This window comes from Dermacentor albipictus, chromosome 1, assembly GCF_038994185.2.
Source record: "Dermacentor albipictus isolate Rhodes 1998 colony chromosome 1, USDA_Dalb.pri_finalv2, whole genome shotgun sequence".
Lineage (NCBI taxonomy): Eukaryota > Metazoa > Arthropoda > Arachnida > Ixodida > Ixodidae > Dermacentor > Dermacentor albipictus.
In genome coordinates, this window is record NC_091821.1 from 475,656,954 (window position 1) to 475,729,042 (window position 72,089).

A 72,089-nucleotide genomic window follows, 5' to 3' on the forward strand; every position below is an offset into this window, starting at 1 on the left:
AACATTCGCGTCTCTCGAAAAGGTGGTGGAAACTGTAATGTATTTATTATAAATATGCATATTACTGAGCCCGCCAAATACTCTTCGTGGGTTGCAATCACACGGAAAGGTGTACATGAGTCGCATATTTACCAAACAGATATAAACGAAGCGAAGAAGTGAGCAGCAGCTCTTAACACCTATCAACACCGCCTAAAAAGTTTTCTGAGAGAGAAATTTCAGAGCTCGGAAGTCGGTCTTCCGAGCTGCAGGTCTGCCATGTTCAGGTGAACAAGGCATGGCAGCAGGACGCCAATCGCGGGGGGGAGAGGTAAACCATGTACAAGTTTGTAGCGGTAGAGAGGTAACCCATGTACGAGAAACTGTAGTTCCAACCAAATTTGAACGTTAAAAGGTAGCGCCACTGCGTTTCGTTAAAAAATGTAACAGAATTACAGCGAGCGTTACCAGGGCAATGAAGTAAATGAAAGAAAATTAGAACATTACCACAAAACATAATTTATTACAATTATTTTATTAAATTCATTACCAACAAGTCTGATTATTTCGAATATAATTGCGTAAGAAGGCGAGAAGGGCACGTAGTCTCTGGCGTAGCGGCTTGGAACAATTTGGAGGAGGCGAAGTTGTCGAAAAAGGCAAGATCATCAGGTGTTGGAGGGCTACGCATTTCGGCTCCACAAATTTATTGTACACACGGCCTTTCAGGAAACAGCCCCCGCCCTCATAGCATGGTGTTTGCAAGATACGACAAGCCGGCAGGTGTCGGGTAAACTGACCTATTTTCTGGAGACGGCTAGATTTTTTTTTTAACGTAACATCTCATTTTTAGGCAGCCAGAAAGTGCTCTATGTGAGGTTTGGCAAATAGAGTGGCTTCACTTCTATATAGGGTTTTAAACACCTGTCACGCATGAAGGAACAAGACGGCATTGTTTTTACGAAGATTTTCCGCGTAACAAACAAGATTATTTGTTAAACACAGCATCGTTAAAACACCGTTACTCACTGATTAAGAGCCCTTGATTCGTCCGTACAAGCAACATGATAGCACTTTTTTTTATTTATACAATACTGCGTACTCATGGTCCAAGCAGGGTGGTCGATACAAATACAAAAGAAACAGCAATGAAAAAAGCCACAATAATAAAGGCTTAGAAAGCTTACTTCAAAGTCTGGTCACGTGCTTTGATAAGGCAGTTCCATTCACTAATGGTTTTTGGGAAATAACAAAGCTTAAACAGGTCTGTGCGAGCAAAATATGGGGTTACAGCGCTTTCATTGTGGTGTCGGGATGCAGCTAGCGCTAGTTTCTTTTCCAAAAGTTCGGAAAGAAATTCGAATCTAACTTTTTGTCTTCGTGCCTGTAATAGGGTAATGCCATTTGGTTGCCTTAAATCGGAAGGTGAGTCTAATGCTGAAAATTTAGTAAAAATAAATCTTATGGCCTCTCTCTGAATACGTTCAAGACAATCAATGTTGCGCTTAGTATGAGGCTGCCATATAATGCACACATATTCCAGTCTTGACCGTACAATAGCAGTATATCAAAGCAGCTGAACATTAGTCGGAGCAGTTTTAAGTTTATGCTTGAGGAAACAAAGCTCGCGGGAAGCGGCTGAACAAACATTATCAATATGAAGATTCCAAGACGGGTTTGAAGTGAGTGTTACAACGAGATATTACAGCAACTTACTTCTCGTAACGGTAAATAGCCTAATGTGTAGTATATGACAACGGATTTTTTTGTCGAGTTACTGGAAGGCAGACACATTTGCTCGTGTTAAGGGTCATTCCCCATTTTACGCACCATTGATGCATATTGTCCAGACTAGTGTTGAGATCGTGCTTTATAATTGCGTTAGCATTGCATTGACGCATGTACAACACAATCGAAATTTTATTCCACAACGAGGATATCAGATAATCGCGTTTCACGCAGAACGCACTTCAATGTGACGGTGAACTTTTTATTTCCCGTTGCACAAATATGGGTCATAGACAGCGTACCTTGACGGCCCACAAAGCAGATGAAATACAAAAAAGCACAGCGATTCAATCTTATTCTCTTCACCAGCTTTCACCCACAGTTCACAGCCTGAAAAAAAAAAGGTAAGTCAGGGAAAAGTAATAAGTATTTATCTACTATTCCAAAGCAGATTTAAACGAACTAGGGGCTTTTATTTATGTCTTACCGTTTTTCCGGTGTGGTACTCTCAGGATTTCACAGTTGTTGTACTCGGTGAAAGCAACTGGGAACTCTACAATGCGTTTCCTGTCTGAAGAGAGACAATAAAAATACTCATACTTTTTTTTTCAGATACCACGTGGTCAATGTATGTCATGTATTTAAAGAGTGGTGTGTGCTGTGGAAGTCTCACACGGCTACAGTACCATAAGAATAACCGTAGGATCTCATACATGAATATTTCCGTACTTTCTGGCATTTCTGATGAATCAGCACCCTACAAGATTTCCTGGTTGCAGCAGAAGGATTCTGCGCGCTTTATTTTGATGTGGCACGGTGCATTCGCACATTACCAATCAATATTTACAATCAATATTCCTTCACAAGAACAATATCGCGAGAAAGGCCACGCAAAAAGCCCAAGGATCCTGGTTTCCTGAAGCATGCACGCGACAAAACTACAGTGGCCGTGGCCTAATAGGCGCAATTATGCATACCGAGACGGAACAAAACATTGAAATAGTCAAGAACTGCTAGAAAATACAGTAGGCACGTTAGAGAAAAGTTCAAAATTCGAAATTACAGATGTTTTCATTAGCCCTTTGCAGTAAGATTATTATATAAAGCCTACTTCCGCAGAAAAAAAAATTATTGATCACTACCAGCCGAATGTGGCTTGCCATCCGTTTTGTGTAGCTGGTAAGAAAACAAAAGCGTTTTTGTGAAGCTAATTAATTGCACAAGTGCGAAGACATTACAGAATATTAGTCGGTTCTTTGTGTACCACGATGCACAAGTACTCGGCATACCCGATTCAAATCGCTTACGAGAAACATATAAGTTCCAGCTGGCTGAAATATTCGCACACAAGGTCATTTCCTTTTTTTTATGTTTGTTTGTTTGTTTCTTTGTTTGTTTGTTTGTTACACAGAGATGTTCAACAGCTTATTGAGGTCACATTTTTGTTACTCGCTGTGCTCATGATCTAACACTAGAACAGGCCTTAACTGCTCAAGTACTGAAGTATACTCGCCAACTTACCAAGCGTCAGAGATGACTGGATCACATTGGGAAGCGGATAGCCTTCGGAAGCTCGAACCCAGGCATAGGCCGTCTGATTGCTCCTGGTAACAAATGGGGCGACTATCAATAAAGGTCTATGAAGCGGAAGGAGAACTAAACAGAGCTAAATTGCGCTTCTGGAGACTAAAGTGCACTTTTGTAGATGTTATTTTTCGTATTCTTTGGTGCTGAAAGACAGCCGTGTTGTAAGTAAATCCGCAATAGGCTGTTTTTTTTTAATCAACCGCTTGGCTTCTATACCTTTTCAGTGAGGACAGTTTTCACAAAATGAAACGAAACTTATTCACTAAACCTACGGTAACGAAATAGCATTACGTATGTATCTGCCGAGGACTTTCTTCTGAATCTACTGAGTGTCACCATTATTGCAATATAAACTCTATGGACACTCGAGGAACATTCACACTGTCGGCGCGGGTACCACCATTGCCGCGCTGCCCTGGTTAGAACGGCGCATGTGCTGCTCACGCGTTGATGGTTGCGGTCTCCAAGGACACGGAATGTGTTTGCGCGCAAAAACGAACAAGCGGAGTGGACGCGCCGTCAACGCTGCGGTGAATCGCCTCGATGGCGGAGCAAGGGCAGAGATACGCGCATGCGCGCACGCTATGCGTAGCTGTTGGGTGTATGGCTGAGGTATGAGCAGTAAGCTCCAAGCTGTCTAACATTTCACTGTGCGCTGACTAACGCCAATGCTTTCCTGCCGGTTTCATCTCGTGCAACACAAGGTGGGACGACCGTGCAACCGCTAGAGGGGCTCGTGGTGACAGCGTTGTGTCGGCGAAATAAGCCCGAGCACGCACACCGACCTGGATAGCCTCAAAACTTGATTTAACGTTTGGCCAAGGGCCTTAAATAACGTCCTTCGACAGAGCTGCGCTGCATGCCGAGCCACGTAAGGACATTGTTAAACTTTTAATGCTCTTCCAGGTACCGAGGGCAGTCACATAGCCACATAACCTACAGTCTCTTTCACATTGCAGAGTTCTCCCTGGATACAATGACTGGAGAAATGCAATGGCTGCATGGCCCAACCACTATGCACCAGCTGCAGAATATGAGATGCTCTGATTCCATTGTTTAGGTGAATCCACTGTTTTAAGAGACACTACAAATAAAGTCTATTATCGACATTTTTTTTACACATCTGTGCTGTGGCTCAATTACCTGGAGGTAAATATCAATTGACGTGTATGTCTTATTTCTCCCGTATTCACAGCCATTTTTCATCAATACAGAAGAATAACAATGGTTCTTAGAAACCAACGCGGAAAAGCTCACGAATTTTGTCTACTACTTGAACTGACACTCTCATAGCTCGACTCTACTGTAAAGCATTACGTAGATGTGAGCAAGTGTGGTAATGTGCCCACCAAATAAGCTTAATAATGCGCGTATCATTTTAGGGCATTTATGTAAACATATATAGGATGCATTAAGAGATGTGTTCGAAGTTTATTGACAATGCGGATGACGAGTCACTTCAGGAAAGTGACTCCAAGTAATAACTAGACAAGCAATCATAAAACTTCGGTCAAATACATTTTGATCTGATACAGCAGGATGCTATATCCTAACGCTAGCGAATTTTATCGTGCAACTACTGCGGAGGATTGCACTTTTGACATGCTTAGGATACCACCATGAAATGCGCACCTGTTTTTCCTCTTCTTTTTTTTTGTAGCATAGGGTGCTGTTGGCCCAGCTGGGGTATATTTAGAAGTTAAGAAAGGGCGCAAATTAAAGGGCACAAAAAAGACTCACCATACTGCAGCATTTCTCTGCGCAATTTATTCGAACACATTTATCACCATTGAAAAATTGGTGGACGAACTCAAACCTAGGCTTGCTGATTCTATAAGTGCGGCCGGTGGACTTGAAATTTACTCAATGGTTTAAGTAGCAACCCTTACGTGGCACAGACAGGGACACTGGCGTCTAAACACGAAACGCGCACAAAACCTGCGCTTGACCCACGTCCGTGGTGCCACAAAGGAACCTTCAGTGCACTTTCGACAGCTTTTAGGTGAAGACACACCTCAGCCTTGTCCCTCTGGCAAGTGTTCGCGTGTCTTGTATGCTTTCACTTGTGGTTTCATTCCCATTACTATGCTATCACATATTTTTTAGGTGCACCTTCGTACACGCGCGTTATTTTACTATCTGTCAATTGTATGTGTGTGTATGAGCCTCAAACAATCTCATCAAACAGCTGAGCGAGTTCCTGCGTATGCCACCTAATCATTTCAGCTTACGCCATACCATAAAAAAATTATTGGGTTTTCAAGCCAAAACCACGATCTCATCTTGAGGCACGCCGTAGTGGGGGACTCCAAAAATATGGACCACCTTGGGTTCTTTAACGTGCACCTAAACTTAAGTACACGGGTGTTTTTGCCCCCATCGATACGTGGTCGCCGTGGCCGGGATTCACTCACGCGACCTCGTGCTTAGCAGCCCAACACCACAGCCACTAAGCAACCGCGGCGGGTGAGTCATGTTATACCAACTAGCCTTCGTTGAAGCACTTCCGAACGGAAACAGATACACAGGAGCACGAAGCCGACAAGGACAACGATGCAGATCAAATTCTTGGAGGACGCTTAATCTTCGCCTTTAGGAGTGGAACGCGAAAGCATTCAAAGATCCCTGACCGCTTCGAGAGCCTCCCGGCCACTGCAGCTTATTTAACCGCAATGTTTACCGGGAAACGCTGGCGGCGAGCGCTATGAACGAAGGCGAGCTTTCTGGTAGAAACGCCGTCCCTTGTGTGGGCCGCGAATGCGTGGAGGCTAGCGCCATCTGGATGGTGTTGCAACAAACCGGGGGCCCCGCTCTATGAATGTTACAAATGCTGGAAAAGGGGTTTGTGCTTGAGTTTCCGCGTAACAGAATTGTTTCCTTCTATATTCAAATTACAATTCGAAGCTATCATGCCTGTAGGTGGTGTGTAAGGCGTTCTTTACAATTTTTCTCACGCAGTTCCCTTTGAGAAATGCAGTTCATTAACGTCTCTGCGCTACGTGGAGGGCTTGCGTGGTTCGGAATGATTTGTACGCTCACAAGGTGGTCGACGCTGCACGCGGGACGCCGACGCCGGATTTTCTGCCAGACGGGGCTCTTAACGTGATGGCGTTAGTAACATAATGACTATGCGCCATTAAAACTTTGCATGGTAGAAGAATGGGCTGGCTGAACGGACAGTTCTTCAGAGAAATGAACCTGGAAAGGTAAAACTACAAATGAGTTTTATGTAACGGAGAATAACGAACAGTTAAACTGACAGTTTAGTTGTTTTTTAATGAAAAGTTACATTCATTGTACAATATACAATGTAGGGAATTTAGAAAAAATTATATAGGACAATGCTGCAACAGCGTGGTTCTCTGTTGCCGCCGTTGCGATTTTGATCCGTAGGAGGAGGTTTCAAAAAGAGTTGGTTTGATTTCTGCGCCAGCTTCTTCACTGACTACGTGTGAGTCTATGATGGGAGAGTGAGTGCTCATCGCTCGTTCCTCTGGAGGGCAAGGTTCTCCCGCGGCACAGCAAACTTGCCCCTGTTGCGGGGATCGACACACAGTGAGTGCGGAAGCCGCCCTCAGGCAGTGGGCTCTCCAATCAAGCTCACCATAAACACCTCGCAGCCATAGGAGATGCGACTCGCGGATTGCGATCTCGAGGGGGCAAACAGCTCTTTTATAATAGGGCCAGCTAGCCGCCCGTGCCAGAGGAGCTCTGGACCAAGGGCCCCGCTTTTAGGCAGCCTTTTGCTTTCTGTTATTACCCCTCGTCTTCAATAAGGCTTTCTACACACACATACACACACCATTCTCGTCCACTTCGTGCTTCCATATCACTATTTTTAGTGTGCCGGACGCACTCGTAGAATAAGAATCGTGACTTCATCCGCTTCTTCATACAGCAAGCACGCGCAAGAATCTATCTGTGAGCGATCCTCTCCACCTCACTTGCCCTGGAGGGGGGGGGGGAGGCGAAGAGTTAGTTGCCTGGCTCATGCAATTATCCCAAAGGCTTTACACATGTCGCAAATCTGTATTTCGACTTTGTCTTCATGGTAGAAATTAAAATTCAGTACGCCTTACAAATTATCATAGCGGCAACCTTTTTCAACTCATTGAGCGTGAATACTCTGGACGGTGGTCGTCTGGTCACGCTTATTATCACCTATTTCCAATCGAAATGTCTTTGGGTTAATCGTTATAAAAATTAACCATTTTTACTGACGAGACAAGTACAATGAACCGCTGGCAGTAATGGAGCGGTAGAAGTAGTTGGCATGATAATTGCACGTCTACATACTGCAACACACACACTTGCGCGAAATATGCAAATCGCATATACGCTACACGCAACCTTTAATTAGGAAACAATTCGCATGTGCCCATTTGGGACGCTACGTTCTGAAGTTTTTACACGACGCAGGATTCTCATGTACGCATTAGAGTAACGCAACTATCGTTTCTCAAGTTTTTCATTTATGTTTATCACCTCATGCTTGGCGTAGCATTTGGTTATGGCGCAACAGTTCCTCCTTCGCTATTAAGCCTTATTTAACTAACCAAGTTCACTTTCTTTAACAACCTTAGATCTTTGAACCGGTGGTAAAAGAAACCAAAGCACTTTGCTCAAGTATCGTATTTTCCCAATTTACATCAAAAGTCGGGTGTATTCTGTGAAATGGCACCGCAGAAGCTTAACTGTTAAATTCCTTGAACATCATGCATAACAAACATTGAGTTCCTAAATGAAGTCCTATTTAAAAGCAGATGGGTTTTTCAAAAGCTTCCGCAGTGGGGAAAGTTTGATGAGAAGAAAATATATTCACCAGCGCAGAGCAAAAAGAAAAGGCACTTACATGGATTCCCCAGTAACGAAGCTTCGGATTTGAAGAAAAATTCGTTGTGTTCAAGTAACCGAACCTCTCACCGTCATTTTCCTGTGGCAGTCGCTTTACCAAATGAGGTAACCAGTGTGCTAGCAGACAACAGGGCTAGAACGAATTAAATCTCAATTCACAGTTCAGGCATGCTGAATAAATGAATGCTCTGCGGAAACGGGTAAAACGCTGGAAGCTCACGAAAACGCAACATATCGTCACCAAGTAAGTAGGCCTAAGTTGAAATTCACTAGAAGAAACCTTTATTCAACTGTGAACCTTACTTGACGAGGAGCCGCAAGGACGTCCTGCTAGATGAGAAGTCCTTCTAGATGAGAGCGGATGTAAAAGCAATTACGCGGGCTAGCGGCGCTCAGTGCATTATACATCTTCCGAAATGTATATTGATTATTATTTTTACATAAGATTTGTTTAAGGAAGAGATCAGACCCTATGTTTCTGTGTCGCGTTTCACATATGGCATGCAGGGAATTTGAGGCAACTGTATAGCTATGAAAGGGTAATTTTGCGTCTCTCTTAAGCATGATAGCTTCTGCCCTCAGAGCTGTGGAGACCAGCATAAAGCGCCCAGAAAAGAATACAACTAAAGATAGCACTGCAGAACGTAGCAAAGCTGACTATGTCCGAGATGGTTGTCCTTAGTCTGGCGTATTATCTGAAGATGTTATTTGCATACCTTCAACCTTAATACAGTATAAAAGATGTGCGTGAGTAGCTCTGCGAATAGCTTGGCAAAATGAACCAAACCCATTCAGACTCACCTAAATTATTTTATCTTTTTTTTGCTTAAAGCTTAATTGGCTCCGACTCACCTCTATTCCATTCAGTCGGGCTTACTCTGTATCAGCCCCATAAGAGTTCTACTAAACGTTGTTCCCTTATACTCAGATTCACCAAAATTCTATATAGCGGGGCTCACTTGAGCTCAGATTGATCATAATTCGACTCGGCCATACTCACTCAGATTGAGACTTACCGAGATTCCACTCGACCGTGTACACTCCTACTCTGATTCGCCAAACTTCGACTCAACCCGGCCTCCCTTAACTTGGACTCAGACGCACTAAAATGCTACTTATCTGGACTCACGAGCACATATAATCGCCCAACTTCTATTCCGCTGGTTGCCTCGGACTCAGACAAACCATAATTTCATTCGGGGGTACTCAATGCGACACCGACTCAGCATAATTCTATTCAAGCGGGCTTACTCGTGCTCCGATTCAGCGGAATTCTTCAAACGCGGAGCCACTGGAACTTGAACTGACGGTAAACTCAATGAGAGTGAGAAAGTTGACTCATGAGCAAATTTACCCTTTTGTGACGTGTACAAGATAACTTTTATCGCAATATACTCGCAGCAGACGCTTAAAGCTGGCTGGTCACTATCTAAAAGGCTACGACTTTAAGTGAAGCAACTGAAGCCAAGCAAGGTACGAGGGGGTATGGCTTCATTTTTTTTAAATGTTATTGTGGGAAAATGCAAATGCATTCTTTTCTCCAACATCATAACAAGATAGCAGAATGAATAATCCAAGAGAAACGTCTGGTGACATCAAATATTTGCATAAATGAGCAGTAATTAAATGCTCGTGTATTAAAGAACTGTACGATGACGGAGCGCGCCACTCCGCGCAACTTCCAAATAGTTTTGATCACGTGGGAATCATCAACGCGCACTGAAATCTAAAAGAACGCGTTCGTTACTGCGTCCTCATCGAAATGGCAGCTGCTGTGGCTCCAAATCGAATCGGCGATCTCGTGCTTATATTAGCGCAATTCCACATTCTACGCCACCACGCCGGTTAAATTTACACGTCACAGACAACGAATAGCTGCTATGTCGCAGGCTACAGCAATTACATTGGCGTCGGATGCTGGAGGAGGAAGACGAAGTGATTCTCGTAGGGACCACTATTCCTTAGCGCTGCAGTATTTTCGGCTTTTTCCCGTGTTTTACTGGGTGACGCCGTTCCCATTGCCACGGCAATGGAAGTGGAGTCGGCAGAATGCCGCCGCGACGTGACTGCTTCGGCAGGTACCGGCCCGAGGAAGAGAATGTGCCCACCGAGTCAAGCTGATAGCGAGGACACTGCGCTGTACTCCTGCTCAAGTGATGACGCCTCAGATGACGAAGGCTTCGAAAGAGTGGTACATCGCAAGGCCAAGAGAAGAAACATCAGCGGACGGTCTTCGTCAAGTAAGTCTACCGTCATGCCACAGCAAAGGCCGTCTGCGCACACTATTCTTTTTGTGCCGGACACACCCGCCGACAACCTCAACCGCCTTAATAGACAAGCGATTTCCGTTTCTCTGGAGGCTCTTGTCCCAGGAGAAATCAAGGATATCAGAATTAATACTCGAAAGAACGTCCTGGCTATTGATGTCCACAACCAAAGCGCAATCAATGCTTTGATGGCAGTAAAGCTCCTGGGCAACATCAACGTCCACTACCTCATTCCACAGGACAACGAAACCACGGCTGGTGTCGTTTATGATATTGACACATCGATTAGCGACAGCGACCTGCCAATTTTAATCAAACCTGCCACTGATGGTGTTGCCTTACTACAAGCTCGGCGCCTCGGCAAGTCGACCTGTGTAAGGCTCGTGTTTAAGGGTGACTGTCTACCGTCACATGTAAAGGTCGGACACTTTCGGCATGTGGTACGACCTTTCGTACCCAAACCACTTATGTGCAGAAGGTGTCAAAGAATTGGACATGTGAGCGCTGTCTGCCGAAATACAGCGACATGCCCACGATGTTCCAAACAACACGACACGGACACCTGCCGTGACAGAGCTCAAGTGCCCTAATTGTCAAGGCCCACACGTCGCATCCTCACAAGACTGTCCACGCCTAAAGAAAGAGCAGAAAATCTTGCGGAAAATGGCCAGAGACGGATCAACACACAGAGATGCTTCTGCAGCGATAAGGCGACACCACTCTCGGAAACGAAAGTCTACGACATCCTCTTTCGGTTCAAGGGAAAAGTCGTCTGGCAGCGCCACCTCCTGTTCCATCTGTCTCCAGTAACAGCACGAATGTCAACGATAAAAGAGGCCCTGCTATTCCTGCTTCATCAAGTGAGGTGTGGCCAGCACTGCCGAAGACATGCCACGCGCCAGAGCCACAGCACATGACTCGCCACTTAACGTCAAATGTCACTTCAGTTGACCAAGTGCGAGACAAGGATTCACAAGTGATTGCTATGCTCAAATCCCTCCCGAATGTCATGCGTCTACTACTGACAAACATGGACACTCCGGCTGCTCGTAGCGCACTGCAAGTGCTGGACGCGCTGACTCCAGTACTTGAAAGCATCGCATAGCACCATGGCCCGCCCCTCGCTGCCCTTCCACGAGGAAGTCAAGAAAGCATCTTTACTGCAGTGGAATGCCCGTGGTCTCAAATCGAGAATTTCAAATTTCAGACACTACGTTTTCGAAAACCGATTTCCCATACTTGTGATTTGCGAACCGAACGTGCAGAATGTTATACGTATTTCTGGCTATGAGGCATTCATGTCCTCTACCTGTGGTGATGTAAGCCAGGTAATTGTATATATTAGATGTGATCTGACATACGTGTTGCACCCAGTCCCGCCGCACGACGACAACCAGTACGTTTGTTTAATTGTGAAAACGAACAAGTTTACGTTCACACTCGTTGCTGTTTACCTTGCTCCTTCACGCGGATTCGACTCTAAACGACTGCACGACTTGCTATCAGCGACACCCCACCCTACGATTCTCACCGGAGATTTTATTCAATTCAATTCAATTCAATTTATTCGGACATACAGATAGTACAGAATGTCCACGAGGCGCGACAAAAGGTGGCAACAATGCCTCCTGACAGGGTCTTCACCTCGGGATCACATTATGACAGCAGGTCGGCACGACAAAATACTGCATTCTGCAGATCTCACTACATTGCAAAGTCAAAGAAATCAGTGGAAGCTCAGAAATACAAAACTGTGTCACATATGACAAATTATCCTATGATTTAATATTATACATTGAATTCATCATTCTAATTCACGGAAACAATGATGTAGAGAATCATTCAAATAGCACTTGATCAAAATAAAAGAAAGGTACAATTCTAAGCAAAAGAGGCCGGAGAATAAAGCATCATTTTCATTTTTTTTTTTTAAATTGAGAAAGGGTTTGGCAATCATTTATGCAGTTCGCTTCCGCTTTGGGGGAGCGAACTGCACCATCCGCTTTGGGGGAGCTTGAAGATGGACTCCAGGGGAAGGAGACTAGCATCCTTTGCCACACAGCACGACCTTCACTGCCTCAATGATGGTAGCCCAACATATATACGCGGGCTTACATACAGCAGCTGCCTAGACTTGGCCTTGGTTTCTCGGCGTCTTGAAAGAAACGTGCAATGGTTTCCAGACATCGAATCCCGTGGAAGCGACCACATTCCGACGTACCTGAAGATCAAGGGACTATTTAAATGCCCCTCCACGACACTCCGGAGAATTGACTGGTCGGCGTTTCGGTCGCACATGGAGGAAGTATGTCAGCAAGGGAACCATTCAAGTCTGGGAAACGAAATTCAAAAAGCCATGCAAGATACTACGCGTGCTTTTCAGCCTTTCCCGAAATACGAAGAATTTGAAGCCAAACTGCAGCGACTACGAGCAGTTCGCCGGCGGGCTGAAAGAAGATACAGGAGAACCAAATCCATCCATGATCTCAGAGAGGCAAGGCGGATGCAAAAGACGATTCAAGGCCGCATTGATGCACTTCAATCTCAAAGATGGAAACGTTTCTGCGAGTCGTTGGATCCACGTCAGTGATTATCTCAGATATGGAGAACTGTGCGTGGACTTCGTGTATCACCGCAACAGCGTGTTCCTTTTAAGTCCCTCGCTTTGCAACAAGGTCGCAGCGAAATAGACGTTGCCGAAGAATTTTGCTCAAGACTTGCCAGCTCGCAGCCTCAACGCGCCCTTACACCATGTGCCACTCCTGTGCCACGGGACTCCGGCATGGATGTAATGTTTTCGCTGGAGGAGCTCGAAGCGGCACTAGCGACTTGCAGGCGCCCTTCGTCCCCTAGGCCGGACGGCGTTACCTATGCGGCGCTCGCCGCCAATCTTGGGCAGAAAGCACGACTCATGCTGCTAAACCTTTACAACGAGTCTTGGCGCAACGGTTTGGTTCCACGTGAATGGAAATGCAGCCGCTTGGTTCCACTTCTCAAACCTGGTAAATCACCGTTAAACTTGTCATCGTACCGCCCCATCGCTCTGGCCAGCTGCATAGGGAAAATAATGGAACGAATGATTTTGACGCGCCTGGAATGGTACCTGGAAAGTTACAACGTGTACCCAGATGCTATGGCTGGCTTCCGGCGTGGGCGCTCATCCATAGATAATGTCATCGATTTGGTCGCGTATGTTCAACATCAAAAACGGATGAAACGACTCACTGCGGCATTATTCCTTGACATAAAAGGCGCCTATGACAATGTAGCACATTATGCAATTATAGAGGCTCTGATTAAAGCAGGAATCGGTGGCCGCACTTTTCAGTGGCTGTGCAGTTATTTGACCGACAGGCATTTCTTCGTGATGACCGAGGAAGGCGCCACGACTCAACACCAAACGTTCTGTGGAGTACCGCAAGGCGGAGTGTTGAGCCCGACGCTATTCAACCTAGTGCTCGTTGGCCTAGTCAGATACTTGCCCAACACAGTTCAAGTATCAATCTATGCCGACGACATCTGCATTTGGGCGTCTGCTGCAACACGACTGCAGGTACGAGCACGGCTACAAAAGGCAGCTACCTTAACACTGTACTTGCGAAAACAGAACTTAGAGCTGTCTTCAGAGAAATGCTGCCTTGTTACTTTCACTCGGAAGGCAATGAAGCGTTATTCTGTAAGTGTCAACGGACAAGCAGTTGCAAATGCACGTAAACTACACTTTTTAGGGGTAATTATCGACCGCGACCTATCATGGAGCCCGCACGTTTCGTACCTAAAGAAGAGGTTGCTGACAATAATACATCTCCTCAAGTTTCTCGGCGGAATGTCATGGGGCACATCGGTGCGATCAATGCTGCAGCTTTATAACGCCTTGTTCCTCGGCTTCGCAAGTTACAGCCTCCCTGTGCTTGGAAACACCTGCAAAACAAACCTGCGTGTACTCCAGGGACTACAAGCTCAAGCCCTAAGGACGTGTCTCGGCCTTCCGAGGTGTGCGTCTACAGCGGCAACGATTGTCATAGCTCGAGATCACCCAATAACAACGTACTTGGTAACCGACGCTCTCAGAGCGCATATTCGCCACGTTGCCCGACTACCTTCTCACCACCTTGCTCTACCCGCAGAAAGGCCACACGCAGCTATCAGTCGTATGATTGTTGCCAATCGCACCTCATTGCCAATGAACTACATGCCTGCAGCAAGACCATCCACACCTTTATGGTGCCTGCACAGACCTGAAGTACGCCTCACCATCCCAGGAATCACTAAAAAGGCTAACATGCCGTCGTTTGCCCTGAAGCAGGCCACATTACAACTTATACATGAGGTGCACAGCGGCCGCGTACACGTTTACATCGATGGCTCAGTCACATCTGCAAGTTCAGCTGCTGCTGTGGTGATACCAACAAGGTCCATCGAAATACAGCTAAAAACGTCGCATGTATCATCAACGACAGCTGCTGAACTGGTAGCCTTGCGTGCGGCTCTCCATTTCATTCAGGAGGAACCACCGCATGCATGGTCAGTCTTCTGTGATTCCAAGGCAGCCCTACAGAGTGTACTCTCTGCACTGCGCCATGGATCACATGAACAGCTCGTCGCAGAGATCAGAGAAGTACACCATCGCATAGTTGACGAAGGACACGATATCATATATCAGTGGTTGCCTAGTCACTGTGGCATACACGGCAATGATCGAGCAGACGCAGCTGCCCGATCTGCCCATGACGGCGTCAGGTGCGTTGCCATTCCTCTTTCGAGAGCCGACGCAGCGAAAAAACTTGCCGTACTGGCAAACGGCCTGACATTAGCTCAGTGGAATTCATCCGATTTCACAAGTGCACGACTTCATACCCTGGACCCTACTTTACAACTCCGTATTCCGCCCGAGCTTCCACGACGCGACTGCACCCTTCTAGTTCGTCTATGGCTTGGAGTAGCTTTTTCAAATGCGTACTCCTTTCTTATCGGAATGTCCAACAACCCACTTTGTGACTTCTGCGGGTGCAATGAAACAATTGCGCACCTTCTTTGTGAGTCCTCTCGTTTCAACCCGCAAAGAGCAGTCCTCTCAGCCACCCTAGACAAATTGGACAAGCGCCCACTGTCAGAAAGCAAGATCCTTGGACACTGGCCTACGCGAACATCAGCGGGATCGGCTATGAAGGCGCTGCTGCGGTATTTAAAAGACACTGGACTTTCTGACAGATTGTGACTTCACTGTGTGACTCAGGATTGTACGGTGCACTGCATCACAGTAGCAACGCCTTTGCGGGCTGCGTGACAGTGCCCACAGAAACAGTTTGTGTGTACGTGCGTGTGTGTGTAGTTTCTTTTTTTTTAATCCTTCTCCCTCTCACCTATCGCTTCCCCTTTCGCCTCCCCCAGTACAGGGTAGCCAACCGGAGATAATCTCTGGTTAACCTCCCTGTCTTTCCTTTGCCTTTCTCTCTCTCTCTCTTGGCGTCGGATCTTCGTGGGCAGACAACATCACAAGTTTTCCAGACTGACGGTACACTAGACACCTTCCGCGCCAACCGCGTCTACAGTGCACTTCTGATTCCCTTACTTCGCCGCTAGTTTAAGAGTGTGACGTGCAGTGCGGCGGGAATTATTAGGGCGTAATTGTGAGCTATTATTGTTTTTAGCCCAGATGCTTCATTGCGTTTGCGTACGAATGGCCTAACGATGGTATTGTGAAATTCGAGAGCGAAGCTATTGTCTTCCTATACGGAGCGTCACATCGCAACTATATGCTTACAAAAGTGAAAGCGCGCCAGCTTCCTCCGTTCTTGCCACGTAGCAGCTAACGTTTTGACACGCACTGTGATGCCGTTTCGCCCTCGGGATCAGCGCAGGTCGCAATGTAGCATGGCGTAACCGTTTCTGAGCCGGAGCACAATGATGCGGACGGTCGTAGCCGTCGCACTATGGCCGTTGCCTCGCTGTTGTCGTCGCGCACGCATAATCGCTCGCGTTACCTATGTTGGTCCATCTGGCGACGCTTTGCTGAATAACCGATGCTGAATAGCCGCACGTATACATAATCTTTAGTAAAACATCGGTTGCCGAAGTGCGAGCAATTGGCATAACTTTGTTTTCAGTTTCGATTATGGCTTAGCTTATTGTTCACCACTGACTTCATCCTGTGTATCGTCTAGCGCAAGTACTTTCGTTCCATATAACAAAGAGAAAGAAAACGGAGATCCTAGCGCTTTTAGTTGAAGCCTCTGTATTAAAACGGAAGGTTCGAGGTCTTACAGTGACTGTGGTGCCTTCTCCAGGGCGAACATTTATATTATTTCTGTAGTCTATGTGCTTCTGCTATTCTGACCACATGATGATGATCATTATTATTACAAACAAGATAATGCTAGACAGAACGCGGTTTGACGATTTTCACATGGTGTGCAACATCAGGGTGTGTTCGCTGTGAAGCTTGAGATATTTCCTCCCTACTCCACAGAAAATGCGGGCGCTCAATTTCATCTATGCTTTCCGCGCCTGCAACACAGTGGTCCTTTGCCATGAACATGAATCACAAAACAAGTAACGCCACCACAAGCGAAATAGTTTCTTTATTACCGTATTTTTTATTGTTTTGTTTCATTGCCCCTCTGTTTGGTCCTAATTACTTCAATACGTAGAGCCACACATTTCTCCTGGTTCTGCCCCATGGGTCAAGTATTGGCACCCAAGTTAGCGCTCCTTTTTCCCGTATCTTCTTTCGGTGTTCTGTTTCCTCCTAATATAACTTCTTTTTTCATTACTGATCATTAAAATTCGCCCCGAGTATAAAGGCTGGTGTGTTATAGAGGTCCGCATTTCTCACTATTCAGCGAGGTTGTTCTTGGAAAATATGCAGTTGTTTTTACCTTTTAGTTTGGAGTTAACGTACACATAGACTCCGCGCGAATAATTCTGTTGCTCAGTTCGCGACGCTTGCAAATCTGTTGCGCATAGCAACCACGACAACGTGCACCCGTGGGTACTAGTACATGGAGTAGGACTTTCAGAAAATAGCGCATAAAATTTCAATTTGCAAAGCAGGCGAATGACAGGAGCGCTCGCCTAGCAACGGGTCGCAGCTGCCAGTTAAAGCCGAGGGACGAACGGCGAGCGCGACATGCTTATTTTTTTTTTTTTTGAATGGATTGCATCAAGTGCTGGTGCCTTGTGCGTACGCAACGCCGTGAAAAGACCCCGCTGCGCTGAGTGGAATACTGCGTCGCCATTGCAGCAGCCAAATCTGGTTATGGAGTGGAATGCGGTCGATAACTTCAGCGTTTCAACAGCATTCAATGGAACTTTAATTAAGTTATTCCTGTAAAGTACGGGGCCAAGCGCATAGTATGTTCTACGGAACAGCACTGCTTCGAATGCAGGGAAGAGAGTTTTGTGAAATATGACGCGAGACAATGGCACTAACGCCTACAAAGCAGCGGCAGATTAGACTATTCCTGTTGTTTGCGTGGTTAATCGTGAGAATTCTGCTGAGACGATGCCCTCATGCATTGCCTAGATGATTCGATAGTACAATGTGTTACGGTGTCCACGTGGTTGCATCTGTATAGAAGTGCCCACCTGCTCGGTGTCGAATAAAACGTAAGTGACGGGTTAAACGCAATCATCACTAGGAGAAAATATTGGCACGTTCGACGTAACTGCAAAGCAGTCGCAAATATGAAAATGGCTTGACTGGCGCAACCAAAATATCGGAACACAGCATGGAAGCGCCCGTTGCCCCACCGGTAACGTATTTAACTTTTTTTGTTCCCTCTTGTGAGGTTCAAACAAGGTTTTTTTTTTCCTTTTTTTTACGCTATCTAAACTTATTGGTACATGGTGGTTGCATTGATGGAAAATAGTCGTCAATCTTTTATTGCTCCTGGTGGCCAAGGTCTTTGGTGCTTCCTGCCAAACCTCTCTGTAGAGCACTGGCTTGTTCAAAAGTTAGAACAAATTCATTGGCGCATAATTTACAGCATAAGCATCCCGACGCCTTTAAGTAGGCAATCGTTAAGCTGGACTACATTAACCCGCGCGCGGGAGCAATATTCTTGACTTCTGAAAGGTTTACATTATATATATATATATATACATATATATATATATATATATATATATATATATATATATATATATATATATATATATATATATATATATATATATATATATATATATATATTCTGTAATCAACATGTTCGTAGAAAGATGACTGGCGCTTATCGTTTCCGCACGACCGATTGAAGGCAGTTCGAAGGCGAAAAGACATAAGGTCGGGCAATCCTATCTATTTACTGCTCCTCCCACCCATGTTAGAAGAAGGTACTGCGCTTTCGTCAGGAGCAGGCACAAGCAGTATACTATATATATAAGCAGTATATATGCTCCCAAGGCGAAATTCTATTTGGGAAACAGGGGCGAGCCAGAACGCCAGTGAAATTATGGAAATGCGTCGAGGCGCACCTGACTCTTTCATGCCACGCAAAACAAAAATTTGCACAACAGTTCTACCTGCGGATATATTCCAGCACAATCACGCTAGAAAAGTTTTGCGTACTTGCATTGTCTTGAAATTAACATATTTGAGTTCTACTTAAACATGAGCTCTGAATGTCATGACGAATACGAATCCACCTTTAATCACCCCTTATTTAATTGATCATATTTTTTTCTCAGTAAGCTATGCTCACTAATCTATACATCTTGTGACTACTAGCCATAGAGCTCCAGAGTTATTTTTGCAGAACGTAGGCACGGTATGGAAGGGGGAACAGATGTTTTTCGCCATTTCCGATCTGAAAGTTGTAAAACATTGCTCGATTTTCCTAATTATAGTAACAGTGGAGTTACTCTACTCAGGCAAAGGTTCGCTTTGACTTTAGGATTTGCACATAATCGTTCCTACGCACAGTTCAATCGGTCGTCTTTGAGACTCCGATTATTTAATAAAATTTGCGACCAGCCCTCAAAATCTGAAATTGTTCACAACTGCTTATTTGAGACGGCGAAAGTATACTATTTGCTGCAAGCGGTGTCCTGAAATCATACTCGGCAGGGCGAAGGACAACAGAACTCGGACGTCTTTAAGCTCTATTAGCGTGACGGTACAGTTGCGGCAATACGAGACCCCATATATTGATTATTATCTGCCGTAATACGCGCGTGAATTCTGCTACGTCATGATCATCTCTGAGTCGTTATTAGATTGTCTGCGTGTTACTGCTCAGTGCTGTTGGTTGGATATGTACAATGTCATCCGTGGTCAACCAAAAAAAAAGAAACAGCAGCACAAAGACTGCTTCATGTTTGTTGTCCTTAAAAACGACAGATTTACTCCATAGCCATCGCGATATAAGATGCCATACAACCGTCACGGAGCACAATATTACGCACTAAGGATGCCAATCACTATATAACCTCTCACACACACATGCATTAGCATATATAAAACCTGACTATCACTTTCTAGTTTGAACATCATGCAGATAATTGTGGCGTAAAATATTGCGTGATCCAGTGCGGCAAACCCATACCCCCGGAGCTTTTACCGCTCCTCATGTCACGTGACGCCGCCGCTACTTCAGTGGATTCCTGAGACGATAATCACGAACTGGAAGAAAATTCTGTTCTGCTGCTCCCAATCCGTTATATCCTCCGACAAGGACGTAACTCCCTGAGTTGCCGAAAGACAACTTTTGATCAGGCTAACAGTACTAAAATACTCTCGAGGTTGTATATTGTGTACTGATATCGGGACCGGCCCACCCACAATTATACTGCTTCCGGGGTGGATCCATGTTACAAATCTGCGTACAATACCAACAACCAGCTTTGAATTTATGACGCTATCGCATTTCAAATGAAAGATGAAAAAGAAAAATAACGACCTTTATGCGAGATTTAGCCGCATCGCTGCTCTTTCGACGCAGGCGTTTCGAGTTGGCTCATGCCATACGTATTGAGAAAAGCGCGCTCAGCTGCGAAAATGTAAAGAAGAGGATAGAGTGCAGGCCAAGCAGCGAAAGGGTAAGCGGGAAAAATCAGCAAGGTGCATTCCTCACTCGTCTCAGTCGTGGCCACAAAGAAGAGCAGAATTATTCAAGCATCGGGGGATGTAAAAGGACAGGCGACGACGACGAGGATCTCCAAGCGATGCTCCGGCGAAAGAAAAACGAGTCTTCTGCTTCGCATAGGTGCCAAGACACGTCTTCGCAAAGCGTCGGCTACAGAAAGGAGGCATGCTACTTTCCCTATAGTAGTTTACATATACCTTGGTTAGAGTGACGTTCCGCCCGCGTTATTAACATGATCAGTCGGTCGTTAACGTTAGGTGATAAGCGCGGCAGTCGAGCGGAAGGCATCGTTACAAAATCGTGTCGAGCTTGTACCTGGTTCCTTGTATGCGCCAAAGAAAGCTTAGCGAGATTGTATTTTTTTAGCAAATATCAGTAACGTACGCTATGCTTATGACGTGTACGTTGTTTTCCAGCGGCGAACTAGCACAGCTCGTAGGCCTAGTCGCATCCATCGCTTCGCTTTCATGGAGTCGGCCATGTTTGTTTTCGAAGGGAGAAACCGTTGCTCCCTTGCATGAGGTAGGAAATTTGCCCAATTTAAAGGCGAACATAGGGGACATCGCCGTTTCTCTTTTAATGGAGCAACGGTCACTCTTCTTTTTCTTAAAGTGCTACTACCGCTACCCCCTTTGCTCTCTGATCGACGCCGCTCTCTTCCTGTCTCAGCTTTACGCCCAACATTTTTCGTTCCATCGCTCTTTGCGTAGTCTTTAGCTTGTCCCGCCCCCCCTCCCCTCTTATTTGTTAACCTCCAAGTTTCTGTCCCATGTGATAGTACTCGTGTAATGCAATGATCCTATCCATCCATGACAGTGGTGAGCTCCCGGTCATGATTTGGTCAAGGCGGCTGCATGCGCCCTGACCTATTCTCATTCTTCTGTAAATTACCTTCTCATGATCAGAGTAAGTGGCCGAGAAGGAGTGACTCACTGTAAGTGACGAAGACAAACGTACGCCTGCGCAGATTCTAGAGGCTGACTGTCCTTCATGATTTGCTGTTTGCTTGACAGGATATTCAACATTACCTTTGTCTCCCGCGTATTAGTCTTCAACCTACTCTTACACTTTACTCGGTTAACGTCCTCAATCAATTATTGCAATGTGTCCCCAGCGTGGCTGAACAGGGCAATGTGATCGGCGAGCTGAAGGTTATGTTGAAGCAACAACATACAAATGTCGTTGCTTCGTCCAAACTCTCTGAATTGAGAGCGAACTATGCGCGGCAAGGAGCGCGCACATGACAGCATAATTCGCGTCACGAAAATCTTGATGCTGCAGACACGGCGCGTTTTAGTGACCGCGCTCAGTGTGGTGCACGTTTCACATCGTTCACTTAGCGATACCACGCCAGTACGGCCGGCTTTTTCATGACGTCATGCCGACTTGACTACTACGCAGACGGCGCGGAGCACCATAACACCATTGCCGGATGGGAGGCAATTCTGGCGCTGAATTCACAAACGCATATGACGGCTTTCGTAAGTGAGAAGAGGAAAATAAGCGACAGAAACAATATATATGAAAAAAATTCCTCTGCAGCCCTGCGATGGACAGAACTCAAACGAAAAAAGAAAAACGATAGAAGTGCCCGAAAGACATCAATGACACACTTTACGGTTTCCTGTGAAAAACACCACACATGTTGAAGCTTTTTTTTTCTCACCCAACACAGTGTCATGATGAGAATGAAAAGTCAAGGTATTGCGCGCTTAGGGAAACACAGCTTTGCAGAAGTTCAGCAGAAGTTCGCAACACCGCATTAATGTTACTGCCTGCCACAGGAGCGCACGCCCAAAACAATTATGCACTAAAACTGCTCAATGTACTTCGAGATGACAAATCAAAGCGCACCAGAAAAACATAAGCACGCGCCATCATCGGCTATCATTTGTAGGTTCTGGCCAATCAGCCGCAGCAGAGCGCTCCAACGCTTACCCGCGTCAAATCGAACGGCACAAATGGACATAACGATGTTAGTACCATTTCTACCATCTTGTCAAAGATATTTCTTAATTCAGCAGCTGCGAGGGCTGTTTAAGTTTTGTGAATTCACTTAGGCTTACTATTGGTGCAATAACTTAAGTTCGCACCTGCGCTACCGTTACGAACAGACATATTTTTTTCATGCGAGGCTTGTATTGCCTTACTCGTGTCGGCGTTGGTGTTGGTGTGGCCGTACCAAAAATTCAAGCCGCGCGAAAATAAAAATTGCTTGCAGGGCTGCGGATTTCAATCACCTACCTCCAGGTTACTAGATCACCACGTTAACCGATTCAGCCACTGTCGATTCATCAAGCGCGCCCTTTAAGGCGGGGTTTTATATGCATAAAGAAGTATATGAAGGGCAAGGCGCGAGCCAATCAGAGGCGTCCCCTCTCGCCGGAGGAGAGAAAGGGTATGATCGCGTGTTCGCTCGCCTCGGTACCCGCCGTTTGCCGCCACTTAAGGCCCGGCAGTCAGATGGGGCTTGGTTCGTTCTGCTGAAGAGCAGGCTGCATTGAAGGAACAGCTGCGGCCGCACGTCGTGCGTTCGGCCTAAGAACACGCGGCGTTTGATGAACGGCGCCGGAAACTCGCTCAAGAAAGGACTCGTCATCGACGTGCCCACCCCGCCGTGAGCGAGCGCAAAGCCGAGGCGTTACGGCAATGAAGAGTCGCGGCTCCCGAGCTTCGCTTGCACCCTTCTTCACAGTAGTGGAAGAGCGATCAATTTTTCCCACTACAGCACTCGCCATTGCCGTGGTGCGAATCGCAAGGTTGCTGTTCTTACGAGCCCTTTTGTAGCTTTGTGAATGCGGTTTTTCGTAAGACTTTTCTTACGTCAAAATTTGTTTGTAAGTTCGCTAAGTGAATTACGTCCTAGTATATTTTTTTGTTCAATGATTGATGTCGGTGAAGAATCGCGCTGAGTAGTTATAAAAGGCGTCAAGCGTCTGATTGCGCTGGTCTGCACGCGGAAAATACTTAGGGATGTCATATTCCATTTAGTGAGGCATGCACCCGTGGCCTAAGGGTTGGAAGACCGAGCTGTTGTGCTACGGGCCCTCTCTTTGAATCCTGCTGTGGGACAATTTCTTCTGAGTTTGTTAAACAAAAACAATGTGTTTCTTAGCGATCTTACGACCACTTTTCCGCATCGCGTAAGTTTCAAACCTCTTTCATAGGCCGATCCCGCAGATAGTGTAGCTTGCCGCGCCAGAAGAATTACGTTACTTTCACGTTTGAGCTCTATATCATCGCACTATATTGCTTTGCGCTTCAATATTTAATAGCCTGAGAAGATTTAAGCTAAAAGACGCGCGCTGTCAGTTATGCTTCATGGCATCTGTTTGTGGGCTGTCATTCTCAAGATTTTGAGGAATGATTTTGTCATGGATGTAAGACCTGGTATGAGGAAATTTAGTGATAAACAATATGGCAGTATAGCGCGCACATACAGCACCTCATGTAGCGTGGCATATAGTATACATATACCTAAATATATGCGAAGCTTAATGGCGACGTCGACGGCTAAAATTCGCTTTGATTGTCCATGAAATTCCTATTGAAATAAAAGGCAGGCAAGAGATAAATAGAACCGAAGTCATTAAAGCTCTTACTAGTTTGACTTCCGTTACAGACTTTACTAAGTCATGCCTGTGCAGCTACAGTTTCAAACAAATATAGGGGCTTTAATCAAGAAAGGTAAGATGAAGCAGAGCTACATTACGACAGATGTACTAAAATCTGATTAGATCAAGCAGGCTAGGTGATTATTTGGCACTGTTTGACTTGAAAGGGGGTCGCAATGATCATCATCATCAACAAATAAATTCTATTAAAGCTGTCCATGCTGCCGCGCATACCAAACGCAAAAGTAGAGTTGCCTGTCGAAAAAACTTACTCGCGCGCCTTTGCATGTTGTTTCCACAAAAGTTACGGAACCTGCACTAAACGGGAGATGCAAGTAGCGCTCCTCGACCAAGCACGGCGGACCGCTCAAGCCAGTGGGGCCCTGGACTAGGGGCTCCACCCACTCGCTTTTTGCATTTTTTTTCTTTTAAGTAAACGTTTTGATATATATATATATATACGGAACCTGCACTAAATCGGTCCTAATATTTCGTCCACCGAAACTCGTACAACGTGCTACGAAGCGTAGCGAAAAACACGCACAAAAACTGGAACTATGCAGCCACGTTGACATCTCCCGTGTACGTCGCTAAACATAAAAGCTGTTATCCACCAAACAATTACAGCTTCTGGCTACAGCTCTTGCTCTGGGGGCGTGATAAACTTAAGAAAAGTGTTAACCAGACTAAGCCATATACTTTGTGCAGTTTGTGTATTAAACAAATTATACTGTACAGTGCAAGTCTGCAGAAGTACAATCGGGAAAAATACACAGGTGTAAGTACTCCTGTACTTTTAGAGCCGAGCCCAAAGTTATTCAGATAAGGGAAAGCGATTCGTTGGAAAGTACATTTTGTTGCGGCATGATTTTGCACTCTTAAAGTGCGAAGCCCTATAAGGCGCTCACAACAGCAAAGAAGAAAAGTTATCTTGAGATGGGAATTCGTCGACTGTAAGTTTTTCTTGTTTCTTTATTTCTTAATTTTTCTTAGCCAGCTCCCGCACTGGAAATTCTTGTAGCTAGATTTAAATGGAGCCACTGAAGCAATATATGACAGGTGGTCCGTTAAAATGTCACCGCCTATGTTTATTTGAATAAATGCATTTTTCAAAACTCTTAATGGCATGCATCCGACTGTGCTACTTCACCTGTATAATTAAAATTACAGACATCACCATCATAAGAAATCGCAATTATGAATTAGCCCCGTTTAACTTTTCAAATCTGGAATTCTTTCATCGCAGCGATAAATGTTGCTGCGAAACTGCACTATCACCTACGGCTCATTTAGCAGGCACCCAAAAATTGTAGCAGCACGTTGGAGATGTCCATTCTCAAAATGTGCCGCTACATCTATTGTCGTTCTGCCTAGTCCAATTCCGGCGTGCCCAAGGCTCTTGTGAAAATACGCGACGCGCCGAGCTATAGCTTGGCACGGCGTGCTGACGTATTTTGAGAGCTACTGCTTCAAAATTTCTGCGAAATTGATATAATTTTACTGCTTCGCGAATTAAACGCTAAATGACACATATGTTCGCAATATTGTAAATAAATATTGCACAAGAGAGACTTTGTTTATTCGATAACTAAATAAGCCTAGTGGTTGTTCAGGTAATGTCCGGCCATCCAATTAATCTGACTGAACTGCCAGAGCTGCACGATGCACAACGGGCAATTTTTTTTACAAACTTTGGTAGAAACGATTAGGACAGCAAGCAGGTGGCATATTACATTCGTCACAATGGGTTAATTAAAGCCAGGACTTCGTGTCGGCATTCTGCAGCTTACCTCCAACTAGCAATTGGCATTCGCATTGTCAACCATGTACGCGCTGTTAATCCGAAGCTCCACCTTGCCCATTGTTGCGTTTATTTCAGTCAAATAGACGCGTCTAGGAGCCTCAGTGATTAAGGCGTTCTGCTGCTAAGCACGCAGTCGCGGCATCGATTCAACCCCCCACCTTCCCCCCCCCCCCTCCGACGGGCGTATTCCAACGGAGCGGATGACGAAAGCACTCGTGTAGCGATAGATTTAGGCGCAAGTTATGAAATCTAGGTAGTCACTAGTTAGGGGGAGCCTTCTACGACGGCGTCTTTCATGACCAAAGTGTTACTGAGCTACATAAATCAATTAATTTCACTCAACCAGAGAGTGACATCTTTTTGCCGCAGCTGCTTAGCAAAACATGCTGAACTTTCCTCTGCCTCTGCTGCTTTATGGGCACTTTAGGAAAATACTTGCGAATTCCCCCTGGTATTCTTTCCCTCTACTTTTTTGTCTCCTTCTTTCTCTCTCTTTTTTTCTCTCCGCCATTGTGCGCGCGTGCATTCTCCTCGTATATAAACGGCTATGCAAATGCTGCCCTTTATTCTCATTGTTTAAAACTCAATGCGACGTTTAAACTTAATGACTGCTCCCTCCGGTGTCCTGCCGCAGATTGTGCGATAGCGCACCGGAGGGACCCGCTATTCGCATGGCGGCGCATAGTTTAATTGTTCAGAGGATTATTTTACCTAACGTCATCTTTTGCTCACTGAAAGGTTTAACAAATTTAGCATCGTGCATATTTTCTGCTAACGTTTCGTTCTTTTTTTTATTATCATTCTTGTAATTCATACAATAGGATATGACGGCGATTTTTGCATGAAGGTCTTCTAGGCACGCTCTTTTAATAGCAAAGAAGAGCAGAAACAATAAAAACAACACTCACTGCGACCCGTCATTGGGATCTGTGGCTCCAATAAGATTCACAGTGTACTGCTCCTCTTCGTTAACAGATACCAGTTCGTTGAAAACACACTTCTTGTGTTTGTAGAAGGGTTCCTTCTCGTATGACCTCATAAACAGGTAATACCTTCCGGGTACTTTTAATACCTGGAATAAAAAAATATATGTATTATCACGTTCAACGTCACCCCATTGCGATGATAAGATTTCACCAGCGACATAACCAGGAATGAAAAAAAAGTGCACAAGGAAAACACCAAACATTTCCTGTGTCGCATAAAATGGGCTTGGTCCTCGGCTTGCTCCTGTGGCACCAACGATGAAGATGTTCGCCATCTACTCCTGGAATGCTCCAGATACGCGACTCAAAGACGGCAGCTAGAACAAGAGCTACACTCCATTAATTTTCACCGACCTCTCACTCGGACATAATACGGCGAAAAGCGTTCGACGCACTCGAAATTTTTTTAAAGACACAAGTACCCTCAACAAATAATACGCACCGCAATAGACAGTTCTAGAATAGTTTGCACCAAATGTAAAGGCATCACGTACGTAAATAAATAGAGTCGTCCTCACTACGCATGCTGCGAACGTTATTGGGGTTCTGTGGTTTACGTGCGCTATGACAAGGTATATTATTTTGCGAGTTTAATGTTCGTGAAGTTTACGCACGCTAAGAAATAGGGTTGTGGAACATGGCGGCACCCACGGCTCCCGCTCCAATGTGAATTCTTGTGATGGCTACGCTTCTACTCGCGTTGATCGCCAGTAACCATTGTAATGAGCTTTGGCTTTCTCTAAACTCACCTGAAAGGTTAGTTATGAGCGCATAGCGCGTCCATTTTCTGAGATCGTTCGGCGATTCCGGAGCCCGTAGGCCTAAGGAGACATGTCCGCACAGTAACAGCAGAATAGTTGCCAATGGATCGTCTTGGCTTGGATACGTTTGGTACAAGGGACCAGACGGCGCCCTGTTTTATAACGTTTTCTTTACGTTTGCGTTTCATACGGTAAACTAAGGACGCGCACCATACCATCCCGAAAAGCTGCACACCTTTAACGCACGTAAGGCGACAAACGCTATTCTAAAGCTGTATAATGAATAGTAACACAATGAAACTACAACTCGCTCAATTATTTAATTATTACCACTTGTATATTACATGTTATACTTATCTGTATTCCTTGCTGAAACTCACTTTTGACTTTCACATCCTGCGCGTGCGTTACTGTAACTTTGCGTATTCCTCGTTTGTTTAAACTCCTCGCAGTCTACATCACGGTCGCTTGTGTGTGTTTGTAAGTTTGTTTACAAAGTCACTGTGGCACGACTTTTCTCTGCATTTTATATTTATATGTTCGTGGTTGCAGAGGACTGTGTTTTGTGAATTATTGGCCCTAGGACGTCGTTTCTTTTCCTTTTCTTACTACATATATTTTTATATTGTTGTTTCTGCTATGTGAAAAGGAATAGCCGTCACCATTATAGAGTGACTAAATATCTTTCTTTTATTTCCATTTCAATCAAAACAAGAAAGAGAGAGAGGAATATAGGAAGGCAGTGATGTTAACCAATCAAGGGTCTGGTTGGCTACCCTACGCTGGGGGAAAGGAGAAGAGGAAGAGAGAGAATAGAGACAGAAGGTGTAGATACGTGTACCGACAGTACTTGAGTTAAAGCCGCTCTCGCAAACCAGACGTTCTGAGAAAGCACAAAAGTGCCTTCACAGCCTTCTGAGTCGATGATCGGTAGGGACGGTGCTCTAGTAATGTCTCTTCACTGAGAGGACGATCATCGAATTTCCTGAATGCGTTGGACAAGGATTGTCTTTGTGCTTGAAATTGAGGACAATGGCACAATAAGTGGTCAATGTTCTCCTGGCGTCCGCCAACATCACACGTAGGACTACCAGTCATTCTAATTAGTGCTGAGTAGGCATTCGTGAAGGCAACTCCAAGCCGCAACCGACACAGAAGAGACGCTTCGCGTCGGTGCAGACTGGCCAGAGGTCTGAGTTGAAGTGACGGGTTTAGTCTGTGCAATCTTTTGCTCTTTGCATGTGCGGTATTCCACTATGCCAAGGAGACCTTACGAGCTAGATTGCGAAGTTTTCTCGCGGCGTTGGTCCTTGAGAGCGGAATGGGGACGCAGCGGCTTTCTTGGTTCGACATCCGAGCTGCCTTACCTGCCTCATAATTTCCTATGATACCGCAATGACCTGCTATCCACTGAAACAATATATCATGGCCTGTTTCTCCTAAATGATGGACAAGTTCCACGATTTCGCACGTCAGCTGATCGTGAGTTCCATGTCGGAGAAACGACTGCACACGTTGCTAGGCCGGCCTTGAATCGCAGAAGACTGCCCATTTACTAGGACTTTCAGTATTTATCACTTGAAGCGCATCGCGGAGAGCCGCGAGCTCTGCAGCTGTAGACGTAGTGACATGGGAACTCTTGAACCGCTGGGTTATTCTCATTGTTGGTATAACTACAGCGCCACCGGAAGTGGTTGATGTAGTTGATCCATAAGTATAGATGTGTGTGCAGTCGCTGTATTTCTCGTACAAATGAAGTAAAGTTTGTTGCTTTAGTGCTGATCACGGCAAGTGCGACTTTTTCTGAAGTCCTGGGATTGGGACGCCATGGAGGAATGGAAGGTCTTGCCGCAGGTGTGTAACCTGACCTGAGAGAAGCACGGTGCGCGAAGACAGTCACACTGAATGTCGTGTGGGGCCTATCTACTGGGAGACTTGCGAGGTGGTAGGTAGCGGTCCGGGCGAAGTATCTTACACGCATTGTTTCAATGCTAATGTGCGTTCTAAGAGTGGAATCTTAAGCGACTGCAATAACTCCAGTCGTTGATGTACTCCTCGGTAGGCCAAGGCATATCTTGAGGGCTTGGCCTTGGATGCTTTGGATTATACTCAGGTTAGCTCTGCAGGTGTTGGACATGACCGGTAGGCTGTACCTCAGGAATCCAATAAAGAGGACCCTGTACAGTTGCAGCGCAGATTTTATTGACACTCCCAAGGTGTTTCCTGCTAGGAACTTAAACATATGGCAAATTCCTGTCAGGTGTTTTCTCGCATAATTCACGTGAGGGGTCTAGGAGACATTTCTGTCAATTACCACCCCAAAAATTTGTGACTCGTTCTGTACGAGATCAATTATCCGTCGACGGATATGACGTATGGAGACACTGATTTACTGGTAAACGCCACCATTGCACACCTTTCATATGATATATGAAGTCCTTGTTCTCGAAGTTAGGATGATCTTAAAGTGGCTGCTTTCTGCAGCCGCGCGCGAAGCTGCAGTCGCGTCACAGCCGACCTCCAAATGCAAATGTTGTCGGCATAGATGGAGAGCCTAACAGTGCATGGCAGCATGTCGGCGAGCCCAATGACTGTTAGACTGAAGAGCGTTGGGCTCAGTACTCCGCCCTGAGGAACCCCCGGTTGCTGTAATGCTGAGAGGTCGGGCTATCATCGGTAAGTACGAAAAAGGATCTTGTATGTAGACAGTTACTTATCCAGAAATAGACCTTGCCGCCAAGTCCTACTGCCTCTAGCGAGTTGAAAATCGCTTCGTGCGTTGCGCTATCGTACGCGCCTTTAACATCCGGAAACAGGGCAGCATATAGTCTTTTGCAGGACTTCTGGTGCTCGACGTAAGTCACCAAGTCAATAAAGTTGTCAATAGAAGAATGGCCACGCCTGAAACCGGCCACTGCACCTGGATACACCTGGTAATGTTCGAGGTACCATTCTAGCCGTGCTAGAACCATCCTCTCCAATAGATTTTCGATGCAACTGGCAAGCGCAATCGGTCGGTATGATAAAATGTCTACAGGCGACTTGCCAGGCTTGAGCAGTGGAATTAGGCGATAGGTCTTCCATTCCTGGGAAACCGTACCTGTCTGCCAGGAGTTGTTGAACAAGAGCAGGAGCACTTTCCGAGCCTCTTCGCCAAGATTACATAGGGCACGGTAGGTTCTACCGTCGGGTCCTGGTGAAGATGAACTCTTGCACAAGGCCAGTGCAGCTTCGAGTTCATTCATGGAGAAAGCACTGTCCATGCGGGGGTCGCGTGAAATCGGTGAGTGGTGGCGGAGTGTCGATGTTCCAGCGGAACTAGTTTCGCTTGTGATCCTCCTGCAAAAAGCTTCAGCGACGTCAATCTTGAGAGAGGAATCAAACTTGTGGTGAAGGGCCAAAGTCTTAAAAGGGTGGCACTGCTGAGGGGTTGCACGGGGACCAAGAACAGTGCTCCATATGTGAGACAAATGTTTTGGTGCATCCAAATGCTCGCAGAATGAATTCCATCTTTGCGATGCAAGTTGATCCATGCGACGCTGAATTTTCTTTTGAGTTGCACGAAGCTTCTCCAGCTGAATGTCGTATTAGGTACGCGTATATATTCCTAGAAGCGAATGTGTAGGAGCCTCTAGGGCACCCTTTATGATATCCTCTAGGCTAGACGACAAGCCATCACTGCAGCTGTCTTCAACAACTGATTTGAGGATTGGCCAGTCGATGCATTGTGTGACGCCAGCTAACTTGGAGCCCGTCAGCCCTTCAATCCTAAGCAGGTAGGTGGTCACTTCCCCGCGTTTCAATATCCGAAAACCACCTGATCTTTCCAGTGAAGAAACGTGAAACAAAGGTGAGGTCCAGGCAGCTACAGTGGGCAGTTCCATGAAGAAAGGTGGGGCTTAAATCATTTAACAAGCACAGTTATTGTTCGGAGGCAAATGACACTACTTTTATGCCTCTCGAGCTTATCTTAGAACTTCCCCAGAGATTGTGGTGGGCATTTAAATCTCCAGTCATCACCAAAGGCTGCGGAGTCGCTGTCATGATTCGCTGTAACCGCTCGCAGTCCAGCCCACTTGAGGGAGAGATGTAGGCTCCAGCTAATGCGAAAGTGAGCTTGCCTTTCTTCACTGTGAGACATACGTACTGGTTTTGTTGGTCAGGTGGCACTGGATGATGGACATACGTAAGATGACGTCGTATGAATACGATGAAATTGCTGCAGTCTCCGTGGGTGGCGGACATGAAACACTCATACCCGGACAGTCTCATGTTATCTGATAGGGGCTCGCAGATGACAAATGACTGAGAAATTATTCGTGAACACAAACTGTCGAAAGCCCGACGTTCGTGACTTCAGTCCTCTGGCGTTCCACTGAAATATCGGCGCGTTCCGGACTTCGTCACGAAACTACGGGTTCTGGAGAGCCATGATTTCAAGCAAGAGCTGCAAGTACTGGACTCAAAGTGTCCAGCCCCTGTAGCGCGCTTTGTGCAGACGAAGATTTCATATTGGTAAGTATAACGCGAATGGCATTCATGAGCGACCGCAGAATGTTGATGACCTGGAGGTCATCAGCCAGCGTCGCTTCAACAGTTGCCGAAGCAGTCGAAGTTCGTGCGTTTTGAGGCAACTTAGCAGGGAGTGGTACCCTGGGTAGCTCAGGCCATTCTTTCGGACGGGCGAGCCTCTTCGCTTTGTTTGCTCTCCTTGTATCTGTCTTGGTGGCACTGTGCGTTGACTCGGCAATCGTTCTGACGGAAGATGGCGCGTTCCTGTCTGCAATCGCGGAATGTCGTGAACGTTTTCGATGTCGATGCTGACGTCCCCGAACAGCGGCAGCAGCCTCTCGATGCCTTGATTTGTCCCGCACCATTCGTTTTAGAATCGCGAATTTTTTCCGCACCCGCGGGCAATCCTTTGATGAGGCCTTGTGAGGGCCACTGCAGTCAGGGCACTTTAGAACATATGTGCTGCTGGCGTCTTCTGAATGGGACTCAGTGCACCGCGGGCACACGGCGATGTTCACGCAGACACCCTTGACGTGGCCAATCTTGCAACACATGAAACACTGGAGGGGCTTTGGTACGAATGGTCGTACTGGATAACGAACATGTCCTACTTTGACGTAGGAAGAAAGGCTCTCCTTCACACAAAATTTTCACACAGCCTGTGTTTCCCCGTCTGAAAATCCTCGTAATGGAAGTGCCTTCTGTCGTTGGCTTGATCAATATTGGCAAGTCGTCATTCGGGATGGCATCGTCGACATCATAAATGACGCCCGCAGTACCATCACCACCTGTATGGATGATTGATCACTCCTTTACGTTGTTGTTCTCAGTTATATTACGCAGGTCTTGTAGGGCGCTGCGATGTAAGACATCAACTGTCAAGACATTCTTCCGCGAGTTTATTCGCACGTCTTTACCATCATTTTGTGTGATTCTCTCGAGTAACGACTTGCCTGTTGAGGAGCCGCAAATTGGTCCCCGGGTCCACGGGCATAAAGAGCATAGTGCGCGGTCTGCGCAGCGGTAGAAGCACTTGGCGACGAAGATGCCTGCAGTAGTCTTCTTTTCGCTGATCAACTCATCACGACCTGGAAGTCATCTTCTGGCGAGTCATAGCTGTCCGAACATAACTCAGTGGCCTCGCTGTCTGTATCACTTGACGCACTTCCACGTTTCCTCGACGCTATCCAACCTGACGGCTGCGCATCAGGAAAGTCCTCAGAGATCTCTTCATCCATTGCCGCAAGGATGAAGTGGCAGCTGCCAGAAATGCAGGGAAACAAAGCGAAAAAGCGGAAACGAAAGCACAAGCGTTCTATCAGAGAATCACTTCGTCTTCCTCCCCAATCAAAACAAGAAAACCAAAACAGCAAACGCACTTTCATCGGTACCGCTCGCATACGTCGATTCTAGTTTTCTCGCGAGTCCATCTCTAGCTTACTTACAGAGAAAAACGGTAGAATTAAAGCCGCAGCGGCAGAATATATTCTTGAATTGCGAGAAACAATTATTAACGGGCATTTATGCACGAGATGACTATTCAGCATTATAATAAACCACTATAGGTCATATCTGTACATTTCTTGGTTTGTATTGAAAACCACAAGTGACGTGAAAATAGCAATGCGTGCCAATTATTGCTCTAAGTAGAATTGGCACGAACGTATGTATCTGAATGAAGAAATTCAAACCACGTCTCCAAATTCAGTGATGTCAGAAAGCGACGAGTAAATCTTAGGTAAAGCAGCTATATAATATTTGTTTAGAGAATGACGCCAATGACAGAGTACTATGCGGCCACTTTCTTAGTCACTGGGGCTTCATTATAATGAAGTCTAGCATGGTCATTCCTTCTTGACGCTATTACGGTGTCATTCAAGTCCGGCCACATGTGTTTTGCACTGGTACTTTCGCTAATTAGGCTACTAATATTTTATTTTTCATGGTGGTTGTTGACGAATATTAGGGCAAAAGGAAAATCACAGGAGGAATTCTTGGGGCCTCCTGACAAAGCTGACATTGCTATGCTGAACAGCGTTGCTTTTTGGGTAGTGCCATTCCTGAAGTAGCTGGCGCAGAACTTAAATAAGGTTATGAAGAAGCGGGCTGTGAAAGCTTCGTTTTTTAAGGCATAAAAGCTGCCCCGCGTGCAACAAGTGCTGGAAGACATCAGCCGTGGAAATGTTCCGCATCGGAGTATCATAACCCAGATGATGGTACGCCACCTGTATTCTACATCGATTGTCGCTAAGTTGATATCATATTAATGAGGGACAAGCGGGCCAATGCCTTAATGATAGGCTCCAACAGCACTTTAGGTAGGCGTCAGTATTCCTCGCGGAGAAGTTTTAAAACAAATTAAAGGGAAGCTGAAACGGTTTTTAATTTCCATGAATTGCTGGGGTTGGGAAGAACAGACCTATTAATTTACGGTTCTGAAATTTCTTGTTTGTATTGTCAATATAAGGGGCAGAAATCGCTTTCTAAATCCCCCCGCGGACACGCCCCGTCGCTTCCCGGAGCGCCGGGTAAGGAGGCAGCCGGAGGAGAGAACCGGTGAGAGTGACGTCATTCCCGGGGACCGTACTGCCGGACCGGCGTGCTGGCATGTACTGGCATGTTTCTTTCCGTCCTGCGCTTTACTAAACGACGCTACGAGAGATCTGCCGCCACTCACGTTTGTTTTCTTTTGCGATTTTCGTGAACTGCGCTTCCTTTCTGTGTTACGTGAGTGCCTGCAGCCAAGGGCGCCCAACACGCCCCCGCTCTGTGCAGCATTCGGCTGTGCGAACACAGGCGGGCGAGATGATGTGGTGTTTCACACGTTCCCGATGGACAAGAAACTTGCAGCGCAGTGGGTCCGTGCGGTGAGGAGAGATAATTTCTTGCCGACGAAATCAACTGTGCTGTGTTCGGACCATTTCCGCGGCAGTGATTCTCATCGGAGCTTAACAACGATGCAGGCAATCGGTATTCCAATTAAATCGGCGCCACTGAAGGCCGGCGTTGCTCCGCCTATATTCTCCCACAAAGACACACCTCGCCACTTCCAAGAGCGGCCTTCGCCAAGAGGAGAAAGGGTGAGGTAAGGATGTTAATTTGCCTATGACAGCGGCCTATGACGAAGCGAGGTGGAGGCACAGCCGGGAATATGCACATGCGTGCAAAGTGCTTGCCGTTTTCACCCTGTTTTCCACTACGCTTTGTCACGGAACACTGTACTACGGCTGTTTGTTCGGCGCTGTTTTGGTACGGTGAAATAACTGACCGGGGGTACGCTTGCGCATTCAGTGATATTTGCTATACGTCCTACCACGCGGTGCCCGCAGGTTTAGCTGTTCAGCATTCGTGTTCAAATCGCACGACATAAGGCGTTAAGGTAATATTCTCATGCTCGCGTTAGAGTAGTTGAACTCGTCGTGTAAAAACCCCGCTCTGTAGATTTCCCACTCACAGCTTGCTACCTGCAGCCAAATGCCGCAAGAACGAGCGTCGGCACATACGCGCCCGTGGCAAGGCGAACGGGCTCAAATAATGAAGTAACGTCGTGAGGTATTGAACTTGTCAGCGTTCGACGTGGTCTAGCCCAATACAGGCATCGCTGCTGGACAAAAAATGTTTTCTGGCCTTTAACTAGCTATGCATCGCGCATCACAAAATTATTATTTAAAAGTAAATATAATACATTACTCATTACTTTCTTATTGCACTCATTGATTTGAATTACATTACCAATTACCGCTTTCAAAAAAGTAACGGTATTACTTTACGATTGCTTCCAAAATGTTTTCATGCATACAAGAAGCAAAAAGCAAAGTATAAAGGGACGCCAACCTTTCTTCAAGGTAACATACTCTTGCCAGCATTTCATGCCCACCCCCCCCCCCCATGTGCCTCCACGACACCTCACGGCACTACCAACGTTCTGGCGCGGTACACAGCTTACTGTTGCATATTTAACGCAATTAATAAATTACTTTAGACATGAAATTACAGACACCAAATAATTCACATTACTAAATCACTAGACAATTAATCCATCACATAAATTACTGAAGAAGTATTTTAATTACTGTGAGTAATCCAACTGTTGTCATGTTCGCTGATATGCATGATATGCTGAAATTCATAACATCCATGCCTTGCGCTTTTTCAGGTTCTAGCAGAGCACCTTGAGAACCGAGCCCCTGATGAGCCTGTTCCACTACCATCACCAATCGAAGAGTTTCAAGCAGCCAGTGTGACACAGGCAGATAATGTTGAACAGTTGGAGTAGCCAAACACGGCACTTATTTTCGCGATCGTGTATCAACAGGCAAAAAAAACACGGAACTTTAGACAAGCAGCGGCAAGGTGCATGACATCGCGGAATCGCACCCGTGTTCGAAGACAACACCGGTCGAAGAAAACAGGTCGAAGACGACACCGCAAAGACAAATTCACGCATCTCCGCCGTCATAAATGCATAAGACATGCTTCTCGTAAGAGTGCATTTCTGACATCTACATCTCGCTTTAGAAAACTCATTTGATAGTGTAGCGTCGGAATGCCGCAACGCTCGTTTCCCAACATTCCTTCGATAGCGAAACTTTTGTCATCATAATCATGAACATCCTTGTCTTCCTTAAGGTTGGGCGAACATCCTTCCAATACATACCACTACGTTAATCAATTTTTACTCCTACATGATGTCATCTGAATATGCGGCGAAATTTGTCTTACAATCAAGAATCATTTAAATTTTTTTACCACACGAGGAACACATTGCTTTCATGCCGAGCTTACCTTCCAAGCATCTTGATACTGCGCGAGTTCCGGTTTTCGTTCTAGGAGTTCTTCTTGGCTGAGCGCAAACGCGGCCACAAAAATCAGGACGCACAGCTCCAGCTTCCCATTTCTTGGCGCTGGTATCATGACAACGATAATGTGGTTCCTTAAAAAACAAGGAAAGCCGAGTTTAAGGACACCCAGGAATGTAGCCTTGTACAGTTTAAATCCACGGTGTTAGCACATAGTGGAGGTATTCACATACTAAAGTACAATTTATTTATTTATTTATTTATTTATTTATTTACAGTACCCTTAAAGACCCCACGGGCGTATTACATAAGGAGGGGGGAGCATAATTGCACACTAGCAGATAATACAAAGAACAAGAAATAAACAAGAAAGAAAAGAAAAAAAATCGAGAAAGGAAAGAACTGAAAAGTATATAAAATCATGAAACGAGGTAAACATAGTCGATGGCAATTGGTTCGTGTTCCTCAGAAAGCAATAACACATTGTTGCAGCTTTACTTTTCATGAAACAGTAATCGCTGCGTCACTTACGGACGAATCTTTTCATCTATTTTGCCCATGCTCTTCATTGAGCTGAACTTCACAAATAAAAGTGACACGAATTAATAAGAGTGGTCAGTGGCTAGCTTTGTTGCTTCCGAAAAGAAGATAGATGATTTTTCACAACGAGCACATCAATGTGAGAACGAAAAGGAACACCAAGGTGTTGGAATTTTCTCTTACACAGAACGCGCAACTAAATTACAAAAGCACCCTGCCTAGTCATTTTCGATATAAAGCATGCACTGAATCAACTCTCTATACAGACGCACACAACGATCGACTGTCGAACACGGAAGCCGCTTACTTCCGGGTGGACGGCACAGCCTGGTTTCACTTACCGGCAACGAGGAATTGCGGTAGTCTTCGCGCGATCACGATGATTACAGGATACGCCGAGACTTGCGACGAAAAGGCACCTAGTTCTCGAAAGCTGAAGTGAAGAAAATAAGAACAGAGCCCCCCTGTTGACGATCCGAGAAGGAAGTCACGTGACAACGAGGAACCGGTCGCTGCCGCCGCTGCAGAATCGTCTCAATCGCTCACCTTCGCCACTTTCGCAAGCAAAACAACGGCTCGCTCTTCTTCGACTTTCGCGCCCCTCTGATAACCGGCGTTTTCCTTCACGGTGGAATTTCGCCTCATAAGAAGGGCGTAGTCTAGAGTGTGCCAGAGTCTTTTTTTTTCGTTTTCGCCACGCCCAAGGGCAAGTGTTTAGAGGTGCTCTTTACTCATTCGTATCATCAGTCATTCAGTGCCTTCGCTTTAGGAAGGAAATGACACACGATGAATTGTATACTTCAAGGGCGGCGAAGTACCTTTTGTAAAATCATTTTGTAAGAGCATCGCACGCGTAATGCAAAGACGTGGGTTGGTGCCCCACCTGCAGCCAGTTATGTTTCTTCATCCTCTTTACTTTCAATGAATTTATCATTGTAAAAATATTATTTATAAGTGCATGTAACATCCCCTATGCTGTCTTTGGTTTCTTTCTTTATCGGCTTCTTATGATACGTTCACTAGGATGAAAGTTTACTTTGTAGACTACAGAATGAGAAAAATTTATCTGAAGGCCCTCACCACAACATTCCTCATGCCTCAGTGTGGCACAAAAGAAAAAAGAAAGGTAATAATACGGAGTTTAACGTCCCAAAACTTTACACTAGTTCATGAGATACACCTTAGTAGAGGGCACCGTGGTTAGTTTGACTGCCTGGGTTTCCGAAGGGCTTGAAGACTGCAAGAAGCACAAATACAATAATCACAAAGGAAAATTCACCAACACCACTAGGACAATGTTCAATTGAATTCACCATGAAACTAAGCATAGCGAGAAGGCACGCCGCTTCGCGGTGACGAAATGTTCCAGGTATTTCTGTTGTAGATTTCTCTTTCGTCTTTTTTAATTTAAATAAAGATAAAAGAAAGATGTAGTAACGCTGCAATGGCGATGGCTGCTCCTTTTTACATAGCAGTAACAATAAGTTTATTATGCGAAGCTTCTGAACGTCTCGCACGTAACTCCTCGTATTTCCAATGCACGTTCACTGATTTCCCGCATTTGGAACCGTCAGAATGAAAGCGGGAGCAAGGCTGCGCTATCTATGTGTGCGTTCGGCTTCCTCAGTTCGTTCGTTGTGACCCGAATCCGGTGCACCGAGGAAGCCGAGCTGGCTGCAGGACCTTCACGAAGTTTGTATGCGTTTTCTCGCCTTGATGTGGAGATTTTTTTATTTATTCACCGCAATCAGTTTACAATAAGTATTGTATTGACGCATCTGTATCATTGTAGAATCGTTGTAGTATCATTGTATTAACGCATGTCTCGTTTCTTGCTTCGCTGTTTCGCGACGTGCAAATGTTCTATTACACAACCTATGTTTCCTTGTGATGTTAATATCATGAACATTTCTAATATTATGTTTAAATGTTTAATTTATACATGCCTCTGGGCTGATGCAACAACGCTGCACTGCCGAGGCGCACTCACGAGCATTAATGCTTAAGCGGGCTGGCTATTACAATGTATGTTTAACTGGCAATAAACTTATTATTTTTATTATCTGAATCTCTGGCCTGGGGGTAGTTGGCATTCATTCAATTATAGGCAAAGAGAAGAACATGTCATATACTTACACGCAAATGCGATAGAAATCAAAAGCAAACTAAGTCAAAATATTAAAAAAATCTTTCTAGACTTATAAATGCATGAAAGTGCCATAAACTGTTCATAATACATACATTGAGCGCAAAGGCAGTATATCCTACAACTGAAAACAGAACAAAAGAGAACTTCAGCACAAGTGAGCATAACAACAAAGTAAGACTTAAAAATATACATGGTGGCCAGTGCAACATAGTAATGCATAATGAAAAGTCACTTGTGTTTCTAGTTTCCAGCCTTAAAACACGTGAGATGCTAAATCTCAATTAGGAAATGTGCTTTTAAGGCTAAAGCAAAGTCATTACAGCGTTTCGCGAACAGGTGCGTTAACATGGCGTTTTTTTCCGTGGCATCACTGTCACAGCTAATTAACCGAGCTGATCAAGCTGCTATACAAGAAAGCATTTACAGGAAAGGTCTCGCTTTCATTCTGGTGAATGTACTTTCAAAAACAAATATCCGTAGGCTTATGGCATTATGCTCGGCAAGCAAAGGAAAGTTACCGAAATGAAATGTCCAGAATCTGGCCTCGTATTAGGCGTGTGCGATGTCATCTCCGCGTGTAACGTCAGTATGAAGTTTACAATAAATTGTCAGCTGATTTATTCTTTAGCCCGTCTCGAACAACCCTCCAAAACGTGTTATCACAGAAAATGTGCACGAGGACAAAGCTAAATTTAAATAAAAGCAATTTATTCCCACTTTTCAAGCGAGAAATGCTCTCACGAAGGACGACACTAAAGTCGGCCATATGGCTCCTGTCGTTAGCATTTCCCACAAGGAACGCTGGAAGGGGCGTCGTAGTTATGACAGATTCAACGACATATACATGGCTCCTGCGTTGACCGGGTCAGTGATATTGGCTAATGCTGTATCTTCGGTGTAATCTATGAATAAAATAATGCCAAGTGTGATATAGAGAAATCCTGATAATTCTGCGGCGAAGTTTCATAAAAGAAAATTAAATTCTGGGGTCACACGATACCACTATGAAGCACGCCGTGGCGGGGAAGCTCCGGATAAATTTCCAAAATTTGTCGTTCTTAACTGCGTACCCGATGCATGGTACACGAGCGTTATATTGGGTTCCACTCCCCCCCCCCCCCTCTACCTGGATTGCGGTCGCCTCGGCTGGGTTTGAAAGCGTGACCCCGAGCTCAGTGGTGCAGCGAGTCTGTGATCAGTGTGTGAGTCTGTGATCTGATCCCGTTCCTGTACTATCAGCGGTTCTTTTTTTTATGTTTGGCGCCCCGCACAGCATTGCCGTCATCCTTGACGCCACATTTCATTGGCTCACGTAGAGATACACAATTGCTTTATTTCATCTGACAAAGTCTTGCTTCGACCTTGTCACAGTGGGGAAGAATCGTAACGAACAGTGGTTCGCAATGATCGTCGAGAATGCCAGGTTCTCTGCAGGACGCATCTACATAGAAACGGCAAAGCTCGAGCCCGAAGAGCAAGATCGCGAGGCGCGCCTGGCAGATAAGGCCCCGCGCCACGAAGAAGGCTCAACAGCTCCGGGGAACAGCAGCCAACAGACGTGATGCGCATGGGTAGCGACGTGGGCGCTTCTCGCGACACCACATGGTGATAGGAATCATGCAAAGCCGCGACGAAGCGCCTCAAGATTATTGCGGTGCCTCCAGCCCGAACGACGCCTTATTACTATTTTTTGTCCGCCTCCTCTAAGGCGTCGTTCGACGCGCCTCCGAGCAGCCCTGTCCTTATGGCAGTGGATCGTGAGCACCATGTCGACGGCATATGGGCCACGTTTCTTCCCAGGGCAGTGTGGCTATTTGCGCGTGCCGTGCATCGCACAGCGACTGAACGCGACCAACATGAAGGGGAATGAACGGGGGAAAAAAAAAGGGAGTCCGTGTTTGCTCGTCACTGTTTCTGTGCATTGCTCAACAAAAGGCCCGTAAAAAAAAAAGAAGATACTCGCATGTGACGAAGAAAACACGTCCGCAAATGACCGCAAAGACGTGAGAACACCGTATAGCACCAATGTCACTGCACGTGAGCAGCATATGGTGATTGGGAGCGACGTTCCTAGCACGCGAGAAGTTATGTGAGAGCATGCGTGCGGAGCGGTATGACCACGCGTCGCTTGGCGACAACTTCGCTTCCCGCTTTCGCTTGAGTGAAGTCTTTCCTGAGCGGAGAGCGAATTTTTCTTTCTCAGGGTTTGCTGCTGGCGCCTGAAGATTTGTGGGCAGCAGAGAAATTGTTTGGGAAAGAACAAACAAGGATACATGGACACTTTTTTTTTGCCTTCTCATCACTTGATCATGTAAACTGTGGCGAGGTGCCACCTTCCATCCAAGAAATCTGCATGAGCTTTCAATGTGTGACCATGGAGCACGCACACAAGTACGATTATGTGCTGCTGCAACTGCCGTATTGCCTAAAACACCCACTTTAGGAAGCAGGCGTTCACTGTAGCACAATTTCTATGTTTTTCCCTCTTTAATTCTTTCACCCTTCTCTTTCGTATTCCTGTCCTCTTCTGTTTGAAGAGCAAGGAAAATGCAAGCAAGCGTTATGCCCTTACCAGTGGCGTTATCAGACTATTCTTTCTGTATTTTCGTTTTGTATTTAGTTTGTGACGCTTTCTATATTTGCATACCTAATTATTGTTAAAATTATGTGCATCCTGCCACCATTTCCTCTTAGGTACCTTTCATTCAGCTATTGCAGTTTTTCTTACTTTTGCAACTGAAGCAGAGCAAGAACTGAAGCAAGGGGCCAGGGCGAATGGAACTTCGTCTGATAACGCGGCATAGCTTATGTCCGTTTCGCCAGCGGGCGAGCGGTACGTGGGTGGCTGTTTAATTTCTTTATTTTATTTTTATTCTTCACGCCCCACGGTAGCCACGCATAACTACAACCCTGAATTCTGGCAACACCGACACGCCGCAATGCCATGGGCTCTCAAAGCAAAGCAGCAGGCATATCGCGCCATCTCCCAACCAGAAATAACGGCGGAAACGCTTCGACTGCATGCCTTTCACGCGAGGTTTCGAAGCCCATTATAGCACTTTTTTTTGCGATGTTGGCATGGTTCCTATGTCGGATGGACCCCTTCGTTCTCGCACGCGTGCCACTTTTAACTTTTGTCCGCGTAGTTGTGGAGGTGTCCACATTTAGCGCTGAATGCTGGAGCAATTGAAGCCAACATAACTTACATGAGTGCCATAAAAAGAGAAATACAGCGGAGGAAGAGAGCGTAGTAGTGAGTGAGGCGTGGCGCATCGACAAGACATTAGTCGGCTGCGCCAAATGCATTGCAAGAAAGAAGTTTAGTCGGTGCTCCTATCTCTTGTACTACGTGGTCCTAACTGATTACACCATCGTCGTGGGCTATTCAATGCTTAACGTTGCTCACTAAACACCGCGCCGCATTTGTATTGAACACGAGATGCTCACTGTATTTTCTGAACACATTTAGACCATTCTTGCTACGCTAATGAACGTTCCATTGCGTTTCGACTGATAACAACTCACCGTTCTTTTATGCTTATTCTGCTAGATAACGCTGAGCATATCTTGTTGGATAATTCCCGTTCAGGGAGGTTCCGCTAATTTTCCAAGAGAGCGTTGCAGAAGAGCTTAACACTGGCGCGCCCCAGTTTATTCAACTAACTCAAGCTTTTGTGCGGGAACATACAAAATGAGCCCTGTGCAGATCACAGAGCGTGGCGATGGTTAAAAGTTACCGTAGTGGTTTCACCACAGTAACTCGTACAGCTCTCCAGAAACGTGTCGCTAGGCAGAGAGAGTTAAAATTTAATGACATAAATGTGGAGCAAATGTAAATATATTTTTAATGCGATAACCATTCTCAAGATACTTCACGTACTAGCTGACTACCTGCCTGTCCCTCTGCCTATGTCTCTAACTGCTTTCGTTCCAACTTGTGTCACTGGGTAGTCGATCGTCTAACGAGTAGAGCATCGAGTTTCTGTGTGGAGGGAAGCGTGTTGGAAACCAACCACCGGACCAACGTTTGTCACTGGGTTTGGGACACATTCTAGGTGCCGCGCTACGATGAAAGTCTTCGACGTCAACTCGGTTCGCTGGCTATGTGCCTTTGTGTTATGAGCCTCTCTTCAATGTACCTCTCTGACACCAACTTGGCTCCCTCGTTACATTACACTGGGCGTCTGCGGCTCTTCAAATGCAAAAAAAAAAATTGAGCATTTTACCGGTGCTTGGCAGAAATGAACCCGGTCGCGTCACAATATTCGGATCAACCCAGTTGAATTATTCTAACATATGCGCCACGCGCACGCTTCACGGGGTTGTCGCTATATTGCGCAGCGTCTCCATGAGAAAGTCGAGAGAGGGGCCCGGCTTCATACACACATCACACATTGTCTCTGTTGTGATAATACGTTGCGTCGCTACAGCACTTGAGTGCTAATCACATTCCCGTCGGGACCAATCGTGATATAATTTCTGCCACCTTTATTTTTTTCTGCAATGTGTTTCAGTATTTACAAGGCCAAGATCCCTTTTAATTCCTTTTACTTGTTACTTCGCACACTTAAGCAGCTGGCAGAAGGGCTGATGTGCTCTTTGTAAGGTCTTAAGAGGCCAGGTGTAGGTAGCCGTTAGATGCTTGACAGTGGTGCCAACGTCTACATTTACGTGCGAAGCAGCAAGAAAGTTTCCCTTCTCAGAGGTAGTGTAGTCATTGTCGTCGCAGGGGCTTCAGTTCTATGCTGCATCAAAAAACTAGTATAGTTTTTGAATTCACGGAAACTGATGTTTGGAAATCTTGAGAAATTCAGCTCAGATTGTTCGCACGCTTGCGCTGCGCGTTGCAGGCAGTGTGAAAAAAAGACAAGAAGATTTAAGATAGGTTTCATTGCTGTTTTGATGCGGGCGGGAGTCGGCGGCTATTCGATTCGCTGTAGCTCATAACTACGTTCATTCGCACAAAGGAATGAGACAAAGGTAAGTACCCGTGGGAAGTGCCCTGCAGGAAACGCCAGGCTCTTTTCATTAGTGGATGCACAATGAAAATAAGAGGAGAACATTTTCAGCACTGAGTATTTTTATGCAAAGTACATAACGATAACACGTGTGTCTTACTACCCTCTAGGTGCCGCAAGCATTTTCTCGTTATTTGCTCATAAAATTGTGGCCATTGAAGTCCTGACAGACCTCGTAATCAATAAACGGAGGCACGCAATCTCAAGAACTTCTGCAACGCTTTCTTGACAAAAAATCCACGAGCAGATAAGGTTTCTAGGCGCGCATTGCCATGAGATGCATGGTTAGTCAACGACGCGGTACGGAGTTGGGGCCAAATTTTAACTGAATTTTATTCACTTTGTCTAATGTTCCATCTATTTGAGCTTGTGAGAAAGAAGAAAAACTATCACATGGGCAGCTCCACAAGCTCTCAGATACCGTACATCTCAGATCCCGTACAACAAAGGAAACAGCTATATGAAAATATTTTAATAACCATACTAATGCATTTTCATAGAGAATAAAAAATATGACACAGAAGAAATCTGAAATTTATCATTTTAGAGTATCGCTCTACCACATACAATGCCTCATGCAGGGCGAATCTACCCCTGTTATTTAAACACATATGCAAATAGAATCACAGATGTGGGGCGCTATATCGTGAAGCTATTCCAAACTTTTCTATTTCAATTCTGCAATCAGCCCTCTGCGATAGGTCAAAATCTTTTTTGGACCACGCCCACTTCACCTGCCTGTCACGTGACGTCACAAGAACCGCGATAGCTCTCCATCTGATATGATGTGACCACACTGATTATATTATGCATGACTGGAAAAAACAAAAGAACATGGCTGTTTATCTTTCGACGCCTTTTGGCCATTAGCGCTCGGCTATTGGTCGAAAGTTTTCAGGCGACACCCACTTCACCTGCCGGTCACGCGACGTTACAAAACCGCGAGAACTCACCATGCCAAAGTGACGTGTAGGCGATAAGGATGTATTAATATGCCGAACAAAACTGAGTTTTATTCTGAATAGGCACATACTGCCCCATTCCGAAACGAATAAAAGATGGCTGCCGCCGATGGCTCAGGCACTGGCTACTCGCACCAGCCGGAGAGCATGGGTTCATTTGCATGCAATAAAGTTTTTGTGTGGCCGTGTAACGTTTTCGGGCACTTTCGGCACATTTGCGACTTCACTCTGCCAACTCTTCTTTGCTGAGGATCCCTTTTAACGTTCTTAACGTTCCGCTGCATGCCGTTGCGGTTTTCGACCAGCCACCGCTAGCTAAGTAAGAGAAAGCAGACCAATCGCAAAAGCCGGCACCTACCTCTTCATCCGGTTATCGATTTTCAGTGCACTGGCTCGGCCCCATCGAATCCCTCTCCAATTGAGTGTGCTCCTCGCCTCTCGTCAGCAAATTAGATTAGACAAGCCACTCAGTGTCGGCAATGTTATTCGTTTGTAAAGCAAACAAAAGTGACCTCCTGTAAACGAGGAGAGCATTTTATTGGTATACTCAGACAACCCTGCGTGTCACCTGCCGATGCTTGCGTGTGCAGATACGCAAATTTGACGTCAGGAAATTGTAATAAAAGCATATTGGAATAGGGTCACGTTATAGGGCCCGGGATTAAAAAAATACAAAAATTTGAAATACTATGCATTATCGATTCTCCTGCAGAAGTTTCGGAGCTTGCAATGTGCTTCTGTAAGGTGCCAGTGGTGCAAATGTTTTTTAGTAATCTACAAATTTTATTATGCAACATTTGCATGCCTTAGAGTGTTCTCGAAACGGTTCCGTTAAGCGTTCCGTGTTTCCGGTATGGCAGAAATGAGTGCTACTAGCAGTTTCAACTAAAATTCTCAAAAATCTTGTCGTATGGGCGTTCCTTAATTTCTTTTAAAAGTTATGTCTTGCATTAGCCAAATTTGTAATATTTTTGTAAGGCATCAAGTGCACGCTTTCTTCCGCGAGAGTCTACCGAAAATTGTAGGCGACAGTTGTAAATAATTCCCAAAACTTTGTTTCAAATTCGGGTGAGACAAAGGCGAAATCAACGGTAGTTCTCCGCAATTATTATACAGTTTTAACACTGTGTTAACGGCTCGCTCCACTCAAACAGGTGTACCTTGCCACAATCTCTGAGAGGATCGTTAACGGGAACACTATTGCCCGTGAACACAAGCCTCATCTGTTCAGCGCGACTTAGAACACTGCCCGCGTGCGGCTATGGAACCGACTGAACGGGACGTGAGCGTGCGTCTGCTTGGTTTCTGCAAACCATGAAACCTAAAACCAAACAAGTGTATTTCCAAGTACTGTTTACAACGTTCCATTCACCAAAAATTGGCATGCTGTAACCTCTCACTGTGACCGAGAATTGTGCTTTTGTCGTATATGTTGTAGGTTGCATATGCCCACCAGATAGCGCGCTTAAATTGGGTCGTGATTTCTTCCATACGTTTCATTTCACACTGAACGCCTATTAGAACACTCCTAAGTATTTTAGCGAACCTACTGAAAATCCACAAATGAAGCCTTCATTTATAAACTAGTTCCCAAATCGATATGTACATTTAATCACTCATATGTTAAGTCTTGCATTATCGAAGCTTCAAATTAGAGATAAATATGAAAGACATAAAATTTAAAGCTCTCGCATTTGTTTTAATAGACGAGAAAATAGTCATTGAATGTTTTATGAAAAGTTGCCATGCCTAACAAAGTAAAATTGCAAGGGAAGGGAAGCGTAGCGAAGGGCGGCAGAAGGTTAGGTGGGTGGATGAGATTAAGAAGGTTGCGGGGACAACATGGCCACAATTAGTGCATGACCGGGGTAGTGGGTGAAGCATGGGAGAGGCCTTTGATCTGCAGTGGGCGTAACCAGGCTGATTATGATGATTTTAATGGCGCAGCCTGCTCCACTAAGCGAGTTCGCAGATTTTATGTCCATGCTATGCCCTTGGGGGATACAAATTCACCGTCCTTTCGCTAAAATTTTGTTTATTTGGGCGCAGTAGATATTTCGATAGTTTTGAAAATTTGGAAAATATACGCATTTACGAATAGTGATTATTCGATCCGAGGCTGGAATAGCGGATCTAATAATTCGGGAAATACGGGCGCACTGTGGTGCAGGCATCCAGCAAAACGCGCCACGTAGAGCTGCAGAAAAGACGAGTTGGATGGCCCACAATTTTCTGAAGATATGTTAGAGTGCTTGAATTGTTAAATGTGGAAAATGGGTCGACCTCCAGTCGACACCCATATTTTGGCGGTAAGTCATTGTCTGAACCTATTGATATGTTTGACGTTGCCTCCCAGCTGTGCCAATAGTGTAGTAAATACTCACAAGCATACGGCAAGAAATCACATCCAGCAGAAGCAATTACCCTGTACAGCCATAATACCCACCCGAAAAGAAGTGACTGCATCGGAACGATGTGGAGCCACAGAAATCATATTTCGCTCATTTTCATTTATTCATTCATTAAGTCATTCATTCATTCATTCATTCGTTAATTCATCCATCCATTCATTCATTCATTCATTCATTCATTCATTTTCCCTCATTTCCGGATTTTACGCATTTCGAATGCGTTTTGCATTCGCCTAATTTCCACTCATATTCACTGTCGTTTATTTAGTTTATGTATGCATTTGGCTGGGTACGCACTACGCCTAAAAAAAGCTCACTTAGGGCAATATTAAATTTGAGGCAGCTTCGGCACCTGAAAATCACCGTTGTGCGGCACAGCATACAGTTCAAATTACGCATTCTTTTTTTCCGGAGCCTCACTGTCCGTAATCGCATTTTCAGCCCCTAATACTGCATTGCTCCAAGTAAGCGAAGCATAAATGCACAAAAACGACAAAGACTGTCTCCAGTGAAATCTCTGCTGGACGAAACTCTCTGCTATCCAGAGCGCTCGCTGCAGCCTAATTAAAAAAAAAATTAGCGTCTATTCAAGATGCGAATAGCGATTCGCAGAAAACTAAGCAATAGAAAGGCTTTTAAAAAGCTGGCCTCATTAGCGCTGAAAGAGCGAGATGACTACGCCCTGCATTGATTTTCATGCCTATTTTGAGCCCCCGCCTCGCACTTATTTCTGCAGAAATCAATAGCGAATCCGCACTCTCTCAATAAGATGGCCCTACGGGAACGCGCTGCCATCCGGTAAAAACCTTTCTGCATAAATGTTAGGGAATGGTCCTAGAGTTATCAAACAAGCAAAATAGAATCCTAGGACTGCCCAATTTTTGCATGCTCAAATCACGAGAAGTCACATATTTATCAGCTTTATAAGCCGTGAGCAAGTCAATGAGTAATAAATTCTTAAATTGTTCGTGCTCTTTACTTTTTCAACACTTCAGCTATGCGTAGCTCTTGCTATGTGCATTTTCGATGCTGTGGTGCCCTTTGCGATGAGTGTGGTGCCCTTGAAAATTCTTTTAATATTCCGCCAAATGAAAAGACAACTCGCACATCTTTTCGCCTTCGTATTACTTATGACCAAGACATCATTGCAGAAATCTTGTTACAGGGAACTCCGCAGTTTTGTGTGAAGATACCTTTTAGGCATTCTCAAAGCCAATGAAATTTAGGCAATTTACGCTCACGTTACATATATGCACTTTGAAAATCCATGTTATTCGTCCCTTAAGTAAGCTTTTAGATTTAATAAACATCATCATGGCGCTCTCTCGTCATACTTTGCCCATGCGACATAAAAATCAACATATCATAGTCATCATTAATAGAACGTGGATCCACATAAGGCGCGTGCTTCGCGCTAGCTTTAAATTGTTAAAAATGCGTGCATACTGGTGTCTCGTAATTAAACATATCTCAAACCGCTTAAGAATATCTTCATTTTTCGGTTGCAGACATAAGGCTGATTGGCTTAATATTAGGGTTTTACCTGCCAAAACCACTGATTGATTATGTGACGCGCCTTAGTGAGGAACTCCTGATTAATTTTGACCACCTGAGGTTCCTTAAAGTGCGCCCAACGCATGGTACACGGGCGTTTTTGCATTTCACCCACATCGCAATGCGACCACCGCGGTGGGCGTTCGATGCTGCGACCACGGGCTCAGTAGCTCAATGTCGTAGCCACTGAGCTACTACGGCGGGTATCGATAAGCCAAATCTATCAGGATATATAGGGTGTGCGAACTATCATGCACCGGGATTTTAACATTTTCAAATGCCAGGCAGCTGGACAGAATCAAGGCATTGTTGTTTGCTGTCGGTTGGAGATACTCAGATTATCTTTTTTTTGCATTTCGGCTAATGACATTATTAGTATTATTGATCGAATTCTCTATTATGATAGTTAGATAAAAAGTGTCAATGAAAAAAAGTTGTAGAGAAACTAGAAGAACTCCGGATACTGCTTTCTTTTGTTCAATGCGTGCTACATAAAAGTGTTTTCCGAACGTCAAGAAAAAAATTGTAGATCAAATGAAAAACTCCTGAGACAGCTTTCTGTTGCTCAATACATGCTACATAAAAGTTTTTGAGCTTGAAAGAATCCCACAAATCCACGAAATGTGCCTCGAACAACCAGTCGCGCCTCAATTTCGCCTGTTACGCTCGGAAAAACGTTTATGTAGCACGTATTGACCAACAGAAAGCTGTATCTGGAGTCATGTTGCTGTATAATTTTCTCAATGACATTTTTCATCTAATTACAGTACTTGATGAAGGCGATTAATTAATTAATGATGGCAAATATGTGATTAGGAGGAATGCAAAAAATAATCTGAATATATCCAAATGCGAGCAAGCAACGTTACCTTAGTTCTGTTCAGCTACCTGGCACTTGCATATTTTTAAATCTTGGTGTATGATACTTGGAACACCCTATATATATATATATATATATATATATATATATATATATATATATATATATATATATATATATATATATATATATATATATATATATATATGTAATGTTACGGGAAGGAAGAAGCGTTCGTCTATTTACAAGTGGCTTTTAATGGCTGAGCCAACAAGCGTAGAGCAGCGATACTGCTAAACACTTCTTCGTCGTCTCTAAGACCACCATCAGCGTCGTCTTCTTTCCACATTACCGACTGTGACATCACCCCCGTCGGAAAAAGCACCTGATTGGTGCGGCTCTTCTGTCTGAGAAAAGTAAGGTTTGAGACGGCTGACGTGGATGATGTCAGAGAGAGGTGAAGACTAGGGTGGTTGCTTGGGCTAGTTGGTAATTCATGATCAAAAATAATGTACAGCGCAAAGGACACCGGCGGATATCCAGATATCCAGACACCGGATATCCAGCGCTGTGTATGTCGTCTTTCACTGTCCTTGTCCTTTGCGCTGTACATTATTTTTGAGGTGAAGACACCGTGGCATCCAGCGGAGACACTTCATATGTCACAGGGGTCACCTGGCGAAGGATGCGGTAAGGGCCATAGTATCGCGAGAGGAATTTCTCCGAAAGACCAACATGCCGAGTAGGATACCAGACTAGCACAAGAGTACCTGGTTCATAATGCACGTCGTGATGGCGCTGGTCGTAACGGCACTTCTGGCGTGTCTGTGAAGCAGAAAGACGAATGCGGGCAATCTTGCGTGCTTGGGTCGCTGTGGTTATGACATCCCGAGTGTACTCTGTCGGCGAATCGAGCGTAGTCGAGAGGAGTGTCTCGAAAGGCAAAGTTGGCTCACGGCCGAAGAGGAGATAGAAGGGGGAATAGCCAGCTGTGTCGTGGCGCGAGGAATTGTAGGCGAACGTGACAAATGGTAGAGCAATGTCCCAGTCGCGATTATCGGAGGAAACATACATTGCGAGCATGTCAGTTAATGTGCGGTTCAGCCGTTCGGTAAGACCGTTAGTTTGAGGATGGTAAGCGGTAGTAAGTTTGTGGTTAGTAGCACATGATCGAAGTAGCTCATCTATGACTTTGGAAAGAAAGTATCTGCCGCGATCGGTGAGAAGTTTACGAGGGGCACCGTGGTGCAAGATAACGTCGTGAAGCAAGAAATCAGCGATGTCTGTAGCGCAGCTGGTCGGTAGGGCTCTAGTAATGGCATAGCGAGGTGTATAGTCCGTAGCGACGGCAATCCACCTATTTCCGTCATTCGACATAGGGAATGGTCCGAGAAGATCAACGCCAACGCGAAAAAAAGGGTCGGCCGGTATATCCAAAGGCTCCAGCAGTCCGGCAGGAGGCGCAGCTGGTCTTTTCCGGCGTTGACATGACTCACACGCGGCAACATAGCGGCGAACAGAGCAGTTGAGACGGGGCCAGAAGAACCGCCGCCGAATTCGGGCATAGGTCCGCGTAACGCCAAGGTGTCCAGCGGTGGGAACGTCGTGCAGTCACTGCAGTACAGTCTGTAGGAGATGAGACGGAATGACGGTCAGGAGCTCGGGCCCGTCGGGATGCATGTTGCAGCGATACAGGATGCCATTTTGTAGCACGAACATGTGAAGGGAAGGGTCAGACGGATCAGAGAGCAGGCGTTCGATAATTGGGTGTAACGACTCATCGCGTCGTTGTTCAGCGCCAATGTCTTGAAAGGCAGAGAGCGAAAGAACGCAGATCGGCGTGACATCCACTAAGCCGTTCGGTACATCGACGGGATGTCGAGACAGGCAGTCGGCGTCCTGATGTAGACGACCCGACTTGGAGACCACAGTGTATGTGTATTCCTGCAGCCGTCGGGCCCAGCGACCGAGGTGTCCGGTGGGATCCTTAAGGGAGGAAAGCCAACAAAGGGCGTGGTGGTCGGTTGTAACTGTAAATGGCCGACCATATATATAGGGTCTGAACTTGTCCACCGCCCAAATGAGGGCGAGACACTCGCGCTCAGTAATCGAGTAATTGCGCTCTGCGGGAGAGAGGAGGCGGCTGGCGTAGGCGATGACGCGGTCGTGCCCACATTGGCGTTGAGCTAAAACTGCGCCGATGCCGTAGCCACTAGCGTCAGTGCGGATTTCTGTCGGAGCGGAGGCGTCAAAATGGGCGAGAACAGGAGGTGTGGTGAGCAGCGTGATGAGCTGCGAGAAAGCAGACGCTTGTTCAGAGCCCCAAGAGAAAGGAACGTCTTTCTTCAGGAGGTCCGTCAGGGGACGGGCAACATGGGCGAAATTTTCCACAAACCTGCGGAAGTACGAGCATAGGCCAATAAAGCTACGAACATCTTTGGCACAATTTGGTACGGGGAAATTCTGCACAGCATGAAGTTTAGCGGGGTCGGGGCGAATGCCTGATGAATCGACGAGGTGTCCGAGCATAGTTATTTGGCGGTGACCGAAGTGGCACTTGGACGAGTTGAGCTGCAAGCCAGCGGTGCGAAAAACAGAAAGGACAGATGAAAGTCTTTCAAGATGAGTCGCAAAAGTTGAAGAGAATAGTGATGACGTCATCCAAGTAGCACAAACAGATGGACCATTTCAAACCACGCAAGAGCATGTCCATCATCCGTTCAAAGGTCGCCGGGGCATTGCACAAGCCAAAAGGCATTACCCGGAACTGATATAGGCCATCTGGTGTGAAGAATGCGGTCGTTTCACGGTCCATTTCGTCCACGGCAATTTGCCAATATCCAGAGCGAAGGTCTATAGATGAAAAATAAGTGGCACCGTGGAGACAATCCAGAGCATCGTCAATGCGGGGAAGTGGATATACATCTTTCTTGGTGATCGTGTTTAGATGACGATAGTCTACGCAGAATCGCCAGCAGTCATCCTTCTTTTTGACGAGAACAACAGGGGATGCCCACGGGCTGGAAGAGTGTTAAATAATCCCTTTGGCAAGCATCTTGTCAACCTCGCTCTGGATAACTTGTCGCTTAGAGGGCGACACCCGGTATGGGCGTCTGCGAACAGGTGCTGCATTGCCGGTATTTATCCGATGCGTCGCGATCGTAGTTTGACGCAAAGGGCGATCGTTCAGATCGAAAATGTCGGAGTAGGACTCGAGGAGGCCACGGAGCTGTGGCCTCCTCGAGTCCTACTCCGACATGTGTGGCTCACACATTTCTTGGGTTGAGAGGTCCGGAGCAATCATCTTTGTATAGTCGTCGGTCGGTACTGATGCAGAAGGCGCAGAATGAGCAGTGGTCGAAGACGGCGCAACAGATAGAGCAGAAATGTGGCACTCGTGCGTTGGTGACAACGTGGCAAGAGACATGCCTCGAGGAACTACTTGTGGGCACTGTCCGAAATTTAGGATGGGAAGACATGTCTGATTGTCCGCAACAGAAACGATGGTGTGTGGGAAGGAGACATTGTAAGAAAGCAGGACTGACGTCGCGGGAGTAAGGACATAGTCTCCGTCAGGTACAGGTGGGCTGGCTAAAACAGGGATGAAGGTTGCTGCAAGAGATGGCAGGCGTATAAAATCCGCAGAACAAAGTTGAGCTGGAGCTTGAGCAGGAAGGTCAATGGGAACAGATAGGGGTAGGTCAAGTTGCGCAACAACGGCGGAACAGTCAATCAGCGCAGAATGGGCAGACAAAAAGTCGAGTCCGAGGATCACATTATGAGGGCAATGTTCAAGCACAATAAACAAAACGGACGTGTGGCGACCGGCGACACTGACACGAGGAGTACACATTCCAAGCACAGCTGGAGTTCCACCATCGGCGACTTGGAGCAGTCGAGTCGGAGCAGGGGTAAGTACTTTTTTCAAGCGCGTTCGAAGCACCGCACTCATGATGGAAATTTGGGCTCCAGTGTCGATGAGTGCTGTAACGGGCAAACCATCCACGTCCACGTCCAGAAGGTTCCGATTAGTACGCAGGGTCAGCAGAGGAATTTCAGGCCGGTGTTCTAGAGCAGCGTCACCTCCAGGAGCTGCCCCAGTTAGTTTCCCTTCGGAGAGCGGCGACGGTAAGCTGGGGATGGAGAGCGACGCAGCTGGAGCGAACGGGAGCGGCGACTATGTGGTGATGGCGATCGGCTGGTCGCGGTGGCTCGAGCGTTGTCAGGTGCGTCTTCAACCTCGGTGGGGAGGGATGGCGGGCGAGGATTCAGTGGGGAGCGGCGGTAGGCGGGAAAGCTTGGTCGTGAGTGGGCTGGCCAGGAACTTCGACAGTGGCGAGAGATGTGGCCCACACGTCCATAGTAAAAGCAGATGGGTCTATCGTCATGGGTGCGCCATTCGGCCGGGTTGCGATAGCTCGGATGTGGACTGTATTGGCTCCGGTGAACAGGGGCAGAGGCAGCAGACGAAGCAAAGTCAGGACGGCTGGCGGAGCAGATGGATGGAAGACCTACATTGGCAAGTTCTTGGCGAATTACCGACTGAATGAGGGACACAAGCGGCCAGGAATCGTCAAAGCACTGCGTGACTGGTGTGGACGGAGACGCTGCTTCGATTTCTCGCCGAACGATACGCACGACGTTCTCGCTGGAGGTGGACTCACGCGGTGGACAAATGTCTTCGCACGTCGACGAAGCTGCGGTATTAGGTAGACGAGTAAACTGTCGAACTATGCGGCGACTCTTCGCGTCTTCAAAGCGGCGACATTCGTGAATTATCTCATTGACCGTTGTGATGTTCTTATAAACAAGCAGGTTAAACGCGTCGTCCGCGATGCCCTTTAAGACGTGGCTGACCTTGTCTGCCTCTGCCATATTGTTATCTACTTTGCGGCAAAGAGCGAGGACGTCCTGGATATACGTCACGTAAGATTCAGTGGACGTCTGTACACGGGTCCCAAGGTCCTTCTTCGCAGCACGTTGGCGGCCGACGGGTTTGCCGAACAAATCTCTCAGCTTCTGTTTACACTGGTCCCAACTCGTAATCTCTTCTTCATGTGTTTCGAACCAGACCCGTGCTGTTTTCTTGAGGTAGAATATTATATTAGCCAGCATAAGCGTGTTATCCCACCTGTTGTGTGCGCTGACCCGTTCATAATTCTGTAACCAGTTGTCGACGTCAAAGTTGTCAATCCCGGAAAACATGCCAGGGTCGCGAGGCTGGGCCAGGATGACAGTCGGTGGCGACGCCGGGACCGCGGTTGAACTCTCTCCGTCGGATGACATGGCGGCCAGGTTACGTCCGCTGCGGAGCTCCGTCTTGCTCAAGGGATTACCCCGCACGTCCACCAATGATGTTACGGGAAGGAAGAAGACCACCATCAGCGCCGTCTTCTTTTCACATTGCCGACTGTGACAATCAATATATATATATATATATATATATATATATATATATATATATAAGGACGGGAAGACGGAAACACAGGAGGTCAATCTTTGTTAATCGCGACCTCAAACATTTCACTGGCAATGAAGCCAAGGCAGAATCTGCAAGATATTCAGTGACAGAATGTGACGTCCCTTGTCAGGTGATCATTCACGCGGCAAGTAACTATATCACCAGTGAAGGCAATATATACAGTATACCAGCTTGCCATTACTTGTTCGGTACCCCGATTAGTCCAAGAGTCGCGTGGATTTTGTGCGTTGCTGTGCAAAGACGAAGCGTAAATTCATGTTGTCGATCGAGTAAAATTACTTTCCTCTGGTAACGCCCTAAGGTGCATGAAAATTAAGTGTTCTAGGCCTTTGACAGCAACGCACAAGAAAGATACAGGTTGAAAAAAGAACGGGTTGCCCAATACCCGAGTCGGTGCTGATGTCCGCGTTACTGCGTATAGCGAAAACCATTACGTTTCAATGCAACGATTGCGTAAGCACAAGATAGGCACGCTGCGTTAGCCGAGGATGAACGGTTACGACTTGCCTAACGGCACGATAGCGATAATCGGGATTGATGGGTAGCTTGGATTTCGCACACGCCACAGGAAGTGCTAATGGTCTGCTCACGCCGTGAAGTCAGTCTGAGACTGCCGCGTGATCCGGTGAAGCAAATGAGCACACTCTATAACGCCCTGTCTTAAGCAACAACACTTTGCTAACGAGTGTCCGCTAAGGCAACTTTGATTTACTTACGCCATAATCCTACAGAACCATAGAGCCTAATTTATCACTGCAATTTTGAGACGCTGGGGGTAAGAATGTTGCTCCTAACCCTGTCTCGCGTGTGTCACCGATGAGCAGTCAGCAACTAAATAAAACGAAGCCAAGCACGCTCACTCACGAAATGCACATTTTGGCTCAGAGCTCAGTCAAACTGACACTCACCACACTAGAATCGACAAGGTTCACTCAGACAATGACTCACTCTCGCGTAATGGCTCCTTGCAGTGTGCCGAGCACAGTCGGACCACGCACTAGAAATAACTGAGCGCAAACTCGGATGCATGGTTATATAACAACTTTATTGTCATGTCAATAGCATAAGTATAGTGAAAAGAACATTCAGGGGACAACTGACGTCACATACTGTCAATAAAAATCTACACCGGAACGACAGCACCAGATAACGCTGGCACATGACACACGACTTAGACACTGTCGCCTCAATCACCATGACAAGATACCGCCTGGCTCCCTGTGATTCAAATTTGCTAGAAATCAGACGCGCCCATGCTCATATCGAATCACACTAGACCCAGTCAAAATAACTTGCAAGAAGTGCCATAAAAGCTTAAACCACCGGCTGATGGCATCAGTCGGGATTACCTTGCGCTCATCCCGACTGATGAAATCATGTGCACAATGTCACTCAAACTCACGCATTCGCTAACGCACAAAGTCTTTGTGACTTCGACTCCCAGAATTATAACTCTAACAGCTTCGTGAAACAGTAATTATATGTTTCGGATACAAATACACTATGCATAGAAATATGTATTGGCTTCACGATTGTCTTGATGAATAAGTCCGCTATGGGTGCAAAAAACGTGTGTTTTTTAGGAAAATAGATAACAAAGCAGTGCCTGTCGATTATTGTCGCATAAGTTACAAAGGACCTGCCGCAGTTGCTTAGTGGTGTTAGCATCGGCCTGCAGCTATTTCAGCACGCTGAACGTGTTCCAATCCAACCGGGATGGGGCGCACTTCAGAGAACTGCAGATAACCGGCAGCCACGTGGCACGGGGTCAGCTCAAGGGAGTTCTCGAGGGAAGGTAATTGGCGGAACCTCCCCACAAGCTTTTCGAGACACCAGACAATGTGCTACCCGGGCACGCCACCCGGGACGGCTCTGAGTTCTACGAAGCCCCTCTGACGTCGGCTCCGGACCATTACACCCGTGTGTGTGTGCGGCACGTGTATGTGAGCCCTCATCCTCCTCCAAGTCGAGAGCCCTCATCCTCCTAAAGGGCGGGTCATCTTCAATGACGTCGAACTATGACGTCGAGCAGAGTGCTTATAAGCAGCGATTGTCGGCTGCTATTGCGTGCTCGTTGTCGTGCTCGTTGTCGTGCTCGAAACGTACTCGTGAGCTGTGTGCTCGTAAGCTGTTTGCTGTTTGCTGTATGCTCGTCTTGCGGGCTCCATTCGGGAGTCACGCTAGACTGTCGATGTATCTCATGTTCAACTGTAAATAACATGTAAATACATCCTGCTCTCCTAAGTCCCGACGAAGAGTCAAGCTCCTTCCTACAGCTACGACTGCCAAATCTTACATCTGAATGGCAGTGGTGAGATCGGCCTACAGCTCGTAGATCATCCGAAAACTCTAACAAATGGTGGCAGCGGCGAGATCGTCCGACGAATCTTACATCTGCTTGGCAGCGGTGAGATCGGCCTACGGCTCCTAGATCGACCTACGACTCGGAGACAGCAACGGCAGCTGACGGACGTTGGCACATGGTGACCGACCGGTATCCTGATGAAGTTGGAGGCGACTTGAGATTGACCACCTCTTGCAACTGACTGGGTACGGCGGAGAAGGACTGGTGATATGGTGCTGCTTCAGTGGGTAAGCGTTTGGTTTTGGCTGTAAGATTTAGCAGGCTTTAATTTCGCTGTGTTTGTTGATTTGATTCGCTGGGATCTTTTGCTTGCATTTTTATTTGCGTGGGTACGCAGCAAGTATTGTATGACAGAAGAGCCAAAGCTTAAAGTAGCGACCATGCTCCTAATGTGTTTGACGAGAGCTGACCTGTTGTAGTTGTGTGAAGAAATCAAGGTAAACGGAGAGGAGGACCTGACGGAAGCAGACCTAAGACAATTCTAGAAAGTGACAATGATTTCAAATTCATCGAACATCTGGGCAACCGAATTCTAAGCAAAAAACAGGAACAGGAAGCAATTAGGCAAGAACAGGAAGGATTTAGGCAAAAACAGGAGGCTAGGAAGAAACTTAAATGGGTTTCGAAGAAAGAAGGCCTAACATAAGTAACGAGGCAGTACGTTGCTGCATTGAACAATGAGATTCAAGGTTTAAAGCAGGCAATCGAACTAAGTCAACAGCGGCTGGAGAAATCTGTAGGCTGGACGCAGCGAAAGTGGGAGGAAGCAGACAGCAGATTTCAGCCGCAAGTCGAGAAAAGTTGCAGCACCTGCGAGATTTGCAGCACGTTCAGAAGTGAACTCAAAGTGTTAGGCGCTAACGATGCCTTAGTCGCAGCAGAGGCCGTTAAAGGCCAGAATGAGAGCGACGAGGTGCTCTGCTAACAGAGGCCTGTAGAGACAGCTAGGCCAGCTGCGAACAAATTGGCACAGTTACCACGCGTGTGCGTCGCTTGTAATGTTAGCGAGGTTGCTAACGAGGTAGAGAGTACTGTTGACCCGACAGACGCGAGCACCCATGTCGAGTCAGATCTGCGTGCCGAAGTAACGTGCCAGCTGGACGATGCAGTTGAGGGTAGTTCTCAGAATTGCGAACTGCGTAGCTCAAGAGAAAACTGCATTCTTAAGGGCCGATTTACGCTCGAGCCACCCATCGCCGCAAGCCGCACCGCACGCTTGCGGTCGCGCGAAAGATTGCAGGTACCAAACACTTGTGCGCAAATTACCATTTACACGGTGTGCACAGTGTATACCTTACACATTACAAACCGAAATTTGTGCACAAGTGTTTGATACGTGCAATCTTTCGCGCGACCGCACGCGTGCGGTGCGGCTTGCGGCGATGGGCGGCTCGAGCGTAAATAAGCCCTAAGGGATCGGTGCGGCTCTCCGCCAGTCTAGGTAGCCAAGAGAGGGGTGATTTAGTTAAGAATCACTCAGACTGTGCGGGTAAGAGACCGATCCGGGCCGACGAAATGTGTAGCGGCAAGCACGAGGCACGAGAAGGCGACGTGAGAGCAAGTTCAAAGAGAAAGCGCCGCAGAAAGAAGCGCCGTAAAGATCGGAATGCGGTGGCTAATGTAGCGCAGCCAAAGGCAGCGACAGGCGCGAAAAGCCAAGGCGCGAGGAAAAGAAAGGTGCGGTCGTCGTTGACGATGTTGACGCGCCCGACACGTTCGAGCCGCCGGTCAAAAGGAGACCGAGAAGCATGTTCTGCACGGACGCGGACAAAGGGCACGGAGCAGTTAAATTCCTCGTCGTTCCGTCGTTCTTTTCGGAGTGCAGCATGTAGGGCGAAGGAGCGCCAGGTGGCAAGATCAAACGAGATGGTAGGGAGCCGCGACGCGGTCAGTAGAGTTTGAGATGAAAGCGGGGCGCGAGGACGCAAATTGGCAAGAGACTGTGGCGTCTTGGTGGAGCTGATAGTGAGTCAGCCCTTTTCTTGTTCCTCGGTAGCCAGAGTAGCTTTTCAATCGCGACCACCTCGAGTACGGCTCAAAAGTATGAGTCAGTCGAAAACATTTCAAACGGGATGCGAAGGCAACTTCCGTAGAAGTGAAACATGTTTTTTTTTTGAGCATTTGAAAATTTTCGCGATTTGAGACTAGGATTTCTTTCAGTATGTAAGGTATGAGCTCTTTTTACGTTTTGTTTGAGAAGCTCGAGATTTGAAATACGCGGTTTTTTTGTAAACATGTAGTATCGCGAGGTGTTCATTAATAAATAGATAGGCTTTCTTTTTTTTGTGAGTGAGCAACCTGAAGGACAAAGTTATCGTTGAGAGGCCTATGGTAACGCGCGTGCGTTTTAATTAACCTTCTTTTTTTATAAGTTTTTTTTATTTTCTAAGGTTAAGCGCGTAGGTTTTCAGTAAGTACATGATTTGCACTGAGAAGAGTTCTTAGTTTTTTTAGCGCATGTCCTGTGCGGACGCTAGGAAGCAGCATGTTCATGACTGGGTTGCGCGTGTGTGTTGAGGACAGCCGTATTTTGACTCCGCTGGCGAGCGTGCGTACAACGAGTTTATAGCAGAGGCGTTGTTTAAGGGCTCTGCGGAGTGCCGGAGTTAGGCAAAGCAGTTGTTCGTTTAAGGAATGTGTCCAGTTTGGACTAGAGAAAGACACGTGAGTAAGCGTAATGAAACGTTTGCGTGCGACGCAAGCAGGTGTTCAGGAAAGGGACCACAAAGCTAGCGTGATTGTGATTACATACCTGTGGAGTTGGCCAAACGGTTCAGTGGCAACAATACATGAGATAAGTACGCCACTGAGATAGGATAAGAACAGGCTGTTCGTGAACTTAGGCTCTTAAGTTATGTTTGGGTATAGGTATTTGAGAGCCTTCGGTTTAACTCTGCGTAAACCTTCACTCTCGTGCAGCGCGACGGTCGGGTTTGGTGGAACGTGAACGCTCGCTTTGGCGGCACAAAATTTTGGGGACAAATTCCCAGTTGAGCGGCTTGGATGGAAATTGTGATAGGAAGCCTGGTGGGTTAACAGCTAATTCCGCGCGTTTGAACGCTGAGCGGTATTGTGTTGCCGGGTCGACTCTTCTGCGCCAGTTGTTGTGAGATGGTTGAAGGCATTCCAAGTGCGCAGGGGTTGCAGAGAGCAAAGCCATCATCTTGCTCGCCAGCCATTTTCTTTCTGCCCATCGGTTACCAGCACTGGCCAGGCGAGATTTTCCGGGCCATGGAGGAGCTGTTAGGATCGGCCTGCAGCTATTTCAGCCCGCTGCACGTGTTCCAATCCAATTGGGACGGGGCGCACTTCAGAGAACTGCGGATAACCGGCAGCCACGTGGCGCGGGATGGCTCAGGAAAATTCTCGAGGGGAGGTAATTGGCGGAACCTCCCCATGAGCTTTTCGAAACACCAGACAATGTGCTCCCGGGCCCGCCACCAGGGCCGTCTCAGAGTTCTACGAAGCCCCTGTGACGTCGGCTCCGGACCATTACACCTGTGCGTGTGTGTGCGGCACGTGTATGTGAGCCCTCATCCTCCTCCAAGTCGAGAGCTCGCCTTCTCCTAAAGGGTGGGTCACCTTCAATGACGCCGAACTATGACGTCGAGCAGAGTGCTTATAAGCAGCAATTGTCGGCTGCTAGTGCGTGCTCGTCGTCGTGCTCGTTGTCGTGCTCGAAACGTACTCGTGAGCTGTGTCCTCGTAAGCTGTTTCCTGTATGCTCGTCTTGCGGGCTCCATTTGGGAGTCACGCTAGACTGTCGATGTATCTCATGTTCAACTGTAAATAACATGTAAATAAATCCTGCTCTCCTAAGTCCCGATGAAGAGTCAAGCTCCTTCCTAAGCTACGACTGCCAAATCTTACATCTGAATGGCAGTGGTGAGATCGGCCTACAGCTCGTAGATCGTCCGAAAACTCTAACAAATGGTGGCAGCGGCGACATCGTCCGACGAATCTTACAGTGGCTATCGTGTTTAGCTGCTAAGCACAAGGCCGTGGGATCGGATCCTGCCCATGGCGACCGCATTTCTATGGGGCAAAATGCGAAGACACCCATGTTCTTAGATTTAGGTGCACGCTAAACATCTCCAGGTGACCCAAATTTCCTGAGCCCTCCCTCACCCCCACCCCTACGGCATGCCTCATAATCATATCGTGGTTTTCGCACGTAAAACTACATACTTTAATTTTAATTTCAGCTTACAAAGTTATCGCTCGGGACAAGACGCGCCGTCGTGTATCAGAAATTTCTCACATGTTCTTGCCGAACAAAGATGTTGTCTAGTCACACTATGCGCGCCATGCGAATAGTGGCGCGTATTCTCGAATGTACGTGGGGAGGCCCAGCGATTTTGCTTTGATGTATAATGAATTACGTGTTAATTGCTGAAGCAGATGACCCGTTGATCAAATTTTCTACTACCGGCGACGGAGCCTGCCGCTGTCAGCTTTCAGTAGTACTAGCCTTTCTGGGCAAAAGCGCGCTCAATAAAGAGCAAGATTTGTGACTCACTCTATCGGAAATGTGCAGTTTGTCACCGTTCCTACAATGTGATAATAAACAACAATTATATGACGACTTAGAAAATTATTCGAAACAAACGCACCTAAACGGAAAACAGGAAAATATACTTTTGGCAGCGCAGAACAGCAAGAAAAAAACAAGATAAAAGTATGAAAGTACTACATTTACCGCCTACAAAGTGCTCATGAATTGGAATGCAATGGTGACCGAATGTTTATAAAAAGCGTGCGTAGCTCCTTGGTCGAAGCAGCATTTCTCGTTCGATACTGGTTTAAATTGTATAGTATATTATTTTGCAGTGACTCTCATCATCATTGGCCTATCTTTATGTCTTTAGAATAAAAACAAGAACAGCGCAACACAGGACGAGCAAGCACAGAGGACAGAGCGCTGACTAGCAACCAAATGCTTTATTTGCTGAATCAGCACATAAAGACATCATTGATTGTGACATAAATAACATAGAAAGAAGGATAAAAGGATAAGCGTCAGCGAAGAAGATAATCCAGTTCTTTTGTTGAGAGCGTGGGGGACGCGAACTGACGCACCCATCACCACTTTTGAATATGCAAAATACCTCAAAGATGTCCCACGCACTCCCTTTTCACTGTATCTGCCAATTATTTCGCACTTAAAGATCGGGGTGCAACCGCACGTGTTACAGTGGGCAGCCAGATAACTGAACGGTTTTCCTTTTAGTGAAGCGGCATGCTCGCGCAGGTAATCATTATTGCACCTCCACGTTTGCCCGATATAGCAACGTTTACAATCAAGCGGAATTTTATAGCCGCGAACACGACTCTTACAGCAGCTTTTGCGCGCGACAGTATCCTGCCTGTTGACTATTTTGCACAACCCGTTCAGTTTATTAGAGGCATTGCACACCACCCTCACTGCTGCCTTGGCCGCAATTTTCGTAATGTTATGGGAAACATGGTGTACATAAGGAATGACGGCAAGCCTAGATCTCGAAGGCGGTGATGGCATAGTTTCTTTTCCGGCGTTCTTTAACTCTCTTACACGGCTGCCAGCAACACTGCACAACACGCTGGTCGGGTAACCTGCTGATAACGTTAGTCTGTTGATTTGCGCTGAAAAGTTCGGTTTAACAGACTGCTCGCAGGAGCGCTTCAGATCAGCTCGCAAACATGCCTTACCGATGCCTCGTTTTGCGAGTTTGGAGTGTGCAGGCGAAAAAAAGGAAAAGCCCTTTCTGTGAGCGAGGCGAGTAGCTCCAGGACACATGATGAGGTTTAAAAACAATTTCAATGTCTAAAAACCTTAAACGGTCATTAGTGGGCTCTTCCGTGCTTAATGTAAAATCCCTCATTATCTCACTGAAGGCGCCAATAATTGCCTCACTTGCTTTATTTAATTACCTTCGCTTTAGAAACATGCTCCCAATGAGCGTTAGTGTTGACTAAATAGTCTATACCTCACAGGAAATGCAGGCGTCCTAAGAGCTATTGGATAAAGGATGGGAGAGTCGGTTAACAACGCGCCTTCGAACTTCTGTTTTTACTCTGCATTCTCGGACTACAAAGAGATATCCTATTCAGAAGTAGCACAGGTGATGTTACAGTTGCCAACTACAGCGCCTGGCCCGGACGGAATAACAAATGCAATGCTTCAGATTTTCTTCCATAAAGCTCCAAGTGAGCTTCTGAAGTTGCCAAACTACTCTATTAGTAATGCATGGATTCCACAAGAATGGAAGATCGCCAAAACTGTTCCATTACTTAAAAATCAAAGGGCATAGCATACTACCGACAACATCAGACCAATTGCGTTGACATCAAACATAGTGAAACTTATTGAAAGAGTGCTTAACGGGCACATAACAGAGTTTATTGGCGAAAATCAATTATTGAATCTTTGTCAAATTGGATTTAGATCTGGCTATTCAATATGGCACGCGCATGTAGACCTTGAAAGTCGCATTAACATCGCCGGACAAAAAAAAAACAGTATGCGGCTTTAGTTACCTTAGATATGATCGTACTCATCAATGAAGCACACTAAACAAACCGGTTTATTGTGGGCGAACTTGTGACCGGAAACTCAATATTAAGCATTCACACAATTTAAGATGATGATTATGAAAACGTTTTATTTAAAGAAAAAAAGGGAGAGGGGAGTTAGGAGAAGGGTGGTCGGATTCCCATTCCGGAATTCCGTTGGCTAAGGCCGCCGCCCTAGCTCTTTCCACGAGGGCTCGCTGGTCCTTGAGGGTTGAGCTGGACAGGGCTGCCTCCCATCCTTCCCACGTTGGCTGTTTTATACTTTCTAAGAGTCTATTAGCCTGGCAGGCCCATACCATATGGTACAAATCTGCTTTCTGCCCGCAGAATTTACACTCGGCCGAAAAAGATTGCGGCTCAATAGCATGTAGCTTCACTGGGTTATTAAATGACAGGGTTTGTAACCTTCGTAAATGGCATTCTTCTGATTTGTCTAATCCCTTAACTGGGCCCGGGTATTTTCGTCGCGATAAGCGCAAGTGTTGTAATACGTCTGCATAAGTTATTAATGGCACTGGGAAGTCCGAGTCTTCGGGGAGGGAGGAGGAGAGACCCCGGGGGAGAAAAGCTCGGGCGGCAGCGTGTGCACGCTCGTTTCCCTCTACACTCTCATGACCTGGCACCCAGATCAGCTCTTTGCGCGAAGCGAAGACCCCAGATTGTCTGAGGATCCTGCAAGCTAGCGGTGCAATTTGGCCCCGCGTGTAATTTCTATAGGCAGTTTGCGAGTCTGTAATGATGTATTCTGAACTTGGATGCGAAGCCGCCATGGCGATCGCCGCCTCTTCCAATTCTGCAATTTCCCCGTGCCGAACAGAAAGTCCATTGACCGTCTGCCCTTGATGCACCACCGATATTGTGGAGACTCTTCCCACCGGACCCGCAGCATCCACGAAGAAGGCCCCCTCTAATTTAGAATAGATCTGGTCCATCTTCTTGGCTCTTGCCCTCCTCCTTGCTTGATGATATTCTGGGTGCATGTTTTTAGGAAGGGGCAGTGTCGCGAATTTGCCCCTCCACTCTTTCGGAATGTCTTGTCTTGTTGCCGTATAGTAAGGACAGCCGATATTTAGGTCCTCTAGTACCTTGCGTCCTGTTTTCGTTCCTGCCAATCTGGCATATTCACTTAATAGGTGGGCCTCAATTATCTCATCTGTTGTATTGTGCACCCCCAACTGCAATAAGCGCTCTGTAGATGTTTTGACCGACAGTCCTAGTGCCTTCTTATATGCTGTTCTGATCATGACATCGAAATGTTTTAAATCGCACCTCCTCATCCGAAGGTACGGAGCTACGTACACAATTCTGCTGGGTATAAAGGCTTTGACCAACCGAAGAGTGTCGTTCTCCATCATCCCTCTCGTTTTATTGGTGATACGTGTGATCATTCGCATTACTTGTTCGCATGATGTACGGAGTTGAGTAATCATTGCTGCGTTGACACCCTTGTTGTTAACCAGTAGTCCCAGGATACGCACTGTCTCCACTTCAGGGATCGCAGCGTCGTGCACCCTAATTTTGACCGGGGCTTCATCTTCTCGTCTGCGCATGATTAGAAGTGCCGATTTTTCCGGAGAGCAGCGCAGTCCGCACTCCTCAGCATACTTTTGAACTGTCGAAGCAGCCTCTTGGAGCGCCTCTTCCATCTGCCCCAGACTGCCCTTCGTCACCCAGACCGTGATGTGATCTGCATAGAGGGCGTGCCGAATTCCTTCTATGCGATCGAGTTGCTCAGGCAAATTTATAAGAGCAATATTGAAGAGCAGAGGGGAGAGGACGGCTCCTTGTGGCGTACCCCTGGTTCCCATAGGGATTGGCTGGGACCTAAAATCTCCGATTTTTACATGAGCCTGTCTGTCTAGTAGGAAGTCTCTGATGTATTCAAAAGTCCTTCTTCCACACTGTGTCTTCCGCAGGTTCTCCAGGATCTTTGAGTGCTTCACATTATCGAAAGCGCCCTTGAGATCTAGGGCTAAGATGGCTCTGCTACTGCGTTTGTTGGGTGGGCCAATAACTTCCATCTTGAGCTGCAGCAGTACGTCTTGCGTGGATAGGCGCTCCCTGAAGCCAAACATGGTGTGGGGCATGTAATCAGTTTCCTCCAAATACGCTGAAAGTCTGGCATGCACTGCTTTCTCCATCAGCTTGCCGGCACATGAAGTGAGTGAAATAGGACGGAGGTTGTTAATATTTACCTCTTTGCCCGGCTTAGGGATAAAGCTGACGTCTGCCGATTTCCACGCCAGGGGCAGCTTGCCAGCTCTCCAACACTCATTGATATAATACGTCAGCTGGCCTAGCATCTTCTTGTTCATGTTGGCGAGCAAGCCGACTGTAACTTTGTCCTGTCCTGGCGTCGTACCTCTTCTCATGGTTAGTAGCGCCGCCTGTATTTCTTCTACTTCGAAGTCTCTGTCGAGTTCTGGATTATCTTTGCCTTCATACTGCAACACAGGCTCGTCATCTTTGGTCGTACAGAGGTATTTGCTCGTCAGGGCTGCCACCAGCTGCTCATCCGTACCCTCATAGCCGTGGAGGGCTCTCTTAAGGTTCCGCTGCTGCTCTCCGCTCGTCTTGCTGGGTTCGATGAGGCATCGCAGAAGGCTCCACGTAGACTTGACGCCAAGGCCACCTCTTAATGAGTCGCACTTGATTAGCCAGTTGTTTCTGGCTAAGGTCCACGCGTATTCCTCCGCTTGTCGTGTAATTTCAGCAATCTTGATTTTAAGCTTGCGATTGTGTTTTTGCTTTTTCCACCTTCTGGTGAGGCCTCCCCTGGCCTCCCAGAGGTGGAGAAGGTGGTTGTCGACTGCCGGGACATCCTCTGAGGTGTGCAGCGTTCTCGTGACTTTCTCTCTGGCAGCTAGAAGTGACTCAGCCCATTGCTCATAATCCTCAATAGGCGAGTCGAGCTGAGGACCCTCGAACTCTCGAAAAAGCGACCAATTCGTAAGCCGAGCTTGTCCCCTGTGTTTGTCCACTGTGAAGACAAATAAAATATATAATTTTCTAAAACAATATGCTCGCATGCCTCAAAAACTGTACCCGGCATAACTGATATCAATGCTTCTATGTTTGCTGTATATTTCCATGTTTTCTGTATAGCAAATATCAGAAGAACTTGAGAACTATATCAGTTTGAAACCACCAAAGCAGTGCGTGCCGCTGATATGAAAAATGTAAAGGCCACGAAATGAACAAGTTCAGGAGAAATATGTTAATAAAATTTGTTAGCCTCCCTGGCTTTCTCTCGTTTGCATCTCTCTGTCATTGAAGAGCATTGTTTACATTTTTGTACATATACAACGACCAGGGAAAAATCTCAGTGACGCTGTCCTTTGCTAGAATGTATTGCGTAGCAGCCGTCACTTGTCGTGTATCTTGAGTAATTGCTGCGAAATTCCAAAAAGTCGCAACAGAAAGCAACATATAAAAGGAAGGAGTTCTGCAAAATATATGAAGGCGAGTCAAACGAAAGCGAGCCAATGAGAATATATGACAAACAGGGTACATTATTTCAAGGTAGTCTCCATGAGCATTCAGACATTTGTCGCATTGAATAGCGAGTCGCGTGATTCTCGTCTCATAATACTCCTTGGATTGCTGCTTCAAAAAGTCTGTAACTGAATCTTTCACGTCATTGTCCGACACGAATCTGGTTCACTTGAGCTGTTTTTTTGAAGTGCTCCGAAAAGCAGCAATCGCAAGGCGACAGGTCTGGGATGTATGGCGGATATTGCGGTGTTTCCCACTTGAACTTTGCCAGTTTTTTATTAAACGAATCAGCGACTCGGGGACGGGCATTATCGTGGAACAAGATGACCCGATTCATCAATTTTCCATGTCGTTTGTTCTTGACTGCGATACGCAGCCGATCTGACGTTTCAGAATATCGGAAACGATTGATAGTTTCTCCAGGCTTTGCAAATTCGGTCAATAATGGCCCCTGACGATCGAAAAAGAAAGTTAACAACACCTTTCCGGCAGAAATGACGGCCTTTCTATTCCTTGGGCGTGTTGAATTTAAATCTTTCCACTGTAAGCTTTGCCACGGTGTTTCAGGCTCGTGGTAGTGGCCCCATGCTTCGTCCCCGGTCACAATTGCAGACAAAAAGTCGTCACCCTAATTATAATACCGGACTAGATGAGTCAAGGCAGCGCCGAACCTCTCCGTCTCCTGGCGGTGGTTCAAAATCTAGGGCATTCATTGCGCACACAAGAGCCGATAACCGAGATGTTCATGAATTATGGTGTAAGCCGAACCGTGACTGATGTTCACACGCGCTGCTAATTCATCGATGCTTGTCCTCCGTTTTTTTTTTTAATCAGCCTTTGCGATTGCGTTGGGGGCGATAGCACGGTGGTTTTCGCCCGCTCTTGGATCGTCTGTGCAACTTTCACGTCCTTCTTTGAACCGTTTGCTCCAACGATTCACAGTGACCAATGAAATGCAATGTTCAGCCTACACGGCAGCCATACGGCGACTAATTTCTTTTTCGGAAACATCTTCATCTGCCAAAAACTTCACGACACCACGCTGTTCAAATTTTACACTGTCCATTATGTACCGTAACCATGTTCATCGCAATGTATGAAAGCATTAAAAAATATTGATCCTCACACGTTCGTATCCCTTTTGTGTATGTAAGATGCCTCTGTGCCACGCGCATGCCTCGCAGATAATGTACCGAACCATTATTGTGCAGGGTGGATTGGCTCACTTTCATTTGACTCGCCTTCGTGCATTAGAAATGCGAAGATACCAGGGAATATACAAATGCGAAGACACAGCTTGATAAAGGGCAAAAAAGTGTCACTGAAAACAAAGTTCCCTGCACATATACGCAAAACCTCGCAAAAAGTTGTTGAGTTGATGGTTGTAGGCTTCTGGTGGGATTAGCCTTACAGTTGCTGCCAGCAATTGCTCCACCGTAGCGACACTTAAAATAAATAAATCACATAAATCAGTCCCAGACCTCACAATTACAAATAGTCACTCCTAAGGTCACCATGTGGAGGCGAAATCCGTCACTGCAGGCAATTTAAAAGAAGGCGAGAAACCTCCTTTCTACACAGCTGGTTTCTGCTCGGGAAAACAATGTCCTGAAGAGAACTGTGAGGAACTCCTGTCTTCTTGAGTGACCCGAATAACACACTCCTTTCCGCATTATACAGAGTACAGCACGTAAGGTAATGTTCTATGTCACCGCGCGCACCACACGTTGAACATAATATAGACAACGCCAGGCCAGTCTTATACATCCACGCAGGGGTACGAGCAGAGTCCGTGCGAATGCGGAGAAGTAAAGTGGCTTGGTTTCTTTTGAGGCCCTTGGTGACACATGGCTTGTGAGGAGAGGTCCACAAAGGGCTGAAGTGGCACAACACCACTTCTCTGTAGAGTCTCTTGTCCTCTTGAGGCACTTTTCTGAATGGATTCCCACACAGCGCTCTATGGGCGAGGCTGTCCGCCGACTCGTTGCCTATGATACCTATGTGTGAGGGCACCCATTGGAAACGTATGGACAAGCCTTTGATATGTCGACTGTGCACCGAGCATAGGGAGCTAAGACATAAGGCATCAGTAGGGGACCTGTGATCTAACCTTTGAAGGGCAGATTTTGAATCTGTAAGAATGACAACAGGTTGAGGCATACAGAACCGCAGCTTCTTTACAATTGCCTCAATGGCAACGCTTTCGCCCGTTGTGGAGGACACGACTGCAGTGAAGCGAACAGACAAATCATACTTCAACGAGATAATGTGAAAAGCAGCTGCACTAGTTCGTCTGACCTTGTCCACAGAGCCATCAGTAAAAATTTGAAGATGACGTGCATATTCAGTCCCAAGATGTTCCAGTACAAGCGAACGCGTTGCCGCCAAAGGAGAACTCCGCTTAGCGCGAACGTGAGGCATTGTCAACGAACAATTGAGGCTCGCGAATGACCAAAGTGGTTTCAACCTCCTAGTTCAACCTCTAGCGTCAGGACCCAGGTAACCAGTAGTATTAAGGGCCAAGTACGCTCGCGACTAGGATCTTTTTCGAAGGCGCTGTAGAAGGGCTCACCCGGCTACCGTCTGTTTGAGCTGGCCAATTAGCATCAATACCCTTTGTGAAACGACTAGGCTAAGAGGTCTCGACAGAGACTCATAAAGTGCTGCATTGTTAGGAGCAGTCTGCGGAACGCCAAGAGCGCTCCTTAGGCCCTTTCTGGGCAAAACCTCAAGTCGTTCGAGCTGTGTTAGCGAGGGGGAAATTAAAAGGAGCTGGTACATTATTCGACTCGTCACCAGTGCCTCGTGCAGCCTCATCATTGAAGAAGGGTGATTTCCCCATTGCTCACTTGCAACTCTACGGATCACATTGAGACGCGAAGGTAGTGATGCCACAATCGAGACCACTGCTCGTCGCCACTGTAGACGGTAGTCAATAATGACGCCCAAAAGGCGCATGTGCTTCAATTGACGAAGGCAAGATTGATCAAGGTCTATCTTGAGTCGCGCATACCGTCTTCATCTACCTGGAAACATGATGAAGACACATTTTTCCACCGAGAGAGTCAACCCAACACCTGGAAGGTAATTTTGAACTGAAAGTAATGCCTGTCGAGCTATCAGAGCTAAACGCTTGTGTTGATATCCAAGATATTTAAACATACGTATAAGTGTCCGATAAATCTACGTATCTAAGAAAAAGTCACTATATATGATGCGTCAAACAAGGCAAATAAGCATGTTGCGCAACCACAGATTAACAGATCACAGATCCCCAACTCTCTCCACTCCGTCCGATGTATCGCGTGCAACGGAAAGCGGCGTGCTTTCTCCCCACTTTTCTTCCTTGCGCAAACAAGACTGAGCCACCATCGCCGGCTCACCCATGCCACCCCCACCCACCCCTTTTCACTCTCGCATACAGCATGCTCCGCGCGGTCACGATTTTACCGCCCTTGGACTTTATACGGAACATTAAGGCGACGGCGACGGCAGGAATGCTCCTGGAGTGTCCGTATAATTGCTATCGCAATAATGTGATAAGACTATCCGGCAACTTAAGCGTCCCGTGGCCCATTACTTTCCGCGAAAGAAGAAGTGACCAAACCGAACTTTCACCACGCGACAATTCGCTGCACCGCAACAATGTTTCTTTTTTCTTTTGTGTAGCGGGGGGCACCGAAATGAAATTTCGGTGCCCTCCGAATTACACCGAATTTATTGGTGTAATATTTCACGAGCATCTTGACTGGTCACCTCACATTG

General features: G+C 46.4%; 1 protein-coding gene across 1 annotated transcript; it reads right to left on the reverse strand.

Moving 5' to 3' along the window:
• Window positions 1–1,881: 1,881 nt before the first annotated feature.
• On the reverse strand, window positions 1,882–40,713 carry LOC139059477 (male-specific histamine-binding salivary protein-like). The gene is made up of 8 exons (XM_070537904.1): window positions 40,666–40,713; window positions 38,697–38,753; window positions 37,858–37,949; window positions 36,963–37,110; window positions 26,827–26,990; window positions 3,229–3,311; window positions 2,195–2,278; window positions 1,882–2,097 (listed from the first exon to the last, which is right to left on the reverse strand). Exons 4-8 carry the CDS (start codon window positions 37,089–37,091, stop codon window positions 1,970–1,972), a joined length of 588 nt encoding a protein of 195 aa, XP_070394005.1. The 5' UTR covers window positions 37,092–37,110; window positions 37,858–37,949; window positions 38,697–38,753; window positions 40,666–40,713; the 3' UTR covers window positions 1,882–1,969.
• Between the last annotated feature and the right edge of the window lie 31,376 nt (window positions 40,714–72,089).

Excerpts from the sequence above, each read along its gene's own strand:
- LOC139059477 (XM_070537904.1), bottom strand. The coding sequence starts at position 37,091 with ATGATACCAGCGCCAAGAAATGGGAAGCTGGAGCTGTGCGTCCTGATT. Across the intron at positions 26,991-36,962 it reads AGTATCAAGATGCTTGGAAG|GTATTAAAAGTACCCGGAAG; the intron begins GTAAGCTCGGCA and ends TTTTTATTCCAG. Across the intron at positions 3,312-26,826 it reads GATCCCAATGACGGGTCGCA|GAGCAATCAGACGGCCTATG; the intron begins GTGAGTGTTGTT and ends ATTTGTTACCAG.